The 71029-nt window shown below is 34.8% G+C and overlaps 8 protein-coding genes, 1 long non-coding RNA gene and 1 pseudogene across 11 annotated transcripts in view; 3 read left to right on the top strand and 7 right to left on the bottom strand.

Annotated features, from left to right (window-relative positions):
* Positions 1-1457, top strand: part of LOC120164877 (proton pump-interactor 1-like) — a 3790-nt gene extending 2333 nt beyond the window's left edge. For both annotated transcript variants that reach the window (XM_039174518.1, XM_039174517.1), the window contains 3 exons: positions 83-181; positions 279-788; positions 876-1457. In XM_039174518.1, coding sequence (XP_039030449.1) covers positions 83-181; positions 279-788; positions 876-1217 — 951 coding nt within the window. In that variant the 3' untranslated portion in view covers positions 1218-1457. The remainder of the gene's footprint in view (positions 1-82; positions 182-278; positions 789-875) is intronic.
* A 169-nt stretch (positions 1458-1626) lies between these two features.
* LOC120164888 (G-type lectin S-receptor-like serine/threonine-protein kinase At2g19130) lies at positions 1627-3981 on the bottom strand. Its single transcript, XM_039174524.1, has one exon. It carries the CDS (start codon positions 3979-3981, stop codon positions 1627-1629), a length of 2355 nt encoding a protein of 784 aa, XP_039030455.1.
* A 1739-nt stretch (positions 3982-5720) lies between these two features.
* On the top strand, positions 5721-9714 carry LOC120164889 (dynamin-related protein 5A-like). Its single transcript, XM_039174525.1, has 8 exons — positions 5721-6080; positions 6585-6776; positions 6887-7093; positions 7401-7829; positions 8142-8369; positions 8452-8647; positions 8721-9408; positions 9491-9714. The coding sequence occupies exons 1-8, from the start codon at positions 5745-5747 to the stop codon at positions 9675-9677; spliced, it is 2463 nt and encodes an 820-aa protein (XP_039030456.1). The 5' UTR covers positions 5721-5744; the 3' UTR covers positions 9678-9714.
* LOC120164890 lies at positions 8067-8687 on the bottom strand. Its single transcript, XR_005519768.1, has 2 exons — positions 8468-8687; positions 8067-8196 (listed from the first exon to the last, which is right to left on the bottom strand). It is a non-coding gene; the product is annotated as an uncharacterized LOC120164890 (long non-coding RNA).
* Positions 9715-11620: 1906 nt separating the features above from the next.
* On the top strand, positions 11621-12719 carry LOC120164878 (VQ motif-containing protein 19-like). Its single transcript, XM_039174519.1, has one exon. The coding sequence runs from the start codon at positions 11826-11828 to the stop codon at positions 12558-12560; it is 735 nt and encodes a 244-aa protein (XP_039030450.1). The 5' UTR covers positions 11621-11825; the 3' UTR covers positions 12561-12719.
* Positions 12720-14395: 1676 nt separating this feature from the next.
* On the bottom strand, positions 14396-27268 carry LOC120164885 (annotated as a pseudogene).
* Positions 27269-34959: 7691 nt separating this feature from the next.
* LOC120164864 (serine carboxypeptidase-like 44) lies at positions 34960-37782 on the bottom strand. The gene is made up of 10 exons (XM_039174502.1): positions 37511-37782; positions 37291-37395; positions 37102-37194; positions 36906-36998; positions 36479-36564; positions 36033-36332; positions 35578-35711; positions 35390-35488; positions 35191-35305; positions 34960-35097 (listed from the first exon to the last, which is right to left on the bottom strand). The coding sequence occupies exons 1-10, from the start codon at positions 37740-37742 to the stop codon at positions 34969-34971; spliced, it is 1386 nt and encodes a 461-aa protein (XP_039030433.1). The 5' UTR covers positions 37743-37782; the 3' UTR covers positions 34960-34968.
* Positions 37783-38435: 653 nt separating this feature from the next.
* LOC120164884 lies at positions 38436-39122 on the bottom strand. Its single transcript, XM_039174523.1, has one exon. It carries the CDS (start codon positions 39120-39122, stop codon positions 38436-38438), a length of 687 nt encoding a protein of 228 aa, XP_039030454.1.
* A 10459-nt stretch (positions 39123-49581) lies between these two features.
* LOC120164865 (serine carboxypeptidase-like 44) lies at positions 49582-52419 on the bottom strand. Of its 2 annotated transcripts, none has more exons than XM_039174503.1 (10): positions 52150-52419; positions 51900-52004; positions 51721-51813; positions 51524-51616; positions 51166-51251; positions 50683-50982; positions 50234-50367; positions 50046-50144; positions 49847-49961; positions 49582-49756 (listed from the first exon to the last, which is right to left on the bottom strand). In XM_039174503.1, the coding sequence occupies exons 1-10, from the start codon at positions 52379-52381 to the stop codon at positions 49625-49627; spliced, it is 1389 nt and encodes a 462-aa protein (XP_039030434.1). In that variant the 5' UTR covers positions 52382-52419; the 3' UTR covers positions 49582-49624. The 2 variants fall into 2 exon arrangements, with proteins under 2 accessions (XP_039030434.1, XP_039030435.1); XM_039174504.1 differs by having other exon boundaries at positions 49582-49753.
* A 2741-nt stretch (positions 52420-55160) lies between these two features.
* LOC120164866 (3-hydroxybutyryl-CoA dehydrogenase-like) lies at positions 55161-58258 on the bottom strand. The gene is made up of 5 exons (XM_039174505.1): positions 58043-58258; positions 56099-56320; positions 55883-55995; positions 55283-55692; positions 55161-55250 (listed from the first exon to the last, which is right to left on the bottom strand). Exons 1-4 carry the CDS (start codon positions 58226-58228, stop codon positions 55341-55343), a joined length of 873 nt encoding a protein of 290 aa, XP_039030436.1. The 5' UTR covers positions 58229-58258; the 3' UTR covers positions 55161-55250; positions 55283-55340.
* Positions 58259-71029: the final 12771 nt, after the last annotated feature.

Below are 71029 nucleotides of genomic sequence, written 5' to 3'. Positions count from 1 at the left end.
ACTTTCATGCTTCATCGTGATTCGCGAATGCTATTTCTATGGATGGACTAGTTTTAATTACTATTTTCTTTCAAAATTTCAGAATATGTACTTTTTCCAGAGCCGTTCACTCTTAAACAAGGCCAAAATCGTTGCTGCCAAGAAAGATATGAAGGCACTTGAGGAGCTTGCAGCTGTTGAGGTTTGTTGAGACTGCAGAAGTGCAGATTATTGTTACGTTTAGAGAATCTCGTGTGTTTCATACTCGATCGGTCACTTATCTTCTGTACTGGTTTTAGGCTGAGAAGTTTATGGCTCTCTGGAATGGTGACAAAGCCTTCAGGGATGATTATGAGAAACGAATTCTGACATCCTTGGACAGTCGGCAATTGAGCCGAGATGGCCGGATAAGGAATCCTGATGAGAAACCACTGGTTGCAGCAGAGGTACCGGTACCTACGCAAACTGAAACAATTCTGAGACCTAGTTCGAGACAACCAAAGGAAGAAGCCAAGTCCGCTCCTCAACCAGGTACTAAAAAAAAGGTCCAGAAAGAAGCTGAGACCAAAGTAATGGAGTCAAAATCCTCTCCAGAGAATGTCGTAGCAGAGAAGGAGATCTCTGGATCGGGCAAGTCGGAGGACACATCCGCAAGCACCAAAACTGATGCTGAAAAACTGAAAGAGAAGAAGAGAGAAGAGGAAATTTCAAAAGCAAAACAAGCTTTAGAAAGGAAGAAGAAGATGGCTGAAAAAGCAGCTGCCAAAACAGCTATAAGAGCTCAAAAGGAGGCTGAAAAGAAGCTCAAGGAAATTATTTGCTTCTCTTTCTCTTGTTTTGCTTCTGATAAGTAGTGTGGGTTAAAACTGAAATCTTGCAAGGTTATTTTCTTTCAGGAGCGTGAGAAGAAAGCAAGGAAGAAGGCAGCAGCAGCATCTTCAAGTGCTGTCAATCCCGAGGAACCAACTGAACCTGAGGCTGAGGCTGAGACTGAGGCTTCAGAATCTGAGAAGGTCGGTGTTAATGCTGATGCACCTGTTCCTGCTCCTGTTTCAGTGAAGGACAAGGCGAAAAAGGAGAATACAGTTCGGTACAGAAATCGAACTAAAGGACCCGAGGCACTTCCAAGAGCCATCCTGAGACGCAAGAAGTCGACCAACTACTGGACGTGGGCAGCTCCTGCTGCGCTGGCTGTGCTGATACTTCTGGCATTGAATTACTACTATTATCTTGTCTGAAGAAGTAAACTTGAATGAAACCAAGAGTTTTTTATTGACATTGCTAGTAGCTAGGTCCATAGCGGCAAAAGGTAGTTAATTCTGTTCTTTGCATCCATGAAGGATGCTCTAAGAAAACTCATAATGTTGCTGGTAGTTCAGTTTGAATGCTTTCTGAAGCCAAAACTTAGTAATTCTGGTTTAATTGGTTGTATTTTTTAAATTGTCTTCCATTAATTTGAGAATGTCATCAGAATCCTTTACAGACAATTCCTGTTCTTATAGCATTTCCATATTTGTTCAACAAAGTAACAATTACTCAACAAGTATGATGCATTATACAAACAAATATTCATCTCATAAGAAATCTGGAGATACTGAACTACTAGTAGAATGCTTCTCATTTGTCGAAGACAACTCGGAAACCCTTTTAACAGCTTATGATGGTTTGGATAAACCAGGGAATTGGTGGGATATTGATCTCTTGGACTCCTTCAAGAACCTGAACAACTTGCGCCATGGATGGCCTATTTTGCTCTTCATCTTGAATGCACCAGCATGCAACTCTACAGGCTCTGATGACTTGTTTTGCATTTGCACCCCCCTGCAACTTGGGATCCAACAAACTTAGTACATCCCCTCCGTTGCTTAAACAGATTGCGGCACGAGCTGGGAAGTAATTGTCGTTCTTATCATCTGCTGTCTCCCAGTTTCTCCTTCCTGATATAATCTCCAAAAGCAGCATTCCATAGCTATAAACATCAGATTTAGGAGTAATGGGTTCACCTGAAATCATTTCCGGCGCAAGGTAACCTCTTGTTCCTTTCATTGAAGTCAAGACACGGCTGAAATCCCTACCGAACAGCTTTGATAGTCCGAAGTCTGAAAGCAGAGGATTATAGTCCGAGTCAAGAAGAATGTTCTCGGGCTTGATATCGCAGTGTATGATGCGTACTCTGCACTCCTCGTGGAGATAGGCTAATCCTCGAGCTATTCCCAGTGCGATATGATGCCTTGTTTTCCAGTCTAGGATCTTCGAGTCCTTATAAAACAGATGACTGTCCAAGGAACCATTTGGCATGTAATCATATACTAGAAACCTCTTCATCCCCTTCAGGCAAAACCCGAGAAGGCGCACGAGATTAACATGATGAATTGTCCCTATGGTGCTCACTTCAGCGCGGAACTGCTTTTCTTCTTCGTCTTGAAATTTGAGACACTTGACAGCTATGGCATCCGAATTCGGAAGCATTCCTTTAAAAACAGAACCAAAACCACCTTCACCTAATTTTTCGGAAAAATTCTTCGTCGCACTCTTTAAGTCACCGAACTTAAAGATAACCAGAACATCATCAGTTGCTTTAGCATCTGAGTAACTTGTCATCCTGCGTGTTGAAACTAGGAGTCCCAAGATACCAATCAAAATCACAGTTGCTGCAGCTGCACTAATAGTGAACCGCTTGATTCTTATCCTCGGTTTATCTCCGCCAGCTTCTGGAAGCCGGAGATATAGATCTTTTCCGAGATTGTCACCATATGACAGGTACCGGATGGTCACCAAATCTTCTCGCCATATGGAGCAATTACCATCATATCCAATCGTGTATGCAATACAAGTGCAGTTTCTTAAGCAGGCTGATTTACACTCTTCCAAGCTCTTATCATTTGTTAATGACACTTCATATGCCGGTAATAATATGTTTTGAATCACTCGGAAGCCATGTTTTGCATCATTACCGCACCGCAACCGAGATCTTCTACGACAACCATTTGTATAATTTCCCCGATTCCATTCTGCAGGAACTTTAGGTTCAAAACCATCCAAGCATCTACAATGAGGCAAAACAAACTGATTGCAAGCACCATTTGCTCCACAGAAATCAAATATTTCACAATCTTCCTTTGGTTTTTCCCAAATAGTTTCCCATTTCTGAGAATCATCTTTCCATACGAGTTTCTGCACTTTCCCTGATACATCAATCTTAAATCGAACAGGAATCGAGGGGCTGGTGATCGAGTAGTTATAGTAGTTCTCTTCCTTATTCGATACATAGTCCATGTTGGTATACTTGTCAGCCACTATATCAGTACTAAACGAGGAAATTCTCTCAAGCCAACTCCCACAAGTCCAGTGCCTATGCCGATTTTTGAGTACATGATACGCCGGGGTTCCATCTGCGTCGAGCACCAGGGAAAACGGTCCAGGCGAAGGATCATTCCAACTGCTCCAAGAAACATAGCTTTGCCTTTGCCCTTTCCTGTTCATCTTGCTTCCTCCAAGCTTGGCACCAGGCAACCATGTATCAGTGGGATGATCAAAGCTTTCCCATACTATAACCAAAGAGCTCGAACTCGAAGTCGAACCATTTCTCAAAACAAGATTCCCAGTATCCTCAAGAACAGCAACAACGGAATCATACACGGTGTTTGATGATGACCAAACTGGGATTTCAGATTGATTGTAAAGAACAAGTCTACCCGTTTCGGTGAGCTCGAGTCTCGAACCGAAAGGATCGTAGAGTGGTGCATCTCTGTTAGCCACCCACACCACAACATCAACTGATAGGGTGTACCAGATTCCTACATAGTGGCCTGTGGAGTTACCTGGCTTGAAGAAACCAAGTTCAAACCTTCCATTGCTAGAGGTCAAAGTTTGGTTACCAGAGAGCGATTGGCCTGGATGCATGGCGTTGGTATCCATTTTAATGGAGACATAGCTTTCAAATGATAGGAAGTAAACGATGAGAACATGGAGAGTAAGCAAAAGCTTTGTTCTGTTTCCCATAGGAGAAATTTTGGACGGATTTGTTTGTGTTTTTGAGTCGATTTGTTTATCTTTCGTTTCATCAAAAGAAAGCACTTTTTAAACCTTATTTCCCAAAGCTCAAAACACGTTTTTGGATGCTTTCAATAGAAAAAGGGTAAATTACATTTTTACTCACTAAACTTTACTCTCTCTCCTATTTCATTCACTATACTTTCAATTTTTCAATTTGCTCACTAAACTTTAGACATTAATTTTTTTTATCACTCGACCGTTTACTCAATAACGAGGTACTTACGTGTCTTATTTTAATAATAAAATATGCAACACGTTTACTCATCGACTTTACCCTCTCTCTTATTTCACTCACTATATTTTTATTTTTTTTCAATTTTAATTTAACTTCATTAGAAATTTAACGGTCGAGTGACAAAAAAAAGTTTAATTTTTAAAGTTCAGTGAGTAAATTAAAAAAATTAAAAGTACGATGAGTGAAATAGGAGAAAGTAAATTAATGAGTAAGCGTGTAATTTACCCAAAAAAAAATTAAAGACGTATTCAAATGAGTGCAAAGGGGTCCCTTTGAAAATTACATTTTTGGTCTTTTATTATTATTATTATTGAATGTTTTATAAGAAAGCAGTCAAAAAAAATTCCTTTTCAAAAAAAAAAAAAAAGCAGTAAAGAAATTGACTAAGAGTCAATTTTTGTGTCGACTTGTCTCATCAACTTTTTTTTTTTAAATGATAGTAATAAATTTAATTTTTACTATCTATCCATTTTATTAATTTAATTTTTAACATTTTAAATTAAATTTAGTGCTTAATCTTAAAAAAAGTAGACAACTTTAGTTTATTTAAAAAAATTAATTAAAATATTAAATTTGAATTTAACAATTCCTATGACAGTTTGTATATACTTCATACTATTTATTTTATTTGTTAACTCAATAAATAATTTTAGATTCATAAAAAAATATTTTAAAGATACGAAATATAAAAATTAATATGATAGCATACATGGATTATCATGTTAATAACCATTACAGATACTAACAAAGCGATAATATATTTTAGAATTTAAATTTAAATTTTAAAAAAATTTAAAAAAATGGTTTTAAATTAGTCCATAATTCAAAGGACCAAGTCTTCCACTGGACGACATTATTTTCATTTAATTACAAGATAAGGTTGCTTGAAAATTTCAAATTAAAATTAATGGTCGGAAAACAAAGTTTATGTCTATTTCATCACTTTTACATAAGAAGTTCATAATCATTAAAATGGTTAATTACGGTAGACATCCTTAAATTGTGAGATCAAATTTAAATTGACTTAAAAAGTTCAAACATATAAGATAGATACAAGATATAATTTATAAACTTATTTTTCAATTAAGTCTTTTTAATAAATTGCTCATTGTTTTTAATAGTTTTAATTAAATAGACATGCTCAAGATATGGGTCAAATTTAAAATTAATCTCTTAATTTCATATTGTTTAATATGTACTAATTAATTTATGGAATTGTTTTAATTAGATCCTCCTATCGGTTTCATCGTTGGTTTCAGTATTAAATATCGATTTAAATTTAATACGTTTCTTTTTAAATACGGAATTAATAAATCAAATTTAAAGAATAAAAATAAAAATTGGTACCACACCAAGGCCCAAGCCCATTGACGTATCGCCGGCTCAAACAGTCTTTGAACGTATTTGTTTCCCTCGGAAATTCTAATTCAAAATTCCAATAGCGTCGCATTCCTCCTTTCTCTCCTCAACGGCGATGGCGACGCCGACGCCGACGAAAACCCCATCGGGAAAATCCAAAAGATCTCACTCTCATCTTCACGAAACACGTGACGCTTCCTACGTTTCTTCTTCTCTGTCCCGTTTCGAGGCCTACAACCGCCTCCAAGCTGCTGCGGTGGCCTTTGGTGAGAAGCTTCCTGTCCCGGAGATCGTGGCGCTAGGTGGCCAATCTGATGGGAAAAGCTCTCTCCTTGAAGCTTTGTTGGGGTTTCGTTTCAATGTGCGTGAGGTCGAGATGGGCACTCGTCGGCCTCTCATTTTGCAGATGGTTCATGACCCTTCTGCTCTTGAGCCTCGTTGTCGCTTCCAGGTGGCTTTTGTTCTTATATATTTGTGAATTTGGATTCTTTTTTGATGGGTTTAAAGGAGCTTTTTGGATTTCATGTAATTATTAGTTAAATCAAGTTTTTACCCCTGTTTATTTAATTCTGGTTAGAAGAACTTCAACATTGTTTAATCAAAAGGAAACACTGAAATTTTGAGGAACCTGATTGAATAACATAAACTTTTTCTTTATGATAGAATTTAGACAGAATAATTTGTTAAATATTTTTGTTAAAGAGTTGAATATTACAACAATTTTTTTATGATCGAGCAGCGAAAGTATCCACAATGTAGAAATTTGCGAAGGATTTATTAGGTTTTGGATGACGATAATCTTGATTTTTGGCTTTAACTATTTTGCTAGCATTTTTTCCTTTTTTGTTTAGGATATGGGTGTTCTTCATTAATAAATGCTCCATTTCTACATCCTGCCATGTTTCTCCTGTGATGTTTTATCTTTTTTTTCATTGATTTTGTCTATTGAAAACAGGAAGAAGATTCTGAAGAATATGGAAGTCCAGTTGTTTCAGCATCAGAAATTGCAGATATTATAAAATCAAGAACCGAGGTACTTTTGAAAAAAACTAAAACTTCAGTTTCTCCTAAGCCAATCGTAATGAGAGCTGAATTTGCACATTGCCCAAACCTCACCATCATTGATACTCCAGGATTTGTTCTTAAGGTACGTTGTTTCTTCATTTGAGAAAAAAAAATCTGAGCAAATTGGTCGAAATCTTGAAACAAAATGGTTCATTTATGAATCAAAACTTGTGGTTGGAAATTTGTTGGCAGGCAAAGAAGGGAGAACCAGAGAACACACCAGATGAAATTCTTTCAATGGTGAAGTCATTAGCGAGTCCTCCCCATCGTATTCTGTTGTTCCTTCAGCAGAGTAGCGTGGAGTGGTGCTCATCATTGTGGTTAGATTCAATTCGTGAAATCGATCCAACCTTTAGAAGAACAATAGTTGTAGTCTCCAAGTTCGATAATAGACTCAAGGTACATATTTTTTGCTCTCCTTATTTGGCTTTGTCATCTATGAGATCTAACATTGAGCTGATACATTCACACTACACTGATGTATTACATATTGTGGCAACCCGCCGAGGATTTTTTCTGAGCTTGGTTTAAGGAGAAATTAAACCTCGGGGACCCAAAAATATTAGGTGTCTGACTGTCTATATACATAATAGGCACTGAAAGTATAAGCCTTGCCTGTTGCTTGATATGGTGTTTCTCTGTGTTGTAACTTGGTTGTGTATCTGAAATTGTGTGCAATGTGATCGCGACAATTCAATTAATGCAGGAGTTTAGCGACAGATGGGAAGTGGATCGTTATTTGAGTGCAAGTGGATATCTTGGAGAAAATACTCGGCCATTTTTTGTAGCACTGCCGAAAGAAAGAAACACCGTCTCGAATGATGAATTTCGAAGGCAAATATCCCAAGTAGATTCTGAAGTTTTACGACACCTGAACGATGGAATCAAGGGAGGTTATGATGAAGAAAAGTTCAAGCCCTATATCGGTTTCAGTTCTTTGAGGGAGTATTTAGAATCAGAACTTCAAAAGAGATACAAAGAAGCTGCTCCGGCAACGCTGGCATTGCTCGAGCAGCGCTGCAGTGAAGTTAACATAGAGCTTGCAAGAATGGACTCCAAAATACAAGCAACTTCTGATGTTTCTCATCTTCGAAAATCAGCCATGATGCACGCAGCTTATATCTGCAATCATGTGGTGAGGCGTTTCTCTCATGCAGGTTTTCATTTGGTTCAGTTAAAACAGTCTCATCATGTTAGATTTAGCTAATTTAGAAAACCATTTGCCCTTATGGTAATGTATAATTATTTACCAAATTGGACCACTCTCAATATCGTTGAAACTTTTGTGGTGGAATCATATTTTCCAACATCTTGAGCTTATAGCATATACCAGTTTCACGACCTGAATTCACCATGTTGAATTGGAGCTCTTAATTGAACTGTTGTTTTTTCCATAAAACTTTTGGTTGAACTACAAGAAACTGATCACACCCTTACGTTGCTTAAGGGGGTTTTGATTGATGGAGCAGCTGATCCTTCCCCAGAGCACTGGGGAAAAACAACTGAGGAGGAAAGATCCGAGAGCGAGTTAACGAGTTGGCCAGGTGTTACTGTTGATATAAAACCTGCTAATGCTGTTCTTCGTCTCTACGGTGGAGCTGCTTTTGAACGAGTTATGCATGAATTCCGCTGCGCTGCATATTCCATTGAGTGTCCCCCAGTATCAAGAGAGAAGGTAGATATCCCGAACTTTGAAATTTTTGCCCCAATAGTATCCTGTTTGAGCATAAGTAAATAGATATATTCCCCTGAAACAGGTTGCAAATATCTTACTTGCACATGCTGGCCGAGGTGGGAGTAGAGGAGTAACAGAGGCTGCTGCAGAAATAGCTCGTACTGCCGCACGGTCATGGCTCGCTCCTCTCCTTGATACCGCTTGCGATCGCCTCGCCTTCGTTTTAGGCAATCTTTTCAATATTGCTCTAGAGAGGAACCGCTGCCGCGAATCGGAATGTAAGTCATTTCCCCATCACTGACTGAACTCTTTAGCCATCATTTACCTATTAATTTCTATTAATTTGCACAGATGGGAAGAATACTGGAAACTGGGATGGGTATGTCGGGTTCCATGCCGCTTTAAGGCATGCATACAATCGCTTTATAAAAGATTTGGCTAAACAGTGCAAGCAACTAGTTAGGCATCATCTTGATTCAGTCACAAGTCCATATTCTCAGGTCTGTTATGAGAATGATTTTCACGGTGTCTTCGGCTCGAGTGCAAGCTCATACCACATATATAACCGAGCTTCGGCTGCTTCCTTTTGCCTTGAGCTATCCGATGGCGGCCAATTAACGCGTGATAAGACAAACGATCAGGAGAACATACCTCCCGAAAGCAATGCAAAGCAGACCACGCCAGGAAAAGGCCAAGAAGCTAGAGAAGCTCACCAAGAAAACCAAATGACAGTGCCTGAGACCCCATCTCCTGACCAGCCATGTGATGTGGTATACGCCAGAGTCAAGAAGGAGCTCGGGAATGGCATCGAGGTCGGACCGAGGAAACGCATAGCACGAATGACAGGCAACAGAAATAATGATCAATTGGATAAAGTTCACAATGGTGGTAGTCTTTTATTTGGTAATGGTGATACCAGAACAGGTTCAAGTTACTCTGAAATCTGCTCATCAGCAGCGCAGCATTTTGCTCGGATACGTGAAGTCCTCGTCGACCGTAGTGTGACATCGACCCTGAACTCCGGGTTTTTGACCCCATGGTCAGTTCTTTAATCTATTCCTTTATAATTTTATTCGTATATGTGACATAACATGAACTCGAATACGAATATTTGGATGTAGTCGGGACAAGCTCGTGTTGGCCGTGGGGTTGGACCTGTTTGCTGTGAGTGATGAGAAGTTCATGGACATGTTCATAGCTCTGGACGCCATTGATGTGCTGCAAAAGGAGCGACAATCTCTTCAAAAACGCCAGAAGATTCTTCAGTCTTGTTTAAATGAATTCAAAAATGTTGCTCGAGCACTCTGATGATGAATTCATCAACACTACCAACTGGATACATCCATCCCAGCATAATGTTCCAATCAAAGTGAGAAAAAAAAACCACTTCATATGAATTTTTTTTACTGCTGGCAACCATTTTTTATCCTTAGTTGGATTGTTTCATCGTAATATTTGATTTGAATACTTAATTCGTTTTACAAATTTTTACTCTCACATCAATTATCATCGTCATCCTCTTTGTTCACTTGTTTACAGTTCTCTTCTTTTTACTCAAACAGGGTGGAAATGGTGGGGTTGCCCATTGAGATCGCCGAGGCTCAAATTTCAACGGTTAATTAAAATAGGGAAAACTACAAGTTTAGTACTTAAACTATTATTTTTATTCAAATTTGGTATCCAAGCTTTATTTTTTAAAATCATATTTAACGTTTAGTTTAGGTCTCATTTGGGTATCTTGCTATTAGGAATTTAATGATGATGTTGATATGTCACTATAAAATAATATTACATCAACATTGATTTTTTTTAAAGTGACACGTCAGCAATTCGATATTTAATTAATCAAATGAGAGGTTCTTTTTGGTTGCATAATTGAGGTGTTCCACATTGTAAGACTATAATAATTTTGGTTCTGAAAAGAAAAGGAATATGATGCCCTTTTCACCAAGAAGCAGTGCTGTGTTCTTGGAATGGAACTTTGGTCCCCTACCCTCCATTCCCCCTCTCCCACATAATATACTTACATATTTTATCTTTCCCATTATAATCAGAATTCGATTCTTTCTTTTTATTTTATTTTTATGAGTTTTTAATATGAATATAATTTTATATACCCACCACCATTAAGTTTTTAAATCAACCCACAAATATATTTAAAGAGATATTCTTTAGTAAAAGAAAACCAAAAAAACAGTATTATTTAGAGTATTTCTTCTCAGTAAAGTGTGTTCATTATTTAGATATATAAAGAAATTAATCCCATCTCTTCTCTTATTTTGTAACGTTGATTTATACAAATCAAACCCATTTTGACATTCTTCGGTGTACGTTCTATTTTGTTTATTTTATAATTTTTAAATATTTGATTAATGTTGTTCCGTTTTTCTAATATTTGAATGATCAAATTTATTAAATTCATACAAAAGTAAACTTGTTTAAATATTAGACTTTGAATGAGTATATACTTTTATAAATTCATGGCAATTAATTCGAACTAAATTGCTATTTAATAATATATTTAGTGAGAGTGTATAAAAACTATTAATTTATTTAATTGAAATATAAATTAATATAAAAAAGAAACTTCAAATGGCACATTTGACTGAATCAATCTATTGGCCATCCCACACCCACCAAAATGCCGACGAGACTAATGTAAGCCGCGTAATACATGTCATGAAAACAATTACAATTGGTCAAATTTCATAGAATGTCCTCATATTATATTTTTAATCAATTTGGTCTCTTTAATATTATTTGATCAATTTTAATTCTACCTTGCAATACTTTTTTTTCGTTAATTCTATATGTTTAGATATTAAATAAGAAAATTAACATTATAATAAAGTAATTAAATCTATAAAAACATATAGTAGAAGGACCTTGTACAAAATTTGACCATTTCAATTTTAATAAAAGAAAAAGGAAAGTTCCCATCATCTCCAATCCCATCAAGACAAGATTTAGTCAATAATGCCCCAATTCCATATATATATATATATATATTCCAATCCTTTTATTCATATCTCAAATATATTCATATATTATATCATATCTTCCAACACTTTGCCATAGGTTGGCCAAATGAGAATCCATATTCTACCAAAAATCCTTATCTTTTAAATAATCCCAACAAATCTATTTATTATTTATTTATTTAAATAATTTTTTCAAAATCAAAAGAAAAAATAATCTATAAATTATTTAATATTTCTATTAGGAAAAAAAAAGAGTAAGAGGAGACTACTAACCAGTTGTTGCTGCAAATGCGCCATTGTCACAGCACGAAAATTTAAGTACATGTAAACAAGCAAAGCAGCCTTTCTTATACTCAACAGCAAATCGACCCTTGTTTTTCGCTCTTCTCTTTCCTTTTTTTTTCTCCTCAACCAAACAAACCCCAAGAAAATTTTCTCTTCCAGGGTGTTGAGGGGAGAGACAAAACAGCCATCGATGGAGAATTCAACAAGGTTAGTTCAAGAGAACAATTGGAGCTTGCACTTCCCATCATCATCATCATCATCTTCTTCATCTCCTTTGAACTCTCCACTTAGCAACAATGGAACCAACACCCCACCTTTAACTCCAATCCCCATCTCCAGATCTGAGACCAACCCTTGCCCAACAACGTTTGTCCAAGCCGACACGACCACTTTCAAACAGGTTGTCCAAATGCTCACCGGTTCATCGGAGACTGCTAAACAAGCTTCCCCGAAGCCTCCAACACAACAACAACCCCAACACCATCATCAAGGAATGCCAGCAAAATCATATTTTCCTATCCCTCCCATGAAAACGAACTCACCCAAGAAACAAAATTTCAAGCTTTATGAGAGGAGGAACAGTAACCTGAAGAACAACCTCATGATGATCAACACTTTCCTGCCTTCTAGTGGCGGCGGCGGCGGCGGTAGTGGTGCTTTTTATTCGCCGAGGAATGTCGAGATCTTGTCTCCGAGCTTGCTCGACTTCCCGAAGCTTGCTCTTAGCCCGGTTACACCATTAAATGAGGACACTTTTAACAAGTCTTCACCTTCTTTACGTAATTCATCTGAGGAAGATAAAGCTATAGCGGAGAAAGGCTTTTACTTGCATCCATCACCTATGTCGACTCCTAGAGACACTGAGCCTCAGCTCTTGCCACTGTTCCCAGTTACTTCACCAAGAGTTTCAGGCTCCTCTTCTTAAGAATTCAATGAAGAAGAAAATGATTATGTTAGTTTGAGAGTGGTTTGTCAAGAGGGTTTGGCTGAATTTGAGTGGAAAAAAAATGAAGTTACGAGAATCTGTCTTAAATTGTATGATTTGATCTCCCTTTGATTATGGTAAAGCTCTTCCTTTTCACCATCTTCTTTCTTCATTTCTCTTGGATTTTGTCCTGCTACTTGAAACCATAAAATTTACTACTAATCCCTTAGTTTTGATCTGTTTTATTGTTGTGACTTGTGACATTGTGTTATATGCTTTAATGTAATTTTTGCAGCTCGTTTCTGCCAAATAAAACTTCTACTCCCTATAGGATTATTACAGACATTATAGTTGTTATAAGAACACTGTTTCTTTAAGAATAATGTTCAATTTCTTTGTCTGATAATTGAGTTTTATATATAGCAAAAAGGTCAGAAAGATGAAGAAGACATTTTCTGTTGCTCAGGAAAAAAGAAGTGAGTGGGGTTTGAGTTGCAGAAATTAAGACTTTTTGGCTGGTTTCAATAATGGACCATCATAATGTGTTATAAGGATGTCTGTTTCCCAGTCCAATTCACTGGAAAAAATATTTTGGGTGCATTTTGTTTGTACTGTGTAGGAGTGTGCTTTGTCTTTGTAAAAACTCTTCATTTTCATTAGCTTAAAAACTTTGCAGTTTTTAATCAACAATACTATGACAGACAAACATTTCTATCATTAAAAAAGACCCACCACAACAAAGGAGAAAAAGATCAAACAAGATGTGACAACATTGGATCCTCTTAATCTTTTCACTTTCCTACACCAAAATATTAAGTGGAAGGCAAGTAAATGATATATATGTGTATGTACTTATATGTATTGGAAATGAAACTATTACGAAGGTAATGCCAATGCTTTGCTGCTTTTGTTTACCCTTTTTCTTGGTCTTGCTTTAATTGCAGTCTACTACAATTCCATAACTACTAAGTGCAAACCCTCTGTTTTTTGTGTGGATTGTTTTAGCGGTACTGAAAGTGCAGTCGAAGTTTTTGATATTAGAAAATTTGTTTTGAGGTATCTAAGACATAAGGCAAAGGCTTGTAAGAAATTGTGAAGATTGAATGACCCACGTCTTTAGCTTCTTTGAAGATGGAAGAGCAATCTTTTTCATTTAGATCTTATTTTGTATTGGGAACATACTCAGCAGGCTAAACTGGCAAGAGTTGAGACGTTCTTGCCTAATATATTTTTCCTTGACAGGGACTTTGAATCAAGGGAAAAAGTATACAAAATCAAACATTTTTTAAATAAAGATATATACAGAAAAACAAAAATTGAAAGATATTTCCTGTTTAAGTTTGTTCGGAAAAGAACGTTTATAAAAACAGTAATGAAAATTGTTTTGTCCACTGTACTTCATTATATATATAGTGTGTGCAACTCTGCATGCATGCAGTTTCAACTACCTCATCAGTCATTTACTGCATTTTTATTGCAAAGCTGAACGAAATGTTCATAGGAAACATTTTCCATTCAAAGCTGTGTTCTGATGCTGGTTTACATATTGAAAGATGTTGCGTTAGTCTCGAATTCGACATATTAAATTTGGTAACTATTTTTTTTCACCCGAAACCTAAGCCTAACATAGTTAATGGAATGTTTCCAACATTCATGAGTTCATGTGTTTCAAAGCAGACACCTAGTGTTCATCCTCTGAAACGAAAACCAAATCCTTTTTTTTTTGGGAAACATTATTACATGCAATGTTTGGTAGATGTATCTCAGAATTGAAAACATTAGTTGTCACCAAGATTGAACTCCCATTTCTCAGAATGAAAGCCACAAATAGAAACTGCAGAAAGCCAATATTTATTGCATTTGAAAGTTTATCATGTGTATGAGCTGTTACAGTCGATATTATTACAGAAGTACAAAATTTCTATTAAAACTCCGAGAACGAGTCAATAGTCTTGAACCCATGGTTCTCAGGAAGAGGACCGTTTCCAGGAATGCGGAGATTATCGCCTCCAAACCTACTGCATGCATAATCATGAAAATATTAATAAACCAAGTGTATATCGCCTTAATTTTCTAGTTTTAACACTGAAATCAGAAAATTATCTGCAGGACCAGACTTTCAAGACACATGTTCCATTGAAAACTTATTGAAATGTAGCAAAGTTTACTATTTCTGTTACGTAATTTGTTGCTTATGGAATCGGTGTGATTCAGATTCTCTTGTAACAATGAAGCATATCTAAGGGGAAATAAAAACAAACAGGCAAACCAACAAAAAGGAAAGGAATATGAAAAAACTAAGCGCGGTACGATACCTGCAGCTTTTGCAGCAATGGCTTCTTGATAGATATCAGTCAGAAATAGTATCTCAGATGGCTTATCGACACCCAAGGTCTCAGTTATTTCAACGTAACTGCGTTTTTCTCTTTTGTTTCTGCAAGCAAAGATGGCAAAACAAAGTGTCACCTTGAATTAAAATCGAGTGATAAGAATGGAAGCAACTATGGAAGTTGTGAATTTACCTCACTGCGGTGTCAAAATATCCAGATAAATACTTTCTCAAATCGCCAAATTTTGTGCTTCCAAAGAGAAGCCTCTGAGCCAATCTGCTACCACTGGAATATATGTAAACCTGTGGTGAAAAGAGGGAGTTATTAACATTGAAATTGAACTTCCTGTAAAATATAAATGTCAAATAAAGAAGTCAAGGAAACACACAAGATACCTTCACACCCGAAGCATGCCACTTTTCAAGAGCTTCTGGAACATCATCGAAAACTATGCCTTCGAGCTCGTTGTTTTCAAATCCAGTGCGCCATGTATGACCCTGTTTTGCTTCATATATTAGCTCCATCCCAAAGGTAAGCTTTAAAAGTGTATTTTTCTTTGAATTCATTTTTCTTACTTGCAATTGCTTCAAGGCTGTGATTTTTCTATCGGCTTTTATCATTGCTTCCACGTTAGCAACCAAAGCTGCAATCACCTCCTCTTTTCCAGCATCACCAGAGGGGATAGGTACATCGCCAATAACACCCTGCTTCAAATCATCTTCAATCTGCAGAAAATCAGTTATGCATCCAATATAGACATCTGACTTGGGAGTCAATTTCGAGTTCTTTGGTTGCCCTAATCTCCATTATAAAAAATAGTAGCAATGCTTTTTATTCATCGAGAGCCAATCAATCATGGCGGCTTAACTGTTAAACATAGTTCTTTCCTATAAAAAATTTAAAATAAAAGGTTCAAAGGTCCAAAGAAATGTCTTACTTGAGAACATAATAACTTAATATCATCTTGGGTTTCAGCACTAGTATAAGTTGCGGATAAATGCCTCCCGACGTTGTTTCGGGCACAAGGAAAGAGAATATCCGTTGCAAATGAAATAGGAGTGGTAGTTCCTTCAATGTCAAGGACAATGCAACGCTGCAACAGGATAAAGCATATATGAGAACATATTTCTGGCCAATGAATGTAACAATGTTCTTGTTCAGCAATAAAACAATCAGTCTACCAAAATGTCATTCATCCATTCAAGTAAAAATCCTGAATCAAACCAACTGAAGGGAAAAATATATAAAATTCTTACTGGTAACGGCTTCACAGTACAATTTGAATCCATCGTCCTAGACCTTTTAGGCACATTACGACCGACACCTGGAACTCCTTTAACACTCTGAATGAGGCCATGATCTGGATTAGATCAGTCCAAGCCTAGTTGATGAAGTTTAATAGCAGCATCGAAGTGGTAATGGTAACATTCAGCCTGAAATAGCAAGGAATGAAGTATGACTGAAGCAACGTGTAAGAATCTCCACCTTACCAGGGAGGAGCATTGACTTTTAGTGAAGGTTTTACTTTTAATCATCGTTTTTATATTCCAATTCATATGCATACGAAAATACTTTTGGCATTTGTAAGCAGTGGTAAAGTGTTGAGCATATTCTGGAAGGTGCCAGCTCAGCACGGTTGTTATCCAGCTCAGCATAGTTAGTTAGCAGACTAACAACTTTAGCTAGTTTGTTATGGTGTGTATGCTGTATAAATAACAAGAGCAATGTAATCATAAAGAAGTATGAAGACTTTTATTCTCTTTATACATTTTTGTACTGCTTTCTCAACATGGTATCTTTCGCCATTGATCTTGGAGGCGTCGCCTTTCCGTTGCTTCTCTGATAGCTGCTGGTTTGATTGCTTCTCGTGATTCCTTTCGTTTTTTTTTTCGGTTATGGCATCTGAGGATGTTGAGCACAGTTTGGTTGTTGGAGACTCCTCGAGAAGCAATCGTCTATTCATAAACAAGAAGATCAACATAGTTCTTGATGAAATGAACTTTCTGTTGTGGAAACAGCAAGTTCTCTTGACAGTAAGGAGTCATCGCTTGGAACGTTTACTCACTGGTGAACTGAAACCTCCACCGGCGCAGATTCAGTCTGGTGATGGCAGTCTTGTGACCAATGAAGATTATGAAATCTTTGTTGCACAGGACAGTGCTTTAGCTTCATGGTTGCTGTCCACAATTAGTGATCACATACTTCCTCAATTTGCTGGTGCAGAAACTGCTGCGGATGTATGGTCCACCGTTCTCAAGTTCTTTGCCAATCGGTCGACAACAACAGTAATGAGCCTTCATTGCAAGCTGCGAGCAATTAAGAAAGGTGATGAGAGTATGAGATCGTATCTTACTCAAATAAAAGAAGTATGCGATGCGTTGGCTGCATGTGGAAGTGCAGTCTCAGATCTTGAACAGATAGCAACCATATTGAATGGCTTACCGTTTGACTATAAACCATTTATGGTGGTTATCACTGCGAGTAAAGAAGCCTTCTCGCTTGATGGAGTAAAAGCTATGCTGGTTGATGCTGAGGCGCAACTCAAGAGTTTTCAGTTTCAAAATCAAGTGACAATGAGTGCAAATGTTGTTCACATGCATAACAGTAATCCAGATTCTGGACGCGCTAGTCAGTACAATCGACCTTATAGTTCGAATGGAAGGACTGGAGCTAGATCAGGAGCTCGTGGTCGAGGACGCTCTAAACTTCAGTGCCAACTATGCGGTAAAATTGGCCATTCGGTGGATAGATGCTGGAATCGATTTGATCAAAGTTTTCCAGGGGTTTTAGCACGCAAAGATGAGTACAACGATGAGTCTACTGCTGTGCGTGTTAACTCGTGTGAGATGACAAATAGTTATATCTCGCGCAACAACAATACTCAGTCCTAAGCACATGTCCCCTCGTCAACTTCAGATAGATGGGTGATAGACTCGGGGGCTACGCATCATGTCACACCTGAAGCTTCTAAGGTGGTTGATGGCTCGGATTACTCTGGTCCAGGTAAGCTGGTTGTGGGTAATGGCAATTTTTTAGACATATGCAAGGCTGGAACTGTTAAGCTTACTACTAAGAATCGAACTTTATTTCTTCATAATCTGCTTCATGTTCCTTCTGTAACAAAAAATCTGCTTTCTGTCTCAAAGTTTGCTAGAGACAATGATGTCTACTTTGAATTTCATGCCAAGAGTTGTCTAGTTAGAGATAAAGCTACTGGTGCGGTGCTGTTACAAGGGCGAGAGAGTGGAGGTTTATATCAATTTGATGCTACAACAGGAGATCAACATGGAAATACAGGTGGTTGTCTAGAAATAAATGTAGTTCATAAAGTGCATGCTGATTTGACAAATGCCTATGTCTTGTGGCACATGAGACTTGGGCATCCTGCACATGCTTCTCTTGTAAAGGCTTGTAAAAATGTTGGTTTTGAGTTTCCCACTTATGCCAGTGCTATTAATAATGGTGTTTTTGTTGCTTGTAAGATGGGAAAAAGCCATAAGATTCCTTTCAATGAATCCTCTACAGTATATGCAAACCCTTTCCAGCTTGTTTTCTCAGATTTATGGGGACCTTCTCATATTGCTTCAAATAACTTTTATTATTATGTTTCGTTTGTTGATGCTTGCACAAGATACTGTTGGGTGTATTTGTTGAAAACAAAAGACCAAGCATTACAGGCATATCAGTCATTTCATGAAATGGTTAAAACTCAGTTTAATACTGTGATTAAGGAAGTCCAAACAGATTGGGGGGGGGTGAGTATCGATCCATTTCATCTTTGTTGGAAAAATTAGGTGTTCATCATCGGTTGTCCTGCCCACACACTTATGAGCAGAATGGCGTGGTTGAAAGGAAACATCGCCATATCATTGAGTCAGCCCTTGTGTTGATGGCTCAAGCATTGTTACCGTTTAAGTTCTGGTCCTATGCAGTAAGCACTGCAGTTCATCTGATAAATCGACTTCCCACACGTGTTTTGCAAGGAAAATCTCCTTTTGAAGTGCTGCATCAAGGCATGTCACTTTTGATGAGCGGTCCTTTCCCTTTGCAAGCAAACAAGATACTTGTGTTCAAGATAGTGGGCAAAATGTTATAAAATCACCCATGCAGTTACCAGTAGTTGATGGTGCTGAAAGGGTCTGTGTGCAGCAGGGCATGCTCTATAAAAATCAACAGGGGTCAACCACCTTGAGTATGGATTCTGTCGTGGGGTCTCAAAATGAGGAACAACAAGTGTCTAGTTCTTCTTCGAGCTCAGCTAGAAGCATAAGACACTCGAATGCAAGTGAGGGAAACACACAAAGTCTACTACCTAATGATGTTGGTCTGGCTCAAAATAGTACACAAGAGATACAACACGATTGTAATGAAATGCAATCAGTGGTTGTTCCTGTCACTGGACATTCGATGATGACCAGAAGTAAATGTTGCATTTTTAAGCCAAAGCTCTACTCCATGGTTCATAATGAATTTGAGAAAGAACCATGCTCTATATATGAAGCGTTGCAGTCTCCTCAATGGAAGGAAGCAGTCCATGAAGAATATGAAGCGCTGGAACGAAATAACACATGGTCGCTGGTCTCTTTACCTGAAGGGAGATCAGTCGTAGGTTGCAAGTGGATTTTTAGAACGAAAAGAAATACTGATGGGACTGTTCAGAGGTATAAGGCCAGGCTTGTGGCCAAGGGTTTTACTCAAGTTCCTGGCCAAGATTTTCAAGAAACCTTCAGCCCAGTCATCAAGTCGTCCACCATCAATGTCATACTATCACTTGCAGTTCAAAACAGTTGGCAGCTAAGGCAAGTATATGTGAATAATGCCTTTTTAAATGGAGATCTTCATGAGGAGGTTTTCATGCAACAACCTCAAGGCTTTGAGAAGAAAGCATTAGATGGTTATCGTCTGGTATGCAAATTACATAAAACACTGTATGGACTTAGACAAGCCCCGAGAAACTGGTTTGCTAAGTTGAGAGGTTATGTGCTTAGCATTGGATTCAAAAGTACACAGGCTGATAGTTCGCTTTTTATTAAGCACGAAAGTGGGAAAGTGCTGTATGTCTTAGTTTATGTTGATGATATAATCATCATAGGTTGCTCAAACGATGAGATTGAAAAGGTGGTTAACCTATTGAACAAAAAATTCTGCTTAAAAGATCTTGGTAAATTGAGTTACTTTCTTGGTATTGAAGTTAAGCATGCAAGATGTGCTGTTTTTCTAAGTCAGAAGAAATACATAATGGAACTGTTAACCAAGACAAGTATGGAGAGTGCTGCTTCAACACCTACACCTATGATATCCTCTCCTAAGCTCTTCAAAGAGTCAGGTGGCCAACTAAATGATGCAAAGGAATATCGAAGTCTAGTGGGATCTCTCTTGTATGCATGTCATACAAGGCCAGATATTGAGTTTAGTGTGAATAAGCTGGCTCAATTTATGCATGCTCCCCGAGAACAACATTTTGCTGTAGTGAAACGAGTCCTGTGATATCTTCGAGGAACGCTTGACTATGGACTGGTTTTCTCTCCGAGTGATGAACCGGTTCAACTAACATCATTTGCAGATACTGATTGGGAGGTATTGTAGATGACAGACGCTCCATATCAGGGTGTTGTGTGTATCTAGGAGGCAATTTGGTTATGTGGAGTTCAAGAAAACAGAAGACGGTGTCCAGGTTTACTACTGAAGCTGAGTATCGGAGTTTGGCAGATACGGCATCCGATGTAACTTGGTTAAGTGCGTTAATAACAGACATGGGAATTCAAATGCAAGCTTCACCAGTTATTTGATGTGATAACTCAAGTGCATTTGCCATGAGTGAAAATCCAGTATATCACTCGAAAACTAAGCATGTTGAACTTGATGTTCATTTTGTTAGGGAGAAAGTGGCAGCAGGGAAGTTGAAGGTCAGTTATGTACCTACAGAACATCAGGTAGCTGATGGATTAACTAAAGCGTTGACAAAGGATAATTTTGCTGCATTTCGACAGAAGCTGGGAGTGCGGTCATTTGAAGAGTTTGAATAACTGAATCAGCAGGGAGGATGTTGAGCATCGTTCTGAAGAGCTGAAGTTGTAGGGAGGATGTTGAGCATATTCTGGAAGGTGCCAGCTCAGCGCAGCTCAGCATAGTTAGTTAGCAGACTAACAACTTTAGCTAGTTTGTTATGGTGTGTATGCTGTATAAATAACAAGAGCAATGTAATCATAAAGAAGTATGAAGACTTTTATTCTCTTGATACATTTCTGTACTGCTTTCTCAACATAAAGCCACGAGGGAGAGGTTTGAGATACACTTTGTTGGAACTCGAATATATACACAAGTTTAACGAACCTGAGTTTTAACACTGATCCACGAGTCTCCCCATACATATATGCCATGATTGCGCACAAGAACAGCAGTTGATTTAGGATAGGCTTCAATCTGGAAAAAAAAAAACGAAATGGACTTCAACTGAATGAAAGCAATATTATGATAAATTTGACTGAAATTGGGATGAAGACTGTTTTCAGAAGCATAATGGTTCTACGAAATACACACATAGCCATGTCGATATAGAATATTTTATAATTCTATTCAGCTACATGGACATTTTAATATCATCATAAAACCAGTCCCATAATCACCATTGACAAGAATAATGCTAAAGAAACATAGAGCTTTGGCGAGAGAATCTGTTAGCTCGTTTTCATAGGCTGTGTTCTCGATTATTGGGATCACAAGTTCATCATAGTAACCATGTCCTTGGATTCCTTTTATCATTTCCATATGAGTGATCTTCAAACATCCAAAAGAGAAAAGAGTACACCAATCACTAAAATAACACAGACGTGTAGCAGTAAAGAAAGAAAAAAAAGAAAGTGAGCGAAATAGAGAGACATGCATTCTAGAATAATATTACGGCCAATAATAACTTACACGAAACTCTTTCGAATGTGGATCGATCATTGTTGCAAGACAGGATTCTATTCCATGACCGTGGATAACAGCTCCAGCATTACGCATATGATAAGCCTGAATTATGAGGCAACATGAACACTGAAATATATATACAGAACTCGAAACATAAAAAGACGAGGGACGAGACAATTTGTGTTGAACAAAAAACACTTGGCTATGTTCAGATTTCAATCCAATTGTAGTTTCTTTTGTATGGTTTTCCTAGAACACACAGATAATAATACCTTCATAAAAAGATGAGCACAATCGGAACACTTAGGGGGCTTATAAGGATATGGCTTTGGAGAAGGTGAAGATATTATAGTCCCATCCCCCGATAATACATACATGTCCTTTGGTTCCATTCTCTCCTTCTGAACACCTATCGAACTACCGAACCAAAAACCATAGTTAAAGCTATTTTAGAAGAGAATGTAGACAGTAACTCTCAAACAACAACCTTCAAGTAATCAGAAGAATGCAAAGGAATAAACAAACATGCAGGTGAGGGACAACATATAGAAGGGGAACCAAATTTGTAAAGGAAAGAGAGTAAAGGAAAACAAGTAAGTGATCTAAAACAACAAAAGCTAAGATCTTGATTACTAAAAACCACAAATTTGTGCTTGAATAACTAATAGTCAAGACTGGGAGCCAAAAAATCTAGGAAAAGACCAATAATTATCCAAAAATGAAAATGATCTAGATATTAATAAACACAGAAAAGACCAATAATTAACCAAAAATGAAAATTGGCATTGATGTATGGAATTTGATTCAAGGTTTTACCACGTTTTGGGCAGTGACAATATATGGTTACGGGTCATATTAAGTTGGTTTTTGTTTTTTGGAATTAGATTTAGTGTTAATGGTGTGATTAAAGAGTTCCACGAGGATTTATTTACTTTATTCAAGTAAATTTATAATTAATCCTCTCTTTGAGATTAGGAATTTTAATTAAAATATTTTAAATAAATATTTGATCAAATAATTTTTTTTAATATATATCACGCAAATACAACTATCAATCATATATTAAAATCATTATAATCGTATAGAAAAATATATCTCTAGAAAGAATAAAAAAACGTTAGATAATTCATATGTTTTAATTTAATAGTTTAAATTTATAAGAAAAATAATGTAACATAATAGTAATATATTTCATTTTATTAATTAATAATTTTTTCTCTTCTTCTCCTCCTCTTTCTTCTTCTTTATCTTAATATTTTTTCTCCTTCTCTTGACTTCTTCAATCCTTTTAATCTTCAATTTGCAGGTTTCTTTAGTTTTATAGGAAAGTTCTTGACAATTTACCTACATATATAATTATCAATATATTTGTATTGAGGTTGTATCTATTTTCCTTATTATCATGGTAAAAAGTATATTTGTATTGAGATTTTTTTGGCTTAATTATAAAAATTATAGCGATTTTCATAAATAGACGTTTAAATTATTTTTTTAATGATCCCGGTACTTAACATTACAAACGTTACCACTTTAGGTACCCAGACCGACAACAATGTTAATTTCCTCTATTAAGTGACATGTATCATAATCATGTAATCTTAAATTTTTTATTTAAAATTAAAAAATTAAAATTATATTTAAAAACACAAAATTTGAAATAACCCCAAAACTTTGAAAATTTTCATTTCAACCCCTAAAACCATGCCAACCATCGCCCTTTGTTGTTGACGACGAATTAACGTTTTATACCTTGCGAACTTAGAATGAAAATCGTGATCCCACTCGATTCCGACGATCAATCGGTGGCAACTACGATGGCGTATGACTAGGAGGATGATAGGAACTACGACAAAGGCGGTGGTCGAGGCTGAAAAGGGTCTCGATGGTGGGTTAGGGTTAAGATTTGAGGATTTTAGGGATTTTGGTTTTTTTTTTTTTATAATTTATGAGAAATTAGGGTTTTTATAAATATAATAATATTTAAAAAAATAAATTTCAAAATTATCAGATTATGACATGTGTCTCTTAACAAAGGAAATTAATGTCGTTGATGGTCCGAGCACCTAAAGTGGTAATGTTTGTAACGTTAGACATTGAGATCATTCAAAAAATAATTTAGACACCCATTCGTGAAAATTGCGTGAACACTTATTTTTTATTTAATCCATTTTTTTCTTTAGATAGCGTAATTGCTTTATCTTAATATAACATGACATGAAAAATAATATAAATATATAAATAATCCAAAATCCAAAATCCAAATGTATTAAATTTGATTAAAAAATAAAATATCTTCACCACAATGATTATATGATAAAATACACTAAAAAATGATGAGAATACAAGATTTATTAGATTTTGTTTTTGCTTAATCAATGTTTTCTTTTATTAACAATAAAAGCTAAATGAGGTTAATGTTATCATTAAATAAAAAACATTCAACACATCAAAATTACACCTAAACGAATTAAAACAAAGCCGTTCACATCAAAGACCAATCGCTCTCCTAATCATGCTATTGCCCACCCTCCCGACACACCTGGATACAAAAATAAGATTTTATATTAAGGGGATAAATTTGAATTTATAAAATTTTAGGGGCGGATTTAAACTTATAAAACTTTCAAAGGTGAAAATAAATTTTCAATAAAAAATACATTAAAAAAATAAAATATATGATAATTTCAAATTTTGAGAGGGACAATTACGTTACCACGGGCCCTAGGTCGATCCTTGGACACACCGATTGCCTTAGAACAACAGACCTAAAAGTGCAGTCTCAAAGCATATCTCCTCATTCACCAATTTTTATTCGGTTAACACTGATGGACCAATCACATACTTGGTAAAGATAAGAAAGGCTTGAGATGGTTTGGACATCGGCACGTGATGATTAGCTCCTTTTACCGACATGAAAGTTAATATATTATCTTCGTACGTGTACATCCACCCTGCTTCCTACAAGTTTAATTTAGATGTTTAATCATTAAATTAAACTAAGATGTTATTAATAAATTAATAAATAAAAAAGATAAAATCAATAACCTTCTCGTCATGAAGCCAAGCTTCATTTTTGGTCAAATTCAAGTTCATATCCTTGGCCAATTTTCTAACATGTTTTAAGGTTCCGGTTGTCGGCATTATCCCATCTTCATCTCCACTGTAATAAAAGAATTGTAACCCAAAAGATTATACATTACCAATTCAAAAAAAATCATGTAAGAAGCTTAATCTTACCTGAATATGGTAATAGGAACAGATTGTAGGAGAATTTCCTTCAATGTCGGAAGCATGTCCAAGTCTTTGTCATAAACGCTGTAATTAAGGCCACTGTGCCTACATTATCAAAAAAATTATAACAAAAATTTCAGTATAATCCATAAAAAGATGATGGGTAAACTATGCCATTTAGTACATAAACTATCAGTTTAAGACGAGTCGGATTTAAAGATGTATTTATATTTTCTTACTCGAAACAGCCCTTCCATTGAAACCTCGAGTTAGTTCGGTTCCCACGGAAAGCTTTCTGAACTTCCGGGATGTTGAAATAGAAATCCGTCCTGAAAGGAATGCACATATCAACTCCATCGTCAATTCTAGTAACCTGTGACACCAAATATCGAGTAAAACGATCTTAGTTCGGTTTTAATCGAATAGCGTAATTATTGTTGAAGACTCGAAGAGCCCAAATACTAAAACATACTTCTTTTCCCGAGATAAGATCTGTGGCTTTTCCATGACACCGAGTATTTCGACGAAGATCGAACTGGCTCTGCCTGGCTTTCGTAACCGAGGTTACGTTAAAAGCGACCATTATAGATTTGGTCATGGGCATCTGGCATAATTTGGACCATGGGATGATATCGTCCGAATAATTCTCTTCATCGATCCCATCGCAATGTTTTAAAATTTGTTGGTACAACTTATTAGGGCTCATCCCTTTTGACGCATATAATTCGTGTTCTGCGAGAATATCTAACTTAAACCGAAGAACAGGATTACCCAACTATATTCGAGCATTCCAAAAGAAAAAATAAATAAATTATTGTTAGGGCAATCAATATTGTATTGACACAAATCAACAAAATCAGTGGCGGATATATGTAGAATCTAGGGTTTGCATTCATGTTCCTGAAATTTTATTTGTGACTACTACATACGATATTTTTTCGTTATTAATACATATGTGTTAATTTTGAAAAATGTTTCTAAATCCGTCACCAAATAAAATTATCGAATTCAGGGTTTGCTTACCGCTAATCCTCTGACGTTAAACTCGTATTTCTTTGATTCATTGTTTTGTCGAAGTAAGGTCGAGCCCAAATTGGCTACGAAATGTCCTGAGAAAATAATAAGTTTCATAAATATATCAAACTTTAATATATTTAATTGTTTCAGTTATAAATACAATGAAGTACCTGCATAACCTATTCCCCCAAGGTATAATTCTCTGTATTTGAAAATTGGGAACTTGTCAAACCAATTCCTTAGGAATGTAAGCAGATCATCATCTGTACCCCAAAAAAAAATGAAGGGAAATTTTATGAATTGTTACATTTTTAGGGTAAACTATGCATTTATTACATAAACTATCATTTTTGTCCGTTTTAGTATCTAAACTTTTAATTTTTTTTGAAAAACTAATGCTAAATTCTGAACATGTGTACTAAAATGAAACAAAAGCTAAACTTTAGGTATGATTTAAAAAAAATAGAAGCTTAGGTACTAAAAAGGATCAAAACTGATAGTTTAGGTACTAAATATGTAATTTACCCTTTTTTAATATACAAATAAGAACATAAAAAAAAGCTAGGTTGGGTGGTGATCTTACTTGTACTAGAATCTCCGACCATATAATCACTCCATGTGTTCGAATACGACCATCCAGATCCAACAGGTGAATCGATAAACAACAAATTTGACACTAAAAGTTGTACATCAAAAGTTCGAATATATCAAATTGATTTCGAACAAAATGTATGTATATATATATATATATATATATATGAACTTTAAGGGTAAAAAAACCAACCTCTATTCCAAGAATGGGTATTTCTGTCGAGGCCATGAGCATTTTTTGTAGTAATGAAAGGACCAACTCCAACAAAGCTATCTCCAACTGAACTGCAACCCGGTCCTGAAAAAAAATTCAAGATTTAGTCCAATCATTTTACATGATCATTTAAAGATAACATTTATTAGGTTTATAAATCTGAATTTAAAACGTAACTAACCTCCGATTAGCCAGACAGTGAGAGGTCGATTCAATGGATCATTTCCGGGTTCAACAAAATAATAGAAAAGACTTCGACCAGCATCTGGATCAACGTCGATGTACCCAGAAAAATGTCTGAAATCGACAGGGGGTTGTCCGAGCAATAATCCAATTTGATCGTTCAAATGGAATCCAAGAATACCACCAAACATGAAATAATAAATGGCCTTAAAGAATCCCGACAATCCCATTTTGAATACAAGGAATTGTCTTGGGATTGCTAGAATGTTTGGTTGTTTTGATGGATTGATTTTTTCAATGGTGCAGTGAATTTATTTATATGGTGGGATTTCAGTTTTGCAGACAAGTAAATTTAAGTTATCATTACTTATTTGGGTGTAATTGATTAGTTTTGTTCGTTTGACAAGCCATTAATAATTCGTTTTGTTGGAACAACCAACATTCGTTTTGTTTCTAATATTTTTGGTTCTAATGATTGAAAAGATCAAGCGACGTGGGAGTGCATACGAGGAAAGATTACACCAGGGAAAAAATCACTGGAAAATTAAGAGTATGGGCAGCTTTTAGTTTTCACAGGAAGGTCATTGCAAACACCTGTGTTTGCAGTTGCAGGACGTGTGGACGTTGTTAATAGGTTAAGAAAGTTCTTTAGTAGATATGTGTTCGTCTTGGATGCAATAAATTTTGTAGAAGTCTATGAACCAAATTTGTTTTACTAGTTATATTATAAAGTCTAAATTGATAGCTCTTGATAAAACAAGAGGTCAAGTGAGTTAAAGAATATGTATATTTTTTAAATTTTTTAAGAGGAAAATCATTCACCCTTTATGTGTATCTTTTGTGATTAAACTACTACGTGTGTGGTTAAAAATCAAGCTTAAAATGATAGTACTCATGTTATAGTACTAGAGTGAGGAGATTTTAGTAGATTTCTTAGCTTAAAAGTTTAAAGGAAGTGGTTCATAATTTATCAAGAGAATGAGTTTTAAGCTCATAAAGTTAAAGAATTCAAGGTGAATACTTAACCTAGTTTTCAAAGTTTAATATGGTCAAGTGAAACTATAAAAAAACTCTAAACAAAAGATTATGGGTTCGATTCCCAGCGGAGTCGCCAAACTGTCGAAATAATTTTTTCCTTAAAAAGTGAGATTTTGAAAACCACACCATTTTTAATTTACCTCTTAATTGATTAATTTTTAATTAAAAAGTAATGTGATTTAAAAACCTTTCGTTTCGAAAAATTTGGGATTCTCTTTACGATAAAAAAACATACGGTTCGAGGAGTCGCCACCAATCTTTGATTAGGGTGTGATTGGGCACCCAAAAGCGTTTTTCCATTTTAAATAAAAAATTAATTTTAATTAAAATGACAAGTTGAGGTATGTTTTACCAAAAATTGAGTTCAGGAGTCGGTTACGCATGGGGAAGGATTAGCACTCCCACAGCGTCCTAAATCAGTACCTAATTGATTAATTAATGTCTTTGCAATGAAATTTACAAATTTAATTTTAATTTGATTTATGATCATGTAACTAATTTTTTCTTTGAAGTTTTTGATTTATGACCAGGAAAAATTTGGGAGAACTAAACCCAATGCTGAGCTATCAACCTGAGCTCTTTCCACAAATGCAAACGACACCATTGGAGGCAATGATGGAAGAATACATACTTACCCAAGAAGAATTCATTGCTTGCCAAAAGGAGTTCTGTAGTAAAACTGAAAAGCATTTACAAATGTTGGATCGGCGAGTGAGCCTATTGAAACAAGATATGGAGAGGTTGCAATCACAAGAAAATCAACCTTTCCAAACAGAGCTAAACCCGCGCGCAAATGTGAGTTCCATCACTCTCCGAAGTGGAACCGAAATAAACCCTGAAGTCCTAGAAAAGAAGGAGGATGCACATAACGATAATGAAGAGGAATCACCAAATCCAAAAAATTTAGGTAAATTATCTACTCCTACACCTTCTCTATTTCCTACCAAAGTCGATACTTCTACTTCTTCCCCATCACAAAAAACCATGCCTCCCTTTTCTTAGAGATTGGTAAAACGCAATAAAAGAACCAAAGAGAGGGAAATTATAGAGATTTTTTGAAAAATTCAAGTAAATATACCCCTCCTCGAAGCAATCCACCATATCCCAAAGTATGCACGATTTTTAAAGAACTTTGCACCACAAATTAAAGAGGCGATTGGTTGGTCGGGAAGAAATAAGTCTAAGTGCGAACGTTTCGACAATCCTGAAAATTCCACCAAAAATGAAGGACCAAGGTGTGTTCGTCATACCCTGTGAAATCGGTAATTTTAAAATTAAACATGCAATGTGTGACTCAGGAGTTTCGATAAATGTAATGTTGGTTTCTGTTTATAAAATGCTTACTAACAAACCTTTGAAAGAAATGTAAGCGACCATACAATTGGTGGATCACTCGGTCATTTTCCCGGAAGATATATTCAAAAACATTTTAATAAAGATACAAACTCTTATTTTTCCTGCTGTTTTTTATATAATAAGAACCAAAATCCGAGAGAACCCAAACGAAGTCAGAGAACATAGTGGCTGTTAGACTCGCTAGCATGCACTGAAATGAAGAACACACATTTTCACAAATAGTTTGTGGTGTTGAAAAGTCAACAAGTGGCCAACTTGGCCAGTTTCTGTGCAAATGGTTTTGCTTTCGGTGCATGCACCGAAAATATTGAATTTGGGTAATGGGAAAATTGCAAATTTAGTCCCTGTACTTTAGAATATTTATAAGATTAGTCCTTAAGCTTCAACTATAAATACCCTAACCCATTTAGCTTCCAAATCATTCTAGTTTTCTCCCAATACTAGAGAATTTAGAGAGTTTTCTTGAGAGTTGTTTTCTCCTTTTTATCAAGAGAGAATTGTCATTGTTTTCTCCTTGTTAGATCGAGAGAAGTTGTAATTCCTATTTTCTCATAGTGAAATTCTTTTACCGTTGCCATTGGTTTTTACCCTATATTATTTAGGGGGTTTCCACGTAAAATTTGTGTCTTCTTTATCTTTATTTTTATTTTCTCAAATTATCAGTTGCGGTTTTGCTCTATCGATAGCCGTATTCCGCAACAATTGGTATCAAGAACCAGATTTGAGTGTGTAATATTTACTTATTGTCTTTGTGGTTGCCACCAAAAGGTGGATCCTCCAACATAAGAAAGTAAGAAGGTATTACCTATTCTTTGAAGGTTCCAGAGAATTATTCACGATAGTGAAATAGTGGGAGCTATTCTTAATAAAAGATATGACAACGAAATTTGATATTGAAAAATTAAATAGGAGAAATTTCTCATTGTGAAAATTGAAGATGAAGGCAATCCCGATGAAAGACGATTGTCTAGCAGCTATCAGTGAAAAGCTGGTAGATTTCACAGATGATAACAAATGGATCAAAATGGAAGGGAATGCTATGCCAAACTTTCATCTAGCTTTAGCAAATGAAGTATTGTCAAGCATCGAGGAGAAGAAGAGAGCTAAGGAGATATAGGATCATCTCACCAAATTATACGAGGCCACATCGTTGCACAATAAAATTTTCCTTGAGAGAAAATTGTACACTCTCCGGAGGCCATAATTTACTTAAGTGACGGAGCACTTAAACACGCTGAACACTTTTATTTTCTCAGCTTACATTCTTACGATGTACAATAGGAGAACAAGAACGTGTTGAACTTCTACTTCAAAGTCTACCTGATTCGTATGATCAACTTGACAAACAGTAATGTCACCAGTCTAGTCTTCGATGACGTTGCAGTTGTTGTTCTACAAGAATAAAATTGGCGCAAGAACAAAGAAGACAGACAAGTAAATCTGCAACAAGCAGAAACGTTGACAACGATGAGAAGGAGATCAACAGAACGTGGCCAAAGCAGCAGTCATAAACATGGTAAATCAAAGTCGAGAAGCAAGAAGAATTTAAAGTGATACAACTGTGAAAAGAAGGGTCACTTGAAGAAGGATTGTTGGAGTCTAAGTAAAAACTCCAATCCATAAGGCAATACCGCAAACACTTCAGATGATGGAGATGATCTATGTTGTGAAGCGTCAACCACCGTGGAAGGCAAAAAAAGATTTGCAAATATATGACTCATTGATTCGGGAGCAACATATCACATGACCTCAAGAACAGAATGGTTCTATCATTATGAACATGTCTCAGGAGGATCTGTGTATAGTTACAATGATCATGCCTTAGAGATCCTTGGCATTGGAACCATCAAATTGAAGATGTATGATAGAACAATTAAAGTTGTTTGAGATGTGCGGCACGTGAAAGGCCTGAAGAAAAATTTATTATTATATGGATTGGTTGATAATAATGCAAGAAAGATTGAAACACGAAAAGGAATCATGAAGGTGTCCCATAGAGCGCTTGTGGTGATGAAAGGCGAAAAGATAGCAATAAACTTGTATATGCTAAAGGGAGAGACTTTGCTAGAAGTAGAAACCTCTGTTGCCTTATGTAGTTCAGATTGTGCAATGATATGGCATCAGAAACTTGGACACATGTAAGAACAAGGAATGAAAGTCCTTGTGGAGCAAAAGCTACTTCCAGGCTTAACAAAGGTATCACTTACTTTGTGTGAGCATTGCATAACAAGTAAGCAGCACCAAAGAGTTCTGAAGCTCCAACAACTTATTAACCAGATCGTGTGAGAAGATGTCCCAATTGACACTCAAATTATGTTATAGAAGAAAATATTGCATACTACCTTTTAACAGAGGATGGTGAGTCATCAACATACCAGGAGGCAATAAACAACTCAAATGCTTCACTGTGGATGATGGCGATGCAAGAAGAAATTGAAGCCCTTCATAAAAATAATACATGGGACCTTGTGCCACTACCACAAGGAAAGAAGCCAATTGGTAACAAATGGGTCTTCAAAATCAAGCGAAATGGTGACGATCAAGTTGAGAGGTATTGTGCAAGACTGGTGGTCAAAGGATATGCTATAAAAGAAGGTATTGATTTCAATGAAATCTTTTCTCCTGTGGTTCTACTAACAACAATTCGAGTAGTCTTGGTAATGTGTGCTACATTGAACTTACATCTAGAGAAGCAAGATGTTAAAACAACTTTTCTTCATGGAAATCTTGAAGAAGAGATTTACATGCTCTAGCCTGAAGTTTTGAAGAAAAAAAAAGAAGAACTTGGTTTGCAGGTTGAACAAATCTCTGTACGGTTTAAAGCAGGCACCGAGGTGTTCGTATAAGAGATTTGATTCCTTCATTATGAGTCTTGGATACAACAGACTTAATGCAAACCCTTGTGCTTATTTCAAGAAGTTTGATGATAACGATTTTGTTATATTGCTGTTGTATGTGGATGATATGTTGGTTGCAGGACCCAACAAAGATCATATTGAAGAATTGAAGGCACAACTGGCTAGGGAATTTGAAATGACGGACTTAGGATCAACAAATAAGATTCTAGGGATGCAAATTCACTGAGACAGAAGTAATAGGAAGATTTGGCTTTCACAAAAGAATTACTTGAAGAAGATCTTGTCACGATTCAACATGCAAGATTGTAAGCCAATTTCTACCCCTCTTCCTATTAACTTCAAATTATCCTCCAGTATAAGTCCTAGCAGTGAAGAAGAGAGGATGAAGATGTCTCGAGTGTCGTATGCATCAGCAGTGGGAAGTTTAATGTTCGCTATGATATGCACAAGACCAGACATTACACAAGCAGTGGGAGTGGTTAGTCGGTACATGGCGAATCCAGGCTAAGAGCATTGGAATACAGTAAAGAGGATCCTGAGATACATCAAAGGGACCTCAAATATTGCATTATGTTACGAATGATCAAACTTACTTATCAATGGGTATGTCGATTCTGACTATGCAGGGGATTTGGATAAAAGCAAATCTACAACAGGATATGTGTTCAAAGTTGTTGGTGGAACATCCAAAACAGAGGCAGAATATGTAGCAACTACACAATCAAGAGTATGTCTCTCTGTTTTGTGACAATCAAAGCACCTTGCATCTAGCAAGGAATCCAACATTTCATTCAAGGACAAAGCACATAGGAGTTCAGTACCATTTCATTCGTGAAAAGGTGGAAGAAGGAACAATAGATATGCAGAAGATTCATACCAAAGACAACATGGCAGATTTCATGACGAAGGCGATCAATGCTGATAAATTTACTTGGTGTCGATCCTCTTGTGGCCTGTTAGAAACGTAAGCAGCATGAAGATACAAGGTAGAAAGAATTGTATTAAGATATGATTATTCCAATCAAATCTTCAAGTGGGAGACTGTTGAAAAGTCAACAAGTGGCCAACTTGGCCACTTTCGGTGCAAATGGTTTTGCTTTCGGTGCATGCGCCGAAAACGTTGAAAGTGGGTAATGGGAAAATTACAAATTTAGTCCCTATACTTTAGGGTATTTATAAGATTAGTCCTTAAACTTCAACTATAAATACTCTAACCCATTTAGCTTCAAAACCATCCCAAATCATTCTAGCTTTCTCCCAATACTAGAGAATTTAGAGAGTTTTCTTGAGAGTTGTTTTCTCTTTTTTATCAAGAGAGAATTGTCATTGTTTTCTCCTTGTTAGATCGAGAGAAGTTGTAATTCCTATTTTCTCATAGTGAAATTTTTCTACCGTTGCCCGTGGTTTTTACCCTATATTATTTAGGGTTTTCCATGTAAATTTGTGTCTTCTTTATCTTTATTTTTATTTTCTCAAATTATCAGTTGCGATTTTGCTATATCCGATAGCCATATTCCGCAACATGTTGGACTCAACGTTTGTGATTACTTGCGTTTTTAATATTTACTGCTTCATGGTTCTTTAATTATGTCGCTTGATACGATTGCTTTGTGGAACGAGGTAAAGCAAAGCAAAGAGTAGTTCTCCAGCAAAAAAATGGCGAAAATTTTGAGAAAAGCGAAAATGTCTTCCTTCAAGTCATCCTTGGCATCTTCTTTGTGTGCTTGTTAGAATTTTTTTAGAGATATCTTCTACATCGCAACTTCTTTTTCTCTTGTATTTTCATTCTACCATGAGTGATTAAGCTTTTATTTCTAATTTAAGGGTGAAACAATTTTGTTATAATTTTGTGAAGCTTGTGTTAAACTAGTATTTCTCATTTAATCCAAGTAATCTTTATTTCTTGTTCTTATTTTTATGAATTCTTGATATTAATTAAATTGATGCCTTAACTCGCTATTGAGTTTTTTGTTGTTATTCATAAGTTTGTGATTTGTAATTGTCATGAACAAATGATATAAGTATAAAGAGATAAGTCTCATGTTTTGTGCTTGTCACGGTTTATTTTTCTGAGCTTTGCATCGCACGTGATAGTCTTCGGGAAAATAAAGGTACAAAATTAATTGATTTTGTTTTAGTCATTCTCATGATTCTTAAAGCTATCATTGGATTTAATATGGAACTGTAACACCCTCAACCCAATCCGGAAGACAAACCTAAATTGAAGATGTCACATTAGACCATCGAAATGATCTCACAATCACCAAACTTTAAAAAAAGTACAACTTACTTGAAACTTTAAAATCAATAAGACAAGGTACGAGAATATAAACATTTACAACGGAGCTCTTTATTTGAAAACCCACTAAATATAAAAGAATAAATGACAACAAATAATACGCAGAAATCCATTAAGAATTTATAGAAATATTCGATTAATGAGGTTGAATTTTTAAAAAAAAGAAGAGTTCAATTTCTTTTCAATTATTTTGAAAAGATCTTGAGAACAACATTAATTTATGAAAACAAATAATATGATTAAGTACGTGACAATATATAGTCACATAAATTATTTTAAACACAAATATAAAACATAATAGAATACATGCAAATAGTAAGTATATATGAATTACGAAATATAGTTTATTACAGCATAATATCATGTGGTTTTAATATGATTAATTAATTACATAATTGGAGAAGATATACAAAGCTTGAGATGGTCTAGATAACGGCACATGATGATTAGCTCCTTTTACTGTCATGAAAGTCAATAGATCTCCATACAAGTACAACAACCCTCCTTCCTGCTAATTTAATAAATAATTATTATCAGATTCTAATTTAAATTCCATTATTACAATAAATAAAAGAATAAATAAAAAGGGTAAAGCAATAACCTTGTTATCATGATTCCAAGTTTCGTTTTTGGTTAAGTTCATGTTCATGTCCTTGGCTAACTTTTTAACATGTTCCGAGTTTCCAATCAGAGGAATTGCTCCATCTACGTCACCACTTTAGAAAAACGAAAAGAAAGAAGACGTTGATTAATACATATCGAGTTTAGAAACAAAGTTTATGTCAGAAGCATAACTCAACCTGAATATGATAATGGGAACAGATTGTTGGAGAATTTGCTTCAATGTCGGAAGCATGTCATTATATATGTCAGTTGGGTTGTATTTGAGGCCACTCATCCTGTTAAATTCCCATAAATTGTAAAATAGAATCACTATTGTCCTTTAAAAAATTATGCACGTATAAATAGATAGAAAGATATAACTCACGGTATACAACCGGACCATTCGTATTTTAGATTGGTTCGATTTGCATGGAAGGCTTTCTGAACTTCAGGAATATTGAAATAAAAATTTGGTCGAACAGTAAGGCATAGATCACATCCATCGATAACTTTAGTAATCTGTGACATGAAATACCAAATAAAATGAGTACAATTGTATATAATTTTATTGAGCATTACATATTCTTAAAAGATGACGTTCTTTAAGGATCAAGATTTAAATTTTAACCTCAACAATCTCAATTATTGGCCCAATACACACAAAAGAAAGTAAATAAACCAACAAGGTTGGTTCAAATAGTAGACAGTTTGATATCGCTTAAGCAATGTTTCGAGTTCAAATACTTGTGTATGCAGAAAATCTCTTTTGCTGATTAATCAGAATGAAGCCTTAAAATCGAGAAGACAACAAAACAAAAACAAAAAGAAAGTAAATAATACCTCTTTTCCTGAGTTTAGATCTTCCATAGTCCCATCACATGGGGTACGACTAATATCAAACTGTCTTTGCCTAGATTGATCGACAGAAGTTACGTTGAAAGCGATCATTTGGGATATACCCATGGCTTCTTGACATGATTCAGACCACGGGCCGACATTGTTTGAATAGTTGTCTTCGTTGACCCCATTGCAACGTTTCAAAATTTCTTGATGCAACACTCTCGAGATCATCCCTTCCGATGCATATAATTCATGTTCCGCCAGAAGATCTAACTTATACCGAAGAACGGGGTTGCCCAACTGTATTTCAATATTAAAAATAACTCTATAAAATATTTTGACACAAATAAAATGATAAAATCTCAATTTATGAGATCATGAGTCAAATTTTGATAACATAAAAAAATAATTAATTTCATAATAGAATTAAATCGAGTTTTACTTACCGCTAATCCTTTGATGTTAAACTTGAAACTATCTGATTTGTTGTTGTATTGAAGTAAGGAGTTGACGAAATTGGGTACAAAGTGTCCTGAGAAAACAACAAATTTCATAAATATATGTTATTTGATTTCATCTAAATTGACAAAGATATGAAAACATAAAATTTAATTTTTAGTAGGGGTCATTTAAGACCAATCGACTTAACCAGCCGATTTTAAATCCTTTTGGTTAGGTTAATTAAGACCTACATTGATCAATTAATTGATTAAATCTATTTTTTTTTAAAGATAAGTAAGCTTATATTTATCCAAGAGAGTAGCCAAGCTGCTACGAAACAACAAGCTCAAACAGAAAGCCACCTACAAGCATCAATCAATGCACAGCTGCCTATTAACACCATCTACCCTGTCTCTACAATATTGAACGAACCTGCATAACTTGCTCCACAAACATATAAATCTCTAGACTTGAAAATCGGGTACTTTTCAAACCATTTCAGTATGAATGTAACCAGATCATTATCTGTAAGAAGCAATGGAATAAAAAATTTAAGAACTGTCGGTCTTTTTTTTTTCAATGGAGAAAATAAGAAGAAAAGAAGTATCGAGTATCGACATGACCATACTTGTACTATGATCTCCAACTATATAATCATCGCTTGTGTTTGAATATGACCATCCAGCTCCAACAGGTGAGTCGATGAATAGAATATTGGACACTAAAATTTATATATAAAAAAGTTCGAATTAAATCAATTGATATGGAACCATATATATGAGCAAATTTTAAGAGGGAAGAAAAAAGGAAAATCAACCATTGGTCCAAGCATATGGATTTCTCTCGAGACCGTGAGCATCATTTGTTGTAATGAAAGGACCAACACCGACAAAGCTGTCTCCAACTGAACTGCATCCTGGTCCTGAAATTATCATCAATTTTAAACACTTTTTCAGAAAAAAAAATAACTCGAGATTTAATCCAATTGATTCATATAATCATTTTTAATAAAATGATTAAATCGAAAAGTAACTAACCTCCTGTTAGCCAAATTGTGAGGGGTTGATTCTTTGGATCGTTTTCGGCTTCAACAAAATAATAGAAAAGGCTTCTGCCAGCCTTTGGATCAACATCAATATACCCAGAAAATTGTCTGAAATTAACATTTGGTTGCCCAGGCAAGTTTTCTATTTGATCGTCCAAATGGTATCCAATAACCCCACCAAAAGTGAAAGAATAAATGACAACAAATGATGCCCAGAAATCCATTAACAATTGATATAAATATCTCAAGACACTGCTTAAAAGATGAAATATTTCTATCAATTGATTTATAATTATGGAATGAACTTATATATATAGTGGAAGTTTGGTTCTATTTTTAGTTATTTTTGGTTCTAAATACACAAGATATAATTAGAACAATGCTTATAGACCATTAAATTTAAAGTCATCGTAAGTTGTTTAACTGTTATTGACTTTTTTTTAATAAAAAATAATCTTTTCATTCACTATTTTTAATCTGTTTAAACAATATTCATTCATTTCTTGTAAAATAATTTATTCATAATGAAGACATAAACCGGTTCATTTTAATGAATGGTAAGAGTTTCGATCCCATCATACCATAATGTTACTAGATATTTAAAAGTTTATAGGTTTTTCTTTTCATAATTGATGAACCAAAACTATCATGTTATATAACACAAGTATCTAAATGCACCTAAATTAATGACCATATACATAATGTAAATCTTATAAGTTTAACTAGACTTAAACAGGTTCATTTTAAATTAATGACCATATTCACAACTTTTTTTTGGATAATCAATTTCATTACCCAAGAAAGCAGAATTATGCTACAAGAGAACCAAGGTCAAACAACCAACAACAAAACAACACGCCTACAACAAAGAAAGAAAATAGGCTAGCAACAGCAGGTAGCGAGAACTTCACACAGCATCACGCAATGCCCCATCGTGCACAAATGGCAGCATTTCTCAAGTCCATCATGTTGATGCGCCAGCCCGACATCCGAATTCGAATAGTGTCTTTAATGTCTTCCAGGTTTTCGATCATTGTTCTTGTCTTACCCCCAAACAGTTTGTTGTTCCTCTCTCTCCAAATGCCATACACGTAACTCGTAAAGGCAAGTTTTAACACTCTCGTGAGGAGAGACTTCCCCCTAAAGCAATGCACAGCCCACGCAAGCTCACCGTCCCAATGGCATATATTGCGATTGATGTCGCAGAGCTGGAGAATGGATGCCCATAAACTTTTTGCATAGTCACACTCGAAGAAAATGTGGCTCTGAGTTTCAGGGATCATGTTGCAAAACAAGCAATTAACATTCTCAATGGTTATTCCCATCCGTAAAAGCCTCGCTCGGGTAGGGAGTCTATCTAAAATGGCCATCCACAAGATAATGAAATGATTGGGAATAAGCCCAGAAAACCAAACCAAGTGATGCCACGCAACTTTCGGGGCCATGGACAACATGTCCTCCCAAATCTGTTTAGTGCTAAGCAATCTGTCTCGGCCAGCAACCAGGTGATAAACCGAAGATCTCATATTCAGGAGCTTCTTAAGATTCCAACTAGCATTGATAGGAAGCTCCATCTTCCAGAAATCGGAGCTTTTTATTACCATATTCACAATTGGACGTCGCCAACAATTCAATATTTTTTGCCACGCTCTCTCATCTAGGGTTAATGAAGTCGCTCGATAGACATGATTTAAATCATCTGGTCATGATGGTTGAAAAATTGAGTTTCGTTCATTGATACATTTCATATTCAACTAAACAATCAAGATTTTTCCAAGAAACTTGTATAAACCTTATCTTGTGTACACGTTTGACTTTCCTTAGGATTAGATGTTTTTGTAAACTTATTTTTAGGTACGATATAGGGTTATTTTTGTAAATATGCACCAGGGTTTATTTATTATAAATAGTGATGTAACCTAAACCTATGAGACTTGAATAAAACTTCTAGCACCGCTTAAGCACCGATGACGTAAGCACATTGCTGAACCTCGTTAAAATTCTTGTGTTCTTTCATTTTTTTTACCCGATTCTTCAACACTTATATATACTCATCACTTGTAAATGTTAAAATTACTAAATACATAAACCATTTACATGGTAATTAGAGCCTAGTAGAATTTCTCTACTCGATTTTCTCTCACTTTTGCTCTTCTTCGAATCGGATATCCTCTCATGGTTTCGTCTTCCAACACCAACAACATTGTGCATCTCAGTGCACCAATCAACTTCTCAATCAAACTTATGTTCGCCAACTTTCTTGTTCAACGTTGACAAGTGGAGGTCACACTTATTAGTTTTGGACTAGTAAGTTATAATAATGGATCGCAGCCTTTCCCATCTCAGTTTATCGATGTCGCAACAAAAACTGCTAATCCTAAACATCTACAATGGTATCGTTAGGATCAAATTCTTATCAGTGTTCTTCTTTGTAGTTGTGATGATCTAGTTCAACCCCTCATTTCATTCGTTGTCACCGCTAAAATGAAGTGGGATAATTTAGTTGTAAGTTATGCTCGAGCATCTCCTAATCACATTCTTGCTCTCAAATCCAAACTGGCTCACAATATGTGGGGTTCTAAATCTATCTCTGACTACATAAAAGGCATGTAGGATATTGCCTCTGAACTTTCCTTGGTAAACTATCTTTTTCTTATATAGATTTATTGATCTCTATTGTCAAGAAATTAGTGATAGCTATCATCTAATAGTTGTTGCCCTTCTAGTGCGTAACACACTGACAACAATGCTTAAGATGTATGAGATCTTAACTGATCATGAGTGTCTTCTTTAGGAATATGAAAATTTCACATTCTAGCAAATTCTGCACAGTGAGCCAATTAAAATCATGGTTATTCGATCAACTGATCTCGAGGGAAGGATGGTCGCTCTGGTCATTTGACTTCTAATGGCGGCCATAGTCATGTTAATCAATCAAGTCATTGTAGATGACAAAATATTATATGTAAGTTCTGTAATTTGCCATGACATATTATTCGGGATTGTCGTAAGCTTGTTCAATTTCTTAACAACTTTTATTATCAATCAAAAGCTAACTCACCAATTGTTAATGTTGTTGCTACTCATTCATCATTAGGCCTTTCTACTTGCATGTTTGGTAGTGGTGTTTCACATTATACCACTATGACTACTGCAACTCTTCAAGATTTCTCCACTTATGATGTTTTTGATACAATTCAACTAGTTAATGGTAATTATCTACCTATATATCATAGTGGTCGATGCACGATTCCCGTCGCTACTAAACCTCTTTCTCTCATAGATGTCTTATGTGTTACTCAGTTACATACAAACATAGTACCGATTTCTCAATTATTTTAGGCTAATCAAGCATCAGTTGAATCCAGGGTAATAACATTGGTGGTGTCTATTATATTTCATGATATTTTCTTCCTCAAGTTAATTCAATCAGTTGTTTGTCTATCCAACTACATCACAAGTTTGATCACTTGTCTGATAAAGTCTTAGCCACTAATGTAATATACCTTATAACTCAACTTTCTTGAAAGAATTTCATTGTTCTTCATGTCTTATTAATAAGAGCCATAAATTGTCATATGGTCAAAATGTTATGACAAGCTCTTGCCTTCTTGAATACTTTATTCGGATGTTTGGAGCACTAAACATATTTCATATGATGAAAATGCATATTATGTGATATTTGTTGATCACTTCACCAAGTATAGTTGGCTATACCCGACGAATTTTTTTTTATGTTGCATCAATTTTTCCTCAGTTTAGAAGACATGTTGCAAAATTCTCTGATAATGGAGGTGAGTTTGTTATGCTCTTTTCCATTCTAAATTTAGAAGGAATTTCACACTGTACCGCCTTATACTCCTGAACACAATGGGACTACTGAACAAAGATATTGTCACATAGTGGAGACGGGTCTTTCTCTACTTCACTTTGCATCTCTTCTAATAGAGTATTAGCCTGATGTTTTTCAAGTGACTATTTATCTCATCAATTGGATGCCAACACTGATATTGGATAATATGTCATTATATTCCATATTTTATTGAGAATCACCGAACTATGATAAGCTTCAACCATTCGGATGCTTATGTTTTCCTTGGCTACGACCATACATGAATCATAAACTTGAACTATGGTCCATTGAATATATTTTCCTTGGATACTATATGATTTAGTTTGCTTATAAATGCTTGGATCCAAACACAAACAGAATTTATGTCTCTCATCATGTTCGATTTTTTCCCCATATCTTCTCATTTACTATATGGGTGTAATCGTTGTGCCATAGAGTTTTTTCTTTGGCATTATTAACACACCACAATAACATGTTGATCCACCTGATGCATCAACACCCTCTATAACACCTAAATCCAGTTCGAACTGAAGATACATGGATTACAATGTTACACGAGACTATCGAAATAGTAACCCAAAATTTTTTACCCGTTTTGGTTTTCTAAAACTAAAAAAGAAGCCTAAATCTCCCCAAAACGAACTGAAATCATTTGGGTGTCTAAAACCCCCACCAAACCCATTTCAGTTTTTCTTTCACCAAAAATTACAAATGGAAGTTTAGAGCTGAAGGTGAGAGGAATTTGGTTCTTACCTTAACTTCTCTCGGTAATAACTGAAATTTATAAAGGTTATACCTTTAAGCTTGGCTAAATGAAGGATAAGATGAAGGGAGAGAAGAGAATAAGAAGAGTTGAGAAAATAGGGAGGAGACAACGTGATATCACTCATAATCAATATATATTCATCTTTTGAAATCTTTAATAGTGAAATTACTACCTAGGTCCTTCTGATTCTGACTGCGGGTTAAAAGTACCCTTTTTACCCTCTATTGGGCTTGGCTCAAACCCAAATCCATCTAAATATGGGTCAAAACCTCTCATAAACTAAGAAGTTAATTTAAGGTCCAACTCGATGGCCCAAAACTCCTAACCCGTAATCTGGGACGTTATATACCAGAGCATAATAATGTACTTGTTGCTACAACAAATATCTTGCCATAGTATAATACTCGACAAGCACGCACATGTTGGCCAAATCTGAGGTATTTTGGTCCTTCATTTGTTAATACCACTATGCGTCATCCTTTGCCTTCAACATTGGAGTCGAAATTGTTATTGATTCTCTTAAAGATATATTATAGAGGTAAGCAATGAAAGATGGGTTTACTGCCTTGATGTGCAATCAAACATAGAATATTGGTTCACGATCCAAGCAATTTATAGTAGGGTGCAAATAGGTGTTCCACGTGAAACGACATCCAAATGGATTTGTTGATCAATACAAATCCAAATTAGTAGTAAAAGAGTATTCTATAGAAAATGGTTAAGATTATTTTGAAACTTTTAGTATTGTGTTGAAACCTGTTACGATACATATTATCTTCACTCTTACACTTCATGATGTGTGGTCTACAAGCAACTTGATATCAATAATGCATTTTTAAATGACACTTTGCATGAGAAAGTCTATATGGAGCAACCTTCGGGATATCTTGACCCTACAAAACCTTCTCACATTTTTTTATTACAAAAGGCCTTGTATAAACTGAAGCATGCACCAAGGGCATGTTATATCGAACTTTCTCGTTTCTTCTTTAGTTTGGCTTTCAGAAACCAAAGGTTGATGCATCATTGTTCATCTATAGTACAAAGGGATTTATTTTATACCTTCTAGTATGCATGGATGATATTGTGTTTATTGGTAATAATGATGACTTCATTGCTCATTTCATTAGTTTATTATCTACAAAGTTGCCTTGAATGATATGGGTTTGCTCAATCACTTTCTTGGCATTGAGGCTATTTCCACTCCAACTAAGATTTCTATCTCAAGCGCAATACATCTCTGACATCTTGGCTCAATTTAATATGAAAAATGTTGAAGAATCGGGCAAAGTAAATGAAAGAACACAATAATTTTAACAAGGTTCGGCAATGTGCTTACGTCCTCGGTGCCTAGGCGGAGCTAGAAATTTTTTTTCAATGTCTCAGAGGTTTAGGTTACATCTCTATTTATAATAAAAAACCTGATACATAATTACATAATTGACCTTGTACCATACCGCGGGGCTACGCCCCCGCACCCCTAACCCACATAATCGTAACCCCCTCTGCAAGACTTTCTTTGTAAGGATAATTAATGTTCACTCACTCCACTTCATCCTCTGTCCTCTTTACTGGTATATTTATGAGCCATACCTATCAAATCTCCACCTTAGCGAATATCCCGCCCCTTGGAAACTTCAATGTGGGTTAGGTTACCTTACTTTTTTAACAACTCGAAAACATTCAACAAGTCCAAGCAATGCTTGAACTTGTCTATCGTAACTGGCTTGGTGAACATATCAGTGGCATTCTCATCAGTATGTACCTTCTGAAACAAAACCTCTCCAGATGCAACCAACTCTCTGATATTGTGGAACCTTACATCAATATGTTTAGTTCTAGCACAATACACCTGATTCTTAGCCAAGTGAATAGTACTTTGATTATCACAAAGCAACTGAACTCCACCTTATTGAACACCCAACTCCTTCACTAAACCAGTAAGCCATAAAGCTTCTTTTGCAGCTTCAGCCGCTGCCATGTATTCAGCTTCAGTTGTAGATAGTGCCATAACAGATTGAATAGTAGATTTCCAACAAATAGGCCCTCCACCAAGAGTAAACACATACCCTGTCATAGATCTTCTAGTATACAAGTCACATACATAGTCTAAATCCACATATCCTACAACCAAAGGATTATCCCGTTTACTACCAAAAACAATTCCATGTCCCACAGTACCCTTTAAGTCCTGAAAAATCCACTTGATTGCTTCCCAATGTTGCTTACCAGGTTTAGACATGTACTTACAAACTTGACTAACATCATGAGCTAAATCAGGACGAGTACATACCATTGCATACATCAAGCAACCAACAGCATTAGAATACGGAACCTTCGACATATCTCCAGCTTCCTTATCTGTCTTAGGGCACTGTTCTGATGAGAGCTTAAAGTGGTTCGCCAATGGAGTGCTAATTGGTTTTGCATTGCTCATCGCAAACCTTTCTAGTATTTTCTCAACATAACCCCGTTGAGATAGCCACGATTTCCTTGAGTCTTTGTCCCTGCAAATTTCCATTCCAAGAATTTTCTTTGTAGCACCTAAATCTTTCATATCAAATTTCTGACTCAATAAGATTTTCAAACCGATAACATCATCATGTTCTTCGCAACAATCAACATATCATCAACATACAGTAACAAAAAAAATAAAAGAACCATCATCAAGGTTCTTAATATAGACACAACAATCATACTCACATCGGTTGTAGCCAATCGTGATCATATAAGAGTCAAACCATTTATACTACTGTCTCGGAGACTGTTTCAACCCGTACAAAGATTTCTTCAATCTGTAAACTAAATGCTCGTTTCTAAGTTGAGTGAAACCTTCAGGCTGTCGCATGTAGATCTACTCCTCTAAATCACTATGCAAAAAAGCAGTTTTAACACCCATCTGCTCTACTAGCCACCAATGCAAGTACTGCTCGGATTGAAGTGTGTCTGACCACAGGAGAAAATATTTCATCATAATCAACTCCTTTCTTCTGTGAAAAACCCTTTGCTACCAAGCGAGCCTTGAACTTCTCCCCCTCTTTTTCTGTTACTGCTGGTTTCTTCTTATACACCCATTTGCAACCAATCGACTTCTTACCCTCAGGAAGGGGAACTAACTCTCATGTACGATTGTGATTCAAAGACTCCATCTCCTCAACCATGGCAGCCATCCACTTGTCGTTTTCCTAACTAGTAACGGCATCATGAAAAGTAACCGGATCATCACTACTAACAGTAAGTGCAAAAGAGACCAAGTCTTCAAAACCCAATCTGCTCGGGGGCTTTATATTCGTCCGTCTCACCCTATCTCTGGCGAGACTATAATCCTGCAAATCATCCGTAACGGAACCACCAGAAGTCGATTGAGAAGTTTCTGGGTTCTCAACTGAAAACTGCTCAAAATCCACCATTGTCGTCTCTTTCTTCTGCTGCAACATGGATTGTTCATCAAAAACAACATCTCTACTGATCACAATTTTCTTCGCAACTGGATCCCATAACTTGAATTCTTTGACACCTTTCTTGTAACCCAGAAAAAAATACACTCCTTTGATTTTGCATCAAGTTTGGATCTCTCATCAGCAGGTACATGCACATAAGAAGGACAACCAAAAATTCGTAAGTTATCAAAACTAACATCATGACCAGTCCATACCTCTTCTGCAACTTTCCCAGCCAATGATGCCATTGGCGATCTGTTGATAAGATAACACGCCATGTTAACAGCCTCGGCCCAGAAGTGTTTGGGAAGCCCCGCATTCAACCGCAAACATCTGGCTCTTTCATTCAACGACATGTTCATCCGTTCCACAACACCATTCTGTTGTGGTATCTTGAGCACTGTAAAATGTCTCTTAATCCCTTGCTCCTTACAAAAGTGTAAGAACTGTGAATATGTGTACTCCGTACCATTTTCAGACCATAAACATTTGATTTTTCATCCTGTTTGGTTTTCTACCTCAGCTTTCCACAGCTTGAACTTCTCAAAAATGTCTGACTTCTGTTTCAAAAATACACCCAAACTTTCCGTTAAAAATCATCAATAAAAGTAACATAATATCTAGATCCGCCCAGAGACGATGTCGTGGAAGGCCCTCATATATCATAGTGCAATAATCAAGAATCCCTTGAGTTGTGTGCTTCGTAGTCTTGAAACGAACTTTAGTCTATTTACCAAGAACACAATACTTGCAAAAATCGAGCTTACAGCTTTTAACACCATGCAACAGATTTCTTTTATGTAATTCAGCCATACCACGTTCACTAAGATGAGCAAGACACATATGCCACAGTTTGGTAGTATCATCACAGGACTCAACAAAATGAACTCCACCAACAACGGTACTCCCTAACAATCAGTAAATATTCCATGCAGTCATCTTTCCTTTCATCACAGTCAAAGCTCCTTTAACAATCCAAATGGTTTCCCTATCCTCATCAGCCTTAGGGATAAAACCATTCTTGTGCAAAGTGCCCAAAGAAATCAAATTCTTCTTCAAATCTGGGATATGTTGAACACCACTCAACGTCCAAACATAGCCATCATACATCTTAATTCTGACCTCACCAATACCAACAATATTACAACATTGATCATCACCCAAATAAACAGAACCAAAATTAACCGACCTGTATGTCGAAAACCATTCCCTATTTGGCGTGATGTGAGAAGAACATCCAGAATCAAGAATCCAAGCATCTGTCAATTGAGCCATTGAAATAGAGAGCATATCACCCTCACTTCAATCAGAATTGTCATCCTCGACCACATTCACAGACTTGGATGAATCATCACGCTTCTCATCAATCTTTTTTTTCAACTTCGGACAGTCCCGCCTCCTTGCACTTGTAACAGTGAATTGTCTTTTTATCCCTATATTTGGATCTGAAATTCCGCTTGCCAGACCCTGCCTTCTCTGGCTTCCGTCTACGGTCTCGATTACCCTTGACATATAAACTATCGACTTGAGAGCTTTCCCCTGCATTCTGTTTCCGCTGGTTGTGAGCCAACAATGCTTCAGTAATCTCCTCAACATTGATAGTCTATTTCCCATATGTAAGAGTAGTCATCATGTGTTCGTAAGAGGGAAGCAACGAACACAACAGAATCATCGTTGTCTTCATCCTCAATTTTCACATCAAGCCGAGCTAAATCAGAAACGATTTGATTGAAGACATTCATGTGTTGCGCCAAATCATGATCGTCCTGCATCTTCAGCCCATACAACTGCTGCTTTAGATACAGTTTTATCGTTAATGATTTGGACATAAACTGACTTTCCAACTTCTTCCAAATTTCATCTGGAGATGACAGATGCATGACGTGATACATGACCTCGTCCGCCAAACATAATCGTATTGTTTCTGCCGCTCGCTGTTGCAATTCTTCCCAATCTTCCTCCTCAATCGATGCCAGCTTTGTAGGTCGCAAAGCCTTCAGGATCCCCTGTTGCACCAACAGATCCTTCACCCTCGTTTGCCATAATCCAAAGTTACCCTGACCATCAAATTTCGCAACTTCGAATTTTGCTCCTGACATCTGATACCAATTGTTGAAGAATCGAGCAAAGTAAATGAAAGAACACAAGAATTTTAACGAGGTTCGGCAATGTGCTTACGTCCTCGATGGCTAGGCGGCGCTAGAAATTTTTTTTTCAATGTTTCATTGGTTTAGGTTACATCTGTATTTATAATAAAAAAAACCTGGTACATAATTACATAATTGACCTTGTACCGTACCTATTTATGAGCCATACCTATCAAAAAATACCAAGATAATTTTCACACCTATTTCTTTTTCTAACAAACTACCTTCTCCTGAGTCATCCATGTCACTATATATCTCGAATTATTGACGATTACTTTAACTCCTTAAGCATCTCACACTTACTCGTCCGAATATTACTTTTGTTGTTAATCATCTATCGCAGTACATGTATGGTCTCTTACTTGCACATTGGACAGCAGCAAAACGCATCTTGCATTATCTAAAAGGTATGTTATGCCATAGCATTCTCTTCGTTCGACATCTTCACTTCATCTCAATGCCTTTTTCAATGCGGATTAGGTGGATCCTCCACGGAGGAAAAAACCAACTACTAAATATGATATTTGTCTTGGTTCTAATCTCATCTCATGGAAGTCAGCTCGTTAGAAATCAATCTCTCGTTCTTCCACAGAAGCAGAATATCATGTTGTGGCAAATACAACTATTGATGTACTTTGGGTTCATCATCTACTGCATTAAGCGAACCACCATCAGATCTTTTTTGCGACAATCTCAGTGCCACATATATTTGTAAAAAAAATATGTCTTTTATTCTCTTATGAATCATTTTGCACTTGATTATTTCTTTGTTTGTGAATTAGTTACTGCATGTTTACTATTGGTTCAACATATCCCATCCAAAGCTCAAATTGCAGACACTCTGCCAAAACGCTTGAAAGGAATCTCTTTATTCATTTTAGATCCAAGATTGGTATCTTCGATGAATCCTCTATCTTGCGGTAACGTATCAAAGATAAAGATTAGATTAGATTATCCAATCTGATTATAGTCAACCCAATTATGCATTGTATAAACTTTGCCTTGTGTACACATTTGACTTCTTATCTTTGTAGGATTAGATCTTTTTGTTAACTTTTATATACCTATCACTTGTAAATGTTAAAATTATTGTGTTAATTAGGTGCGGTAAGTATTGTGTCGCACCTCTTGACACACAATCCAACACACAAATCAGTAGTTGAAGGGACGAAAAAAATGTTTGTGCAATTTGAATTTGTTATTATATTAATTTTATTAATCATCACGTGAAATTTTCATTTAAAAGTTACCAGTCAGTAATCACTTTATAACTTTCAATAATTTGTATTACTATTTAGTAAATTTTCATAATTGGGGAACACAACTAAAAATACATTATAGTATTTAGTAACTCTTCATAATCGGGGAACACAACTAAAAATACATTATAGTACTATCCCAGATGTTTACCCTAAATTTAATTTGATGTATTTATAAGGGAAAAAATTAAGTTCAAAGGCTCATTCCACTTTATAAAACGGGTTTGTTGAACTCAGCCCATTTCTCTAGTTTAATTCCTATTCAAATCCTCTAAATTGTGAACAAACCCTCAATTTTAAGAATAATTTGATCCTTGAACACATTTATGCAGAAAGGTGTATTTGATAATATATTCGTATTGAAAATATTTTATTCTTTTCGTACTATGGTAGTAAAGAGATCATTTTTTTTTAATTATTTTAAAAAGATCTTGTGAACAACATTAAATTACGAAAACAAATAATCCGAATAAGTACATGACTTCATGGTAATGTATTGTATGGTCACATAAAATATTTTAAACACAAATATAAAAATAATAGAATACATGAAAAAAATACGTATATATGAATTACGAAATATAGTTTATTACTGGAAATTACATGAAATTACATCATAATATCATGTGGTCTTAATATGGTTAATTAATCACAAAGTTGGAGAAGATATACAAAGCTTGAGATGGTCTAGATAACGGCACATGATGATTAGCTCCTTTTACTGTCATGAAAGTCAATAGATCTCCATACAAGTACAACAACCCTCCTTCCTGCTAATTTAATTAATAATTATTATCATATTCTAATTTAAACTCCATTATTATAATAAATAAAAGAATTAAAAAAAAGGGTAAAGCAATAACCTTGTTCTCATGATTCCAAGTTTCGTTTTTGGTTAAATTCATGTTCATGTCCTTGGCTAACTTTTTAACATGTTCCGAGTTTCCAATCAGAGGAATTGCTCCATCTACGTCACCACTTTAGAAAAACGAAAAGAAAAAAGACGTTGATTAATACATGTCGAGTTTAGAAACAGAGTTTATGTCAGAAGCATAACTCAACCTGAATATGGTAATAGGAACAGATTGTTGGAGAATTTGCTTCAACGTCGGAAGCATGTCATTATATATGTCAGTTGGGTTGTATTTGAGGCCACTCATCCTGTTAAATTTCCATACATTGTAAAAAAATCACTATTATCCTTTAAAAAAAATTATACACATATAAATAGATAGATAGATATAACTCACGGTATACAACCGGACCATTCGAATTTTAGATTGGTTCGATTTGCATGGAAGACTTTCTGAACTTCAGGAATATTGAAATAAAAATTTGGTCTAACAGTAAGGCATAGATCACATCCATCGATAACTTTAGTAATCTGTGACATGAAATACCAAATAAAATGAGTACAATTGTATATAATTTAATTGAGCATTACATATTCTTAAGAGATCACGTTCTTTAGGATCAAGATTTAAATTTTAAACTCAACAGTCTCAATTATTGGCCGAATACAAACAAAAGAAAGTAAATAAACCAACAATGTTGGTTCAAGTAGTAGGTATTTTGATATCGCTTAAACAAAGTTTCGAGTTCAAATACTTGTGTATACAGAAAATCTTTTTTCCTGATTAATCAGAACGAAGCCTTAAAATCGATAAGATAAAAAAAACAAAAAGAAAGTAAATAATACCTCTTTTCCTGATTTTAGATCTTCCATAGTCCCATCACATGGGGTACGACTAATATCAAACTGTCTTTGCCTAGATTGATCGACAGAAGTTACGTTGAAAGCTATCATTTGGGATATACCCATGGCTTGTTGACATGATTCAGACCACGGGCCGACATTGTTTGAATAGTTGTCTTCGTTGACCCCATTGCAACGTTTCAAAATTTGTTGATGCAACACTCTCGAGATCATCCCTTCCGATGCATATAATTCTTGTTCCGCTAGAAGATCTAACTTATACCGAAGAACGGGGTTGCCCAACTGTATTTCGATATTAGAAAGAACTCTAAAATTCTTAAGAAAATCAATATTATAAATTAAACCCTAATAATCATATGTTTTTCAGTAAAACGATAGAATCCCAATTTATGAGATCATAAGTCAAATTTTAGTAACATAAACGAAATGATCAATTTCATAATAGAATTAGATCGAGCTTCTTACCGCTAATCCTTTGATGTTAAACTTGAAATTCATTGATTGCTTGTTATATTGAAGTAAGGAGTTGACAAAGTTGGGTACAAAGTGCCCTGAGGAAACAACAACTTTCATAAATATATGTTATTTAATTTGATTTAATTTAATTTAAATGGTTGACAAAGTTGGGATTTCATCGGTTGGTTAAGACCAATCGACTTAACCAACCGATGTTAAATCCTTTTTATTAGGTTAATTAAGACTTACATTTATCAACTAATTGATTAAATTTCGAATTTGATTAGATAAATCAATCGAAATGATAAATTCTTCTCTCTTACGGTTTATGGGCCATAAATAGGTAAATGAAATACATTGAACGAACCTGCATAACTTGCTCCACAAACATATAAATCTCTAGACTTGAAAATCGGGTACTTTTCGAACCATTTCAGTATGAATGTAACCAGATCATTATCTGTAAGAGGCAATGGAGGAAAAATTTAAGAATTGTCGGTCTTTTTTTTTTCTAATAGGGAAAATAAGAAGAAAAACAAGTATTGAGTTTCGACATGGCCATACTTGTACTATGATCTCCAACTATATAATCATCGCTTGTGTTTGAATACGACCATCCAGCTCCAACAGGTGAATCGATAAATAGAATATTGGACACTGAAATTTATATAAAAAAGAATTTTGAATTAAATCAATTGATACATCGAACCATATGTATAAGAATATTTAAAGAGAAAAGCAACCATTATTCCAAGCATGTGGATTTCTCTCGAGGCCGCGAGCATCATTTGTTGTAATGAAAGGACCGACACCGACGAAGCTATCTCCAACCGAACTGCATCCTGGTCCTGAAATTATCATCAATTTTAAACACTTTTTATCGATATATATTATTTTACTTCTACTATTTTTCAGGGAAAAAATAACTCGAAATTTAATCCAATTGGTTCATATAATCATTTTTAGTAACGGTGAAATCGAAAAGTAACAAACCTCCCGTTAGCCAAATTGTGAGGGGTTGATTCTTTGGATCGTTTTCGGCTTCGACAAAATAATAGAAAAGGCTTCTGCCAGCCTCTGGATCAACATCAATATACCCAGAAAACTGCCTGAAATTGACAATTGGTTGTCCAGGCAATGTTCCTATTTGATCATTCAAAGGATATCCGATAACCCCGCTGAATATGAAAGAATACATGACAACAAATAGTACCCAGAAATCCATTAGGAACTGATAGAAATATCTTAAGACACTGCTTAATAGATAAGATATTTCTATCAACTGATTTACAATTATGCAATGAACTTGTATATATAGTGGAATTTTGATTCTATTTTTAGTTATTTTAGGTTCAAAATAGAAAAGATATTATTAGAACATTGCTTATATACCATTAAATTTGAAGTCATCATAATTTATTTAACTGTTATTGATTAATTTTATTTGTTTGATAAGAATAATCTTCTCGGTCGCTATTTTTAATATGTATCCATTAACGAATCTGACTATTTTGATGAAACAACATTCGTTCATTTCTTATAAGAATAACTTATTCATAACACTTGATGAATGTTAAGATTTTCGATTCCGCCGTATCATAATATCGTCCTGGTACTAGATATTTTACACGTTTTTTCTTGCCATAATTGATAAAGTAAATAAAATTAATTAGAAATGAACCAAAACTATCTTGTCATGTAACACAAGTACCTAAGTGCACCTAAATTAATATAACATTAATGAAATTCGATATACGTAATGGAAATCCACTTGCATGGAACAAAGTTTGTCGAGCTAAGAGAGATGGGGGTATGAGATTCAGAGATTTAAAGCTTTTCAATCTTACGCTCCTTGAGAATCAAATCTGGAAATTCATTCATAATCCCTCGCTCATTTTTCATGTCTTCAAGGCAAGATCCTTGTGGGAATTATCGCTCGTGACCATAATGGAATGGTGATTGAAGGCAGTGTTCGCAAACTCGAAGGTACCTACTCGACGATGCAGCTGAGGCTATGGCCTTCTCCTATGGTATCCGAATGACCATTGAGAATGAGTGGGACAAGGAGAAATGCTATTTCCATCGTCAAACGACTTACTAATCGGGAAGATGATTTGTCAGTAATAGGATTGATGCTCAACAAAGCTTATGAAGCTCTCGCTAGGTACCCTTCAATTAAAGTTATGTATGTTAATAGAGTAGCCACTAAAGCTGTGCATTCTGTTACTCGTTGGGCTTTGTCAAGACCCAATCTTATGTGGTTCTACCATGATGAACCCTACCGTATTAAAAACAATGTACTCCTTGATACAATTGGTATTCTAATACTTAATTTTATCAACTTATGAACTAGCAATTTTTTTTATTTAACGATGTATATATGATCTATTGATCGATTAATTTGGATCAAACATTATAAATTCCATTATTGGATAACTTTCTTAATCCAATAAAAGTCGAGATTCGAACTACTAACCTTATTGAAGGGATCTAGTGTCTCGAGATTCGAACTACTGACCTTATTGAAGGGATCTAGTGTCTTAATCCAATAAAAGTCGAGATTCGAACTACGGACACAACCAAACTTTGTTTATACTAGATAATCAAGCTGAATCAAACAGGCCGTCTCAAATTTTGGGTAAAGCACGAGCTTGTGAAACTAGATTGCTCCCCTACTTGCACGATAAACCACAATGTCGTATCGACAAACTCAAACATGATGAATGTTCGAATTCTTGAATGCCAGAAATTTTCTAGCAAATAAATTCTCAGGGAAATGCCAACCAAAATTCCACGTTGAGATGTTAAATTGTGGGAAGGTAGAACATGAAAACTTACCGCTTGAATTCATAGAAAAATGTAGGTATACAAGCGGATCTGGCCATTCTTTCAAGGACATCGGTCAAGTTAGAACGAAACAGAGTCATCGATCATCGATGTGATATAGATCGACAACCAAAATTTACAGAACATGAACCGAACCAAAATACACAGATAAAAACATAATTGAAATGTCCTTTTTTTATTATCAGTTCAATGCAATAATAATACCATAACGAAAAAGCAACATTTTCATGCAAACTTGGATAAATAAAAGTTATTTCATACAATTTATTTGAGAAGAAGAAGAAGAAGAAGAAGAAAATTCACTTTGCCTTATCAGCTTTCACTTCCTTGTTTTTCTCCACCTTAGGAGCATCCTTCATTTTTTTGTTTCCCTTGCTTAGGCTTCATGAAGTAGAAACAAGAACAGCAAGGACACTGGATAAATAAAAAGTTATTTCATACAATTTATTTGAGAAGAAGAAGAAGAAAATTCACTTTGCCTTATCAGCTTTCACTTCCTTGTTTTTCTCCACCTTAGGAGCATCCTTCATTTTTTTGTTTCCCTTGCTTAGGCTTCATGAAGTAGAAACAAGAACAGCAAGGACACTGGAACAAGAACTTCATGTCTGGTTTTCTTCTGGGTTTCAAAATATGTCCTGAAAGTCCTTTTTTTTACCTTTCAATTATACGGGGTGTGTGATAATGTTGTTTTTATTTTGCTATATGTTGTAACGACCCCTGATAGATTACAATTCAGTCACTTCCAATAAAGGAAAGATGGTGCCTAATAATGCCAACTTTAGGGTTAGGGAAACAACTGGTGAATTGATGATCCCTAATAGGGTTTGGGGTTTAGTCCTTGTGGATCACCCTGGCCATCATCTGTGGGGAAAAAGGAGGATTTTTTAAATTTTCCTTGCCTTCTACTATTGGTCTCCTCAACTGGCAAGCAATATATGGCACACATGAATTTGCAATTTGCATTATTACCATGAGGATGAAGTTGAAAAAAAACTTATCCATAATTGAGGGGGTTTTAAAGTAGAAGATTATGATATGGGTTTTAAAAGGGGAAAAAAACAGAAGTGTGGTTTTTTTTTTATTTTGCTAAGGATTATGTTTGTCAATAATTCAATTTTTTTTATATAAAATTGAATCAATTGGTATGTAACAGAGCATGGCCACTAAAAGAATTAAATATTTAAGCAATAGAAATGGTAAAGGGATTAAAAAAAGGTACATTTCTATACCAATTTATTTCAGGAACTCTTCCTGCCAGTTCTCGACTCAAGATATGACTTATGAACTTTATTCAGGCACTGCTTTTGTTACTCATGATCTATGAAATAAGAATATATTCAGAGTCGGGGAGATGGTTTACGGTAGTCATATACCCCGACACCGCATTTTCTCCCAACACGACCGGCATCAACATACTGCACGAGAAGAGGGCAGGGGGCATATTTACTGTCACCCAGACCGGTATGTAGAACTTTCATTATCGATAAGCACACGTCCAGTCCTATGAAATCTGCAAGCTCCAAGGGACCCATTGGCTGGTTTGTCCCTAATTTCATCCCTGTATCGATATCTTCCTTGGTGGCCACCCCAGTATAAAGTGTGAAGAATGCTTCATTTATCATTGGCATGAGGATTCGATTCACGATGAAGCCCGAATAATCCCGAGAGCAGATTACCGTCTTGCGAAACCTGTTAATTATTGGTCCGGTTAAAATGGCAGTCGAGTACTATTTATCATCAGATCCTAGTGAAATTTGCAACTTGGAACAGAGGTGACCATGCTAGATAGCTAGCTAACACATGCACAAGCCAATAGTGCTAGTTAAAGGAAGTTATTTATGTTTCTTTTCTTCGCATGCATTCTTTAATCACACATTACCTCTCCGCCAATGCTTTTGTCGCATGAAATGTTTCATCTGATGTGTCTGCACCACGAATAATCTCAACCAACTTCATTACTGGAGGAGGATTCATGAAATGCATTCCAATGACCTGCACAAGAACATGTTTGCTTCAATCTCAACAAACGTTACGTGATTTTGCATTTGATTGTCAATTGCATCAAAATAAACCCAAACATGGCTCCAAATCAAACCTGGCTCGGTCTGCTGGTTGCAGTTGCTAACCGAGTAATGGAGATGGAACTTGTATTAGATGCTAAAATGGCTGAACTCTTAGCAATCTTATCAAGTTCGATAAGCAACTTTTTCTTCACGTCTTCTGATTCTACAATTGCTTCGACAATGAAATCAGCCGACCGTAGGTCTTCTATATTTAAAGTACATTCAATACGTTTCAAAGCTTCTGTACGAGCAGCCTGTCAAATGAAACAATGTTCTATTATAAGGTTTATCAGAAAATGCATAAGAACCATCAATGAAAGAATTTAACATACAAGACGTTATACAAAATAAAATTTGTACTATTAAATCAAGAATCTTCAGTACTATTGTTCACTACTCCCCCAGTTTGTTTTCCTTCATATGTGTTTGCCATCCATGTGAGTGCGTAAAAGTAGGGGTGTTAAAAAAAACCTGAAACCATTAATAGTAACCGTTAACCGGTATAATCGTTATATTTAACAGGTTAATTGACCGAACCGTTAATACTAAACAGTTTCAGTTAACCGAACCGCTAAAAATGATGGTTAATGGTTAAGGTTACAGTTACAAATTTTGATAAACGGTATAAATTAAATTTATAATTTATTATATTTTTAGATAAATAACTTAATATAATTTTCTATTATTTATAATTTATATATTTAAAAAAAATTGTATACAAATAACTTAATATATATTTTTTATTATTTTTAATTTTTATTTCTTTGAAAATATAGAAACATACTTGCACCAATATAATTATATGTTTATGTTATTGTTAGGTACTACGATATTGGGAGATGTAACTTACATCGGTGTAAGTATGTGTTAGCTGCTACACTTTTTATTTTATTTACTTGCACTGTTGTAAATATGTGTTAAGTGCTACACTTTTTTATTTTATTCACTTACACCGGTGTAGAATGTGTTAAGTGCTACACTTTTTTGTTTTATTCACTTACACCGGTGTAAGTATGTGTTAAGTGCTACACTTATTTATTTTATTCACTTACACATATGTAAGTATGTGTTAAGTGCTACATTTTTTGTATTATGAATTATGAAAAAATATTGACAAATAATTGTAATATGATAACCGTAGGTTAACCTGTAACCGAACCGTTAATAACGGTTAACTGACCATTTAGGCTAAACGGTACGGTTAACCGTACATGAACAGCCCTGTTACCAGATATGAGTTCCAAATACATGCAGAAACATAGAAAAACTTGAACATATATGTTTCCAACTCTCACATCTGAGTTCGAATAGAAAAAAAAGAGTTTGATGTTAACTTATTTCGCTTCATATTACTAGAAAAAGGAAGAACGGATTATGGAAAACCAGCAACCTTGTTAGAGGTAAGTTAACAGTAACACTTTCAGTTTAACACATAACATCAATGCTTTGACCCAAATGTTACAAAAATCACTGTATGCATGCAAATAACAGGAATACAGGCAAGGATGCCCTGTTTCACCGCATTAAGGGCGATCTTCATGGCAAAACTATGACTTTAAACAACATTTGATTGCTAAACAAAGTTCAAAACCAGACCAAAAAGAATTTATTAGCCAACAACCTATGCAGCTGTTCCAACTAAACATCATGAAACTTCAATTAACAGCACTAACACAGGCAGCCTATTCCTCCACAAAGTTTACACTGAAATGAATCAAAATCAGAAACTGATAACCATCTCATCAAAAAAGCTCAACCACTCAAACCTTCCATCAATTACTGAGTTACAAATTTCTCAGATTTCCAACCCTAAGCCCAAACACAAGCTCTAACCAAGATCAATCCCTTTTACCTATTCTGGTAACTTTTCAATCCGTTTTAACTCAAACCCAATCTAGGTTTCATTCAATTGAGTTTTTGATCAACAACATATATATATGTAAGAAAGATGGAAAAAAGACCCAAACTTTGTTTACCTGGGAGAGTTGTCCTTTGGAGACAAAACGTTGAAGGGAAGAAGAGATGGATTGAGTGGCTTTGGAAAGAGCGGCAGGATCGGTATCAAGAAGCCAAACACGGAGACCGTGCATGGCACCGAGTTGAGCTATGCCCGAACCCATTTGTCCACCGCCCACCACCGCTAAACTCTTTGTTTCTCCCATTTTTTCTCGGCCTGCAAAACGCAAACTACCCTAGAACAGAACATTGAGAGGCGTACTTAAAAAATCTAACCTGTCCTTATCTTTGGCAGTGCAGACTTATCTGATCAATAAAATAATTAAAAAAATAATATTTTTTCCATTTATCACAGTGCAACTGCCGTGCTGCCTGTCAACATTGTATGTATACTATCTTTTTTCTGGTTAAATCTAAAATTGGTAAAAAAATATTCACTCCATATTTCAATTTTTTAGGAGGTTCATGAATTTGGAAAACTTTTTAAATTAATATTTATATTAATTTGATATTTGTATGAATCAATGATTTCAATAATTATTATTATTATTTATTTTAAAAAAATTAATCAGGTTATTGATTTGGCAGTGACTGATTAAAACGTTAGAGATATTAAGTTATACGTAGTATAATTCAATTGATTATTATAAAATAAAATTTTATAATATTTGGCGAATATCGATGAGTACTATTAATTTAATTTATAAAATTTTAAAATTATAAAGTACTTAACGTGTAATTATAAATTAATTAAAAATATAAATGTAAATTATTTAAAATAAAATATTAATTACATTATTTTTTATAATCTTATTTTAAATAATAATTAGATCAGATATTAATCCATAAATTTAAAAAATAAATTCTTTTTCTTGCTTTAATGCAGTGATGACGACCATAACAGCAGTAACAGTGCGTCAATAACAAACTTAATATTTAAGTATTAAATCTAAACTATAAAAAAATCAAATAAATAAACAAAGTAATAACGTTTTTCTCGTAAAAAAAATATTAGTTTTAAATTTTTTTTATCTAACTAATATGGAAGTAATATTCTATAATCCAAGTTATTTTGACGTTTGTGAGAGTGAACAAAATTTATTATTTCCAAAATATTCTTTTAATACAGTAAAAACTTAATATTTTTTTATCAAAAATATAGTTTACTGAAAATTTTCATTTGTTAAAAAACTTGTATTAGAAAAATAAATGTTAATGTTTATTTAATGGATTATTATCCTTTATTCACTGAAATGAAACCTATTTATTTATTTTTAAATAGAATTAAAAATAAAGCAAAAAGTTACATGAGGTCCTAACTTTAAAAAAAATAATGTGTTTATTTTTTTTTTGGATGAATGTGACTTTTTAACTTAAAAAAATTCAATAAAATTATTTGATTAACTTTTTCAGTCAGACTAATTGTTCCGTTAATTCTTACTGTTATAAATTAGGTAAATTACATTATTAATCACTCAATTATTTTTATCTCTTTTTTTTTTAATAAATCAAAATTTTTATTATCCAAAGTAACAAAGTTCAACAACCAATCAACCAATCAAAAAAATAACAAAACTAGAACAAAAAACAATGATTGGTTAAACTATGCCCCAAGCATTACATAGAAAGAAATTAGTGCTATCTAATCTGTTAATAGATTTCCCTCTAAGCCGCATACTAACTACTTCCATGATATCTTTGAGCAAATTATCAATGGAACGGGATCTGCCTTTGAAATATCCTTCGATTCCGTTCTTGCCACAAGGAGTAAACTTAAGCATTCCAAGCAATTTTCAAGATAGTGATAATAAGAGATTTCCCCTTCCATTTTAAGCAAATTTGATAAACCATATCATCCCAAGGCAGAACGGTGAAGTTCATTCCGTTCAAATGAATGATAGCTCTCCAAAGATCAACTCCCAAGGGGCAAAGAGAAAACAGATGATCCCTTGTTTCGTTGTTATTCCTGCAATTAACGCAAGTTCCATCAGTGGTGATTCCCATTATTTGAAGTCGATCTCTAGTAGGCAGCCTATTAATAAGGTCATCCACACAATTAGGATGTGCTTTGGAATGTGCATAGGGTACCAAATAAGCTTGTGTCATTGCACTTTCAGTCGTTGCATCCGGATATTGTCCCAAATTTCCTTGGTCTGTAGGGTGCCTATAGAAAACAGGGGATAAGTCGTGGCCCTCAAATTGAGTATTCTACGAATACCCTAGCTGATAGAGATCTCAGCTTCAAACTATCAAAAGCTTTGATGCTTAAAAACGTAGTGATTGAGCCAAGCGACCCAAAGCGAACCGTCTCCAGCAAGAATCTTCCTTATGAGACTAATTATGCAAGCTTTGTTCCATGTGGGAATATTTTTCAAGCCTAAACCACCTTCAGACTTAATAGTGCATATTTGATCCCAACTTACTCTTGCTCATGTTGCCTTTTTGTCTGCCCCTTTCCAAAAAACCCTTGAGCATAGTTGCTCCACATATTTTAAGATAGAAGTAGGTAAGATTAATTTTCTACACCAGAAGTTACTAACGATGATTAAAACTGATCTGAGAAGTTCTAGTCTACCTGCATAACTAAGGTTTCTAGCAGACCAGTGGTGCAATCTCTGTCTAATTTTGTCAAGCAAGGGTTCACAGTCCTTCATAGAAAGTTTACGGGTGACAAGGGGGATACCTAGGTATCTAACTGGTAAACATCCCATTTTAAACCCTGAGATATTTTCCAGATTCTGTAGAACCGAAGGAGAAATACCAGAATAAAAGAGGTCGCATTTGGACGAGTTTAATTTCAGGCCTGAAATTTGATAAAACTGATGAAGAACACTCAATACACCTGCCACTGAATCAGCGTTTCCTTTACAGAAAATCAGGAGGTCGTCAGCAAATGAGATGTGAGTAAGCCCAATTTTCTTGCATTTAGGGTGATAGGCAAAGAGACCTTTGGCTGCAGTAAGATTAAGCATTTTAGAAAGTACATTTATAGCAAGCATGAAGAGATAAGGGGAAAGAGGGTCCCCTTGTCTTAGACATTTTGCCCCTTTGAAATAACCTATCAAGGTACCATTAAACGTAATAGAGTAACGAGATTGGGAGAATCAAGATTCAATCCAAGCAATAAAAATAAGAGGCAGGTCGAGCGCTTTAAGGATTGATAAGATGAATCTCCAATACAGTGAATCGAATGCCCTATGAAGGTCAATCTTCATTGTGCATCTTGGAGATGAAGTTTTCCTTCCATATCCTCTGACCATCTCCTAAGTAAGAAGAGAGTTATCGATGATGGTACGGCCACGAATAAAAGCAGTCTGGTTCAAAGTGATAATCTGGGGCATAAATGATGTCATTCTGCTGATAATGATTTTAGAGATAATCTTATATAAGACAGAACAACAGGATATTGGCCTATAGTCTTTGACAGCACAAGGGTTGGGAACAAGAACAATGATAGTGGAATTGAAAGCTGGATGGATTAAACCATTACAGAAAAAGTACTTCACTGCATTGGTAACATCTTCTCCCACTATAGACCAATACTTCTTAAAGAAGAAAGGAGAAAATCCGTCCGGGCCAGGTGCTTTATCATTTCCTTAAGAGAATAAGGCATAATGGTTTTCTTCAGTGGAGACCTCCTTAACAAGGGAAGAGAAAGCTTCAATAGAAAAATAATAGTTAAGGAGATCTTTGAAAATGGAGGGTTCGATATCCTTGACCATAGGGTCAATAGTACCAAGAAGCTGGGTGAAAAAAGAGGTAACCTTATTAGCCATGGTATCAAAAGTTTCAAGCCTGTTGCCCTTGTCATCAATAAAGACTCTAATAGTATCCTTTTTTTTTGGAAGCAACAATTGAATGAAAAAACTTATTGTTTTTGTCACCATCGTTAATCCAATGAATTTTAGCCTTTTGTTTAAGGAACAGAGATTCAGTTTCTTCCAGAGCCTTCAGCTGGTCTTGAAAGTTAAGTTCCTTCACAATGGAATCCTCACCATTCATAGTAAGAAGCTGCTGATTTTCCAATTCAGCTCTTTTTAGTTTCACACGATCTGCAATGTTGCTAAAGTTATCTTTGTTGAAAGACTTGAGACAGAGTTTGAGTCTCTTAAGTTTTAAGAAAAGAATCAACATGGGATCGCCAAAGGCTTCTTGATTCCACGAGTCCCTAACCAGATTGGTGAAACAGGGATGGGAAGCCCAGAAATTAAAAAATTTGAATGGTTTAGGTCTGGTGGCAAGGTTATCTTTAGAGAGTCAGATGATGGCCATGTTGTGATCGGAGATTCCAGGGGAAAGGAATTCAACAAATGAGTGTTGAAAGAAAGAATCCCAGCTTGAGTTAATCAGAATCCTGTCGAGCTTCCTTGCAAGAAAGAATTCATGTTGCTTGTTACTCCAAGTAAACATAGGACCAAAATAAGGATGGTCAACGAGTTCAAGCTCATTAGTGAATTCTTGAAAATCCTTCATATCTGGGGAGGAATAAGGACCTAACAGCTCATGATCAGAGCTTTCGTGAGAATGCAGGAATATGTTAAAGTCTCCTCCTAAGACCCAAGGGGCTTGATTAACAATAGTGCTAACTTCCTTTAACTTATGCCACAGCAGTCGTCTGTTGATCCCTTCATTACTGCCATAGATTGCATAAATAAAGATTGTATTACCAAAAGCAGTCCCTTTAGCAGTGATACACTGTTGAGAAACTTGAATGATAGTTAAATCGATTCCCTTCCTCCAAAGCAACCAAATTTTTCCATTAGAAGCATGATCATAATTGGTGCAAATATTCCAATTAGAGAATTTTGAATTAATGATTGATTCTGATTTTTCAACTTTTACTCTGGTCTCCAAAAGGCAAAGAATATCCATATTGTTTTGTAGGGCTCTAAGTGCCACTTTATTCTGTTTAAGAGGACTGTTGAGTCCTCTTATGTTCCAAAAACTGATAATCATTGGGGTGGTGTTCCCAAGGAACCCCTATGACTGGCAACTGATTGAGGTTTACCTTTGTCAAGTTGGACTATTTTCTTTATTTTCATCTCATTAATTAAAACATTAACTCCTAATAAAGCAGCTCTGGGTTTTCTTTGAGGAACTCCTAAAGGAGGAGATTCCTCAATAGAATTGAGGATTTCAAATATATTTTTAGAAGGGGCTAGAGAACCCTTAGCATTGTCCCTTCTAGGCCTACCTCTACCTTTTTTGAAGATGTTGGATAAGAAATGGTAGGGGCTTCGAGAGTCAGAAGATGAGGAAGATCATTTCTAGAAGATAAAAAAGAAGCAGGAGCTTCAGCAGGCTGAATAGTTGAATTATCAACAGGTAAGCCAAGATCAGAAATTTTAATAGACTGAGGACCAGAAAGCTCCTTTACAGCAACTAAATTAAGACTTTTTTTGGTAGCCATGTCCTCTGCGTGAAGCACAGTTAGAGGAACTTCCACTACAGAAGATACTAAGTGTTCAGAATTGTTAGGTAAATTCTCTTGAGGCAGAGAATTAGAATCAGCATCACAAGACACATTAGTGTTAGATTCCTATAGGACTTTAACGCCTCCAATAGCTTCAACACCTCCGATAGGACCAGCTGCTGGATGAACAACATATCCTTCATTCTTTTTCCAGATATGGGAAACAGAAAAGATAGAAATAGATTTTTGCTGGCATCCTTTTTCAAGATGACCAAACATCTTACAGCTCTTACAAACAGGAGGGTACCAAGGAACCTCGACTTTAATCGAGGTTTTATGACAGTCTTTAAGTATTACTTCAATAAATTTAGGGATAATATCATTGACTCCTATTTCGATACAAACTTTTGCAAATTCCAGTCTAGACTTCGAAGCAGTAACAGAATCCATTGATAGAGGAACACCAATGGCGCTGGCAATGTAACTAAGCCCTAATCGGGAGAAGAGCTCTAAGGGTACGTTGAAGAGATGAACCCAGACAGGGATCTTAGTTAAATCAAAATTCAGGCTTTTCATATTAGGCTCATATTTTTAAAGGATTAGGGTTCTGTTATGAATGTACCAAGGGCCATTATCGAGAACCTAGTCTCTGGCCGATTCGTTATCGAACGAGAAAATAAATAAGTTATTGCCAGCAGAACTGACATGGATGTGCGATCCCAGCAGAGCTTTACTCCAGACATTGTCAACAATACGTTGCAACAAAGAGAAGTTTGGTGAGACTCCGAGGAACTGGCCCACCAGGGAAAGTTTCCACTCAGAAATACCAGCATCAATAATTTCTGGAGGGGGAAGAACAATCAAGCTATCATCGCAGACATTTGGGGGAAAGAACTATAGGTCTTGCGATTCAGAGCATTTGAAGAGTTTTTTCTAATCCATTGCAGAATAGGTGAGCGAAAGAAGGAACAAAACAACAATGAAAGATGAAGAGAGGCAATCGGAGGTCAGACGAACGTGAATCAACAGAAAGCTCAGATGCCATTAGTCCTTAATTTATTGCGCGCCTTGTCTCTTTTATTTTGTTCACTAAACTAAACATGAAAATTAATCTCGACTTTTTTCTTCTAGTCTCACCATTGTCTCCACTACTAAGAGGATCATCGATAACATCAGTAGCACTCAAATTCTACAATGGAGGCGGCTCCATTTAAGAAGAATCGGGAGTTATTTTTTCAGTAAAAAACCTCCTTCCTATATCGAAAAAATCTTCTAATAATTGTTGTGCAAGACTCAAAAACCTCGATCCCCTCATAATCAAAGCATAACTGGTGGCACTAGCACTAGCATTGGCAGCACCAATAATGCTTAGAACCCTAAACCCTAGCTCCAAAGGAAGATTATTTTAGTTGGTATCATGAGATGATAGAGAAAGAGACAAGGCTTGACCAGTGACACTATTGTAAGAATGGTCGAAATCTCTTATGTTTTGAAGGTTTTGTTGGGTATAAAGAAAATGATTGTTGTTCATATCTTGAATCAAGCTAGGGTTCAATGGTAAAGACGATTGTGCATTCAAATAAGGGTGGTGAAGAGAAATTGATGAAGAAATCCCCACCAACAAAACCCACGGAATTCACACCTTCTTTATCGGCACAAACGAGACTACCATTGGCAGTGCAAGATAACAAATCGGAGGAAAGAATATAAGCAAAACTAGAAGATCATTTATATGATTGAAACTGTAAAGTTATGATCTTCATGGCAGAGAAAAGAGAGCTTCAAGCAAAATATTTTCTTCTTTTTTTCTTGCTCAAAAAGAAATGAACTCAGAGAGCGTTTCGTTTGTAGAAAAAATCATTAAGGAATTATATTCTTATATTTGGTTAATAAAAAATATTATTATCAGGTAATAACTTATTACCAATAGTAGCATTCTTTTTGTTAAAATGATGATTTTTTCATCACTTGGGATATAAATACCCCTGAAGATTTTTTTCATATGAATCATTCTCAATTCTTATTCTTCGTGTTTTACTCAAAATTATAAACTTAATAAAAATAATATACGAAGAGTTTAATTTAATAAAATATTAATAAATTTGAGTAGTTAAAATTATTTTATATTTTCAATATTTAGTATATTAATTATTTTATAATTTTATGCGATGAAAAAATTATTATTGTAAAAATTGTAATTATTTAAAATAATATTTAATTTTGAGTTATTAAAAAATATATCTTATACATTAAAAATAATATATTTGCCAACTCGAGATCACAATATTATTTTTCATATTATATTATATTTTATATAAATAATATGATACTTATGAAAATTATTTAAAATAATAAGTTTGATATATCAATTATATTAATTATATGTTAAAATTTTTTCTTTAAACTTAGATAGTGTGATAATTAAAATATTTTTATGAATTTTCATTCAAATATTTTATAATGTAATATTAAAGTTTTAATTGTTAAAAAATATATATGACAATAATAATTTGGTAAAATATGCATCTAAGTAATCTTTTATTCCTCCAACCAAACATTGTAATCTTACAATCATGTTAAGCAAATCAAACAGGGTAATACAACATTCCCAAAGTAATGTTACATTCCAGGTAATCTTATTCCCAAATGTAATATTACATTTCGTGAACCAAACATGCCCTCAATGTCATGTAGAAAAAGATAGGTTTGGGGAACATATGAAGTAAAAGGGTAAATTGATATTTTATCCCTTAATTATTTTCGGTTTACAAAAAGATCCATGATTAGTTGCAACGCATCGTTTTGATGTCAAATAAATTCCTTAATCTCAATAAAAATAAATAGAAAAGAATAGTATAGAGAAAGTAAGGATATCCATAGGGAAAAAGGAAGATGTAGATTGCTTGTGATTATTTAAACTAGGCAAGAATGACTAGTAAAAGTAAAATGGGGGGTGGGGTTTGATGGAATGTTTTGTAAAGAAAGTTAAAGAATTAAAGAAAAGAAATTTAAATTAAAAACCAATATGATGAAATCAGCCTCAGGCTTTCGCGTGCCTCATATTCCAATCGATCCTTGAATAGGATTTTTTCCCCCGGTTAAATGTCAGTTTGAGTCCACAATGTTCAATCCTTGTAGCTCATTTTCCTATTTGGTGATTGATTTTCCCAAATATATTTTAGAAATATCAATCCTTGTTCGGATCAACATCGACTATCGTTGTTAACTCAAAATAGTTTAAAAGCACTTGGAAAAACTTGATTCGAATTATGCTTTCTCTATGAAAGTCGAACTCGATCCCAATTTCCTGTAGCGTGTCATCGTTAAGTATGTTCAAGGGAATTCGAATCAATTGATTCTATAATCCCAACGATAAACCATAACAATATCCAAGCCAAAATCTATTTTTTAAAGTGAAAGCGTTTTGATTTTAAGAAAGATCGTTCGCCAATCTAGATTTCAGAAAATTGAGAATTTAACCCGAAAATGTATGAGGTGTTTTTCAATTCTCACGTTAGGAATTGAGTCATCGCTTCAGCCTTTGGATATGAAAAACTTAGTTAAGTATGATAGAAACCACACTTAGCATTTTTCTAAAAGAAAACTTTTAAAGAAAAAGAAAAGGAAGGAAAGAAAAAAAAAAGCTTTATAAAAATAAAGAAAGAAACAAGAGAATTCGCTAAGTGAATGATTGAGTGATCTCACTGATGATTTGAGGCTTATCCCCAATAAGGTATTTATAGTCCTAAAAAACTCTAGAATTTGCATTCAAAATCAAAAGATAATTCCTAAATATAATTTCTAAAATTAAAAATAGATAAATCCTAATTTAAATTTAAAAATTACGACTGAGCTTCTTGTTTCCACCAGGCTGCTGAGACCTTTTAGAAGCTACTAACTGGAAACAATGTCAGACGCTTCATGCCCCAAGTCATGCCCATTAACCCGATCATGACTCTAGAAAATAAAAAAAATGTACAATTTCATCAATTTTAGCAACATTTCTGGAATCTACTGTTGAGCGTTGAAAATGAATGAAAAATCCCAAATTAGCAACTTAAAATATCTAATCAATGAGTAATTAACCATAAAATAATGCATAATTTAAGCACTAATCAATTAGTAATTTATCCCTAAAACAAAAGTGACCATTTATGTAATTTACCCCTAAAATAAAATGGGTTAACTACAGCCTTAGTCCTTGAAGCCTCTAAAATTTCCAAAATTGAAAACTTTTTGAGTTTAGTGGCCAAAATAGAAGAGAATAAAATAGTTAAGTGAGGAATGGTGTGATTTACCCAATTTATAACAGCAGAAATTAACGAAACATTAGTCAATGACGGAAAACGTTGGTCAAAGGGCCCTATTGGGTCCTTTTTTTTGAGTTAGAGGGTCACATTGATCCAAAAAAATAGGATGATGGTCACATTGGTCCGCCCAAAAGTTTAGGGACCTTAAATGCCTTTTTACCTAAAAAGTATCATGATCTTTAAAGTTATACCTTAATATCATTTTGGTATTTGAATAAATTTATTTATTTTGGTTCATACAGTGTTTTGTGATTTTTTTTATAACGAGATAGTATATATTATTACTGAAAATTTTAAAGATTAAATTAAAAAAAGAAGAATTTACACGTATTAAAATGATAATGAGATACAACTTCAAGACCAAAATATTATTTAATCCTTTTAAATATAATATTTTATAAGACATACTATTAGTAAGTAACCTAACTTTCATTAGAATTTAATGGGCTAACAATCCTTTAAGTTTTATTTATTATCAAATCTAAATAACTAATGTGAAATTTATTACCTTGAGATTTATTATACAAATAAACTTTTTGAAAATATATTATTCCTTCTCCTTTCTATTTGGGCTTTACCGTTTGTGGTTCAATTCAAAGTGGTTGTTTAGAAATCAAATATCAAGCCCAGAATATTGTTAGGCCCATTTTAGAAATTGAGAAAAATGGTTAATTCACATAAATTCTAGCCATGCGTGTATTTATCAATTACCTATGTATTTATTTAAAGAATAGTTTTAAATTTTAAATAAATAAATTTACAAATGAATTTATAAAGGAATTTATTCATTAACATTATACAATATTATTAAACTTATTCATTTAATAAATATAAATTTTATTATTTATATATATTTAATCTAACTAACAAATGTTAATAATTAATATATAAATATCAATAACCAATTGATTTAGTGGGACGAGACACTAGATCACTTAAGCAAAGTTAAGGGTTCGAATCTTGACGATTGTGAATATAGTAAATTGGGTTGGGAGGGTCGTCCTTGCCTTTGTAGTATCTGATCCAAATTAGTCTATCGAAAGATCAGATATTGGTGGTTATACCAAAAAAATAATATATAAAAAATTCATGAGTAATTCGTCAAATATTTCGTTTGCTTATGTCCATAAAATTCATCCAACGTTTTAACAAACAACAAATTACTGCTCTCAAATTTTCTTTAAAAAAATGTTAAGGACGCTCATTAAAACTAACCAAATCTTCTCCATACCCTTTATGACATTATGTAACCACCACATTTATATGTAATTAACCTCTAATTTATGACGTGTTAGTAAAGTCGGTTCAAACATTTACACGATTTTTTTAATAAGGGTAATACATCAAATTTTAACTAGTGACAAAGTTTGAGGGTTAAAGTATAAATTTTGTAAAAGTTTTGGGACCAAAAATGTAATTTTTAAAAGTTATATATTTTAGCCCACAAATGAACAGTTTGACTTAAAATCAAGGATTTTCGTGGGAATCGGATTTTTTGTATGGGATCTGTGTTAAAAGTTATAAAACGATAAAGTTCGGTATTGAAATCGAATAATCAGATCAATCCGGAATTTTATGAAAATTTGAAGGATGTTATAAAATGGTTGGAAATATTATTTTCATATTTTGGATCAAATAAATTTGGCTCAGAATAGTGTGATTTTATAGAATTTGCCGAACAGTGGGATTTTAGTGACTAAAGTGTAAATTTCAAAAATTTCATGGCCAGAGTAGAAATTAAAAGTCAAGTTTGTTCATCTTTGACTGAGGAATATTTTAATGGAAGATAATACAATGGCATTTGGTGATTTTTGAACCTCATTAATGGTGTTTTTGGAATTTCTCATTAATTGAATTTTAAATTCAATTAAACTAATTATGTTAAGACAATATTTAAGATAAGTGTTAGGCATTTTTTAACTAGAATAATCAAGAGGATTAAGCATATTTTGCTCCAACAAGAATCAAGGCCGAAACTCTCTTGTTCAAATAGGTAAGATTTTTATTTTATTTTTGAAGTTATACATTTGATTTTTGGATTAAGCTATTAGATAGAGAATTAATCAACGTGAAATTCTCTATCATTTGGTACCAATATTACTTGGTGAAGTTTCTTGTGTGATGAGATTGAAAATTAAGGTTTATGTAGGGTTTTGTGATTTTGAAGAATTAATGAAGGATTATTGTGTTTTTTATGTTGGAGATTAATTTTCAAGCATGTGTGAAGTTTAAAACCATGTATAGAACCTAGTATAGCATTCAACCACTTTAGGGTTTTAGGGATTGATTGGATTTTGGTGTAATTTTATGTTGTGTTGATTTGTATAGCATGAATTTGAAGTAAGGAAGTTGAATTCATGCTTGAAATTGAATGAAAAGTCTACCCTATGTACATAGTTAGGTTCAACCATGAAGAGGAAATTAGGGGAAATGTTGAAAATTTTCCTATGATTTAGAAATGATACTAGAAGTGTTCTATTTGATTTGGAGGTCAATTTGGAACAATTTGGAAGCTTGAATAAGAAAAATGGCTAATATACAAGTTTTGAGAATTGTGAGACATTATTGCAAGAATATGATATTTGGAGGGTTTAATGTTGATTTTTAATATTTATAATATTGGAATTTAAGTTGCAAAGTTGTTTGGAACCAAATTATAAATTTGGCAAAAGTTAAGGGTGTAACTTGAAAGGTCCTAAAATATAGGGACTTGATTGCAAGTTTTTACTAGTGAAAGTATTATTCAGGTAAGTTAGAGCAATTCTGGAAATTTTAGTAGTTTGCTGATTTTTGAGTTTAATTATGTAATGTTGGATTAAATTTCAAGTTTATAAGGTTAGTGGTTGAATTCGAAAAGCTTAAGAAAGTTTAGGATGAAGTTGCAAGCTTTTGAATGTTTAAGTGTTTATTCGAATATTTTATTAAGGTATTGGAAATTATAGAAATTAAAGTGCTGTGAAAGATCATTATGAATTTAATGAAAAAGTTATGGTGAATTTTAGAAAGAATTCATAATAGTGGTTTGATTGTGCAATTGGCAAAAGTTGAAGGGTTGATAATGGAAATAAGTATTTGTGGAATTTAAGGAAATATTTTAGGGAGTTTGAAATTACAATAGAAGTACGATTTAGGTTTATATCGACTTAAGTATCAATTTTATTTCTAACGAATTATATATTTACACTCAGATTATGTTAGTTAGATACTAACATATAGTTTTAATATTCTATGTTATTATATAACGTCTTCAGACCATGGTAAATTTATTGATCCAAGTAGCTCGA

This window comes from Hibiscus syriacus, unplaced genomic scaffold (assembly GCF_006381635.1).
Source record: "Hibiscus syriacus cultivar Baekdansim isolate YM2019G1 unplaced genomic scaffold, ASM638163v2 tig00111550_pilon, whole genome shotgun sequence".
Lineage (NCBI taxonomy): Eukaryota > Viridiplantae > Streptophyta > Magnoliopsida > Malvales > Malvaceae > Hibiscus > Hibiscus syriacus.
The sequence above is the reverse complement of the archived record's forward strand: the minus strand, read 5'-3'. Positions and strand labels throughout refer to the sequence as shown.

Excerpts from the sequence above, each read along its gene's own strand:
- LOC120164889 (XM_039174525.1), top strand. The coding sequence starts at position 5,745 with ATGGCGACGCCGACGCCGACGAAAACCCCATCGGGAAAATCCAAAAGA. Across the intron at positions 6,081-6,584 it reads AGCCTCGTTGTCGCTTCCAG|GAAGAAGATTCTGAAGAATA; the intron begins GTGGCTTTTGTT and ends TATTGAAAACAG. Across the intron at positions 6,777-6,886 it reads CTCCAGGATTTGTTCTTAAG|GCAAAGAAGGGAGAACCAGA; the intron begins GTACGTTGTTTC and ends ATTTGTTGGCAG.
- LOC120164888 (XM_039174524.1), bottom strand. The coding sequence starts at position 3,981 with ATGGGAAACAGAACAAAGCTTTTGCTTACTCTCCATGTTCTCATCGTT.
- LOC120164884 (XM_039174523.1), bottom strand. The coding sequence starts at position 39,122 with ATGGTAATAAAAAGCTCCGATTTCTGGAAGATGGAGCTTCCTATCAAT.
- LOC120164864 (XM_039174502.1), bottom strand. The coding sequence starts at position 37,742 with ATGGATTTCTGGGCATCATTTGTTGTCATTTATTCTTTCACTTTTGGT. Across the intron at positions 37,396-37,510 it reads CACAATTTGGCTAACAGGAG|GACCAGGATGCAGTTCAGTT; the intron begins GTTAGTTACTTT and ends TGATAATTTCAG. Across the intron at positions 35,712-36,032 it reads ATCTAAACTCAGGAAAAGAG|ATTACTAAAGTTATCGATGG; the intron begins GTATTATTTACT and ends TTCATGTCACAG.
- LOC120164865 (XM_039174503.1), bottom strand. The coding sequence starts at position 52,381 with ATGGATTTCTGGGTACTATTTGTTGTCATGTATTCTTTCATATTCAGC. Across the intron at positions 50,983-51,165 it reads TTAACATCAAAGGATTAGCG|TTGGGCAACCCCGTTCTTCG; the intron begins GTAAGAAGCTCG and ends ATCGAAATACAG. Across the intron at positions 50,368-50,682 it reads ATCTAAAATCAGGAAAAGAG|ATTACTAAAGTTATCGATGG; the intron begins GTATTATTTACT and ends TTCATGTCACAG.
- LOC120164866 (XM_039174505.1), bottom strand. The coding sequence starts at position 58,228 with ATGGGAGAAACAAAGAGTTTAGCGGTGGTGGGCGGTGGACAAATGGGT. Across the intron at positions 56,321-58,042 it reads CCAAAGGACAACTCTCCCAG|GCTGCTCGTACAGAAGCTTT; the intron begins GTAAACAAAGTT and ends TTCATTTGACAG. Across the intron at positions 55,996-56,098 it reads CAACCAGCAGACCGAGCCAG|GTCATTGGAATGCATTTCAT; the intron begins GTTTGATTTGGA and ends GTTCTTGTGCAG.
- LOC120164878 (XM_039174519.1), top strand. The coding sequence starts at position 11,826 with ATGGAGAATTCAACAAGGTTAGTTCAAGAGAACAATTGGAGCTTGCAC.